Source organism: Salvelinus alpinus, chromosome 37 (assembly GCF_045679555.1).
Source record: "Salvelinus alpinus chromosome 37, SLU_Salpinus.1, whole genome shotgun sequence".
Lineage (NCBI taxonomy): Eukaryota > Metazoa > Chordata > Actinopteri > Salmoniformes > Salmonidae > Salvelinus > Salvelinus alpinus.
The window spans coordinates 13,344,812-13,404,205 of NC_092122.1; the positions used below are offsets into that span (position 1 = coordinate 13,344,812).

General features: G+C 42.0%; 3 protein-coding genes across 6 annotated transcripts; 2 read left to right on the plus strand and 1 right to left on the minus strand.

The window, feature by feature from the left end:
* Window positions 1–10,390: 10,390 nt before the first annotated feature.
* On the plus strand, window positions 10,391–17,361 carry LOC139566055 (DNA damage-regulated autophagy modulator protein 1-like). 2 transcript variants are annotated; one of them, XM_071386909.1, is made up of 7 exons: window positions 10,391–10,595; window positions 12,453–12,520; window positions 12,874–13,016; window positions 13,096–13,273; window positions 13,374–13,411; window positions 15,070–15,162; window positions 15,263–17,361. In XM_071386909.1, the coding sequence occupies exons 1-7, from the start codon at window positions 10,582–10,584 to the stop codon at window positions 15,299–15,301; spliced, it is 573 nt and encodes a 190-aa protein (XP_071243010.1). In that variant the 5' UTR covers window positions 10,391–10,581; the 3' UTR covers window positions 15,302–17,361. The 2 variants fall into 2 exon arrangements, with proteins under 2 accessions (XP_071243010.1, XP_071243009.1); XM_071386908.1 differs by lacking the exon at window positions 10,391–10,595 and adding an exon at window positions 10,960–11,329.
* Window positions 17,362–17,363: 2 nt separating this feature from the next.
* Window positions 17,364–23,267, minus strand: LOC139566056 (WASH complex subunit 3-like). The gene is made up of 6 exons (XM_071386910.1): window positions 23,047–23,267; window positions 22,659–22,823; window positions 22,367–22,513; window positions 19,213–19,320; window positions 19,063–19,127; window positions 17,364–18,907 (listed from the first exon to the last, which is right to left on the minus strand). The coding sequence occupies exons 1-6, from the start codon at window positions 23,095–23,097 to the stop codon at window positions 18,811–18,813; spliced, it is 633 nt and encodes a 210-aa protein (XP_071243011.1). The 5' UTR covers window positions 23,098–23,267; the 3' UTR covers window positions 17,364–18,810.
* A 7,267-nt stretch (window positions 23,268–30,534) lies between these two features.
* On the plus strand, window positions 30,535–57,034 carry igf1 (insulin-like growth factor 1). 3 transcript variants are annotated; one of them, XM_071386020.1, is made up of 5 exons: window positions 30,535–30,826; window positions 32,335–32,494; window positions 48,526–48,788; window positions 51,302–51,337; window positions 53,646–57,034. In XM_071386020.1, the coding sequence occupies exons 1-5, from the start codon at window positions 30,779–30,781 to the stop codon at window positions 53,703–53,705; spliced, it is 567 nt and encodes a 188-aa protein (XP_071242121.1). In that variant the 5' UTR covers window positions 30,535–30,778; the 3' UTR covers window positions 53,706–57,034. The 3 variants fall into 3 exon arrangements, with proteins under 3 accessions (XP_071242121.1, XP_071242122.1, XP_071242123.1); XM_071386021.1 differs by lacking the exon at window positions 51,302–51,337 and having other exon boundaries at window positions 30,536–30,826; XM_071386022.1 differs by lacking the exon at window positions 51,302–51,337 and having other exon boundaries at window positions 30,536–30,826; window positions 48,526–48,707.
* The last annotated feature ends 2,360 nt before the right edge of the window (window positions 57,035–59,394 follow it).

Genomic DNA, 59,394 nt, shown 5'->3' on the forward strand with positions numbered 1-59,394 from the left:
AGCGTTGTGAAGAAGGCGCAGCAGCGCCTCTTCAACCTCAGGAGGCTGAAGAAATTCGGCTTGTCACCAAAAGCACTCACAAACTTCTACAGATGCACAATCGAGAGCATCCTGTCGGGCTGTATCACCGCCTGGTACGGCAACTGCTCCGCCCACAACCGTAAGGCTCTCCAGAGGGTAGTGAGGTCTACACAACGCATCACCGGGGGCAAACTACCTGCCCTCCAGAACACCTACACCACCCGATGTCACAGGAAGGCCATAAAGATCATCAAGGACAACAACCACCCGAGCCACTGCCTGTTCACCCCGCTATCATCCAGAAGGCGAGGTCAGTACAGGTGCATCAAAGCAGGGACCGAGAGACTGAAAAACAGCTTCTATCTCAAGGCCATCAGACTGTTAAACAGCCACCACTAACATTTAGTGGCCGCTGCCAACATACTGACTCAACTCTAGCCACTTTAATAATGGGAATTGATGGAAATTATGTAAAAATGTATCACTAGCCACTTTAAACAATGCCACTTAATATAATGTTTACATACCCTACATTACTCATCTCATATGTATATGTATATACTGTACTGTATATCATCTACTGCATCTTGCCATCTTTATGTAATACATGTATCACTAGCCACTTTAAACTATGCCACTTTATGTTTACATACCCTACATTACTCATCTCATATGTATAGACTGTACACTATACCATCTACTGCATCTTGCCTATGCCGTTCTGTACCATCACTCATTCATATATCTTTATGTACATATTCTTTATCCCTTTACACTTGTGTGTATAAGGTAGTAGTTGTGGAATTGTTAGGTTAGATTACTTGTTGGTTATTACTGCATTGTCGGAACTAGAAGCACAAGCATTTCGCTACACTCGCATTAACATCTGCTAACCATGTGTATATGACAAATAAAATTTGATTTGATGTACCACAGGAGAACCAAGAAATGAAGAGCAACACCACGGCTGTCTTTTAGGCTTTTATGTTGATCTGCAATAGTATTGTGAAAAGACAGGACAGGAACACATCAGTCTCCAATGCACCATCTGACAAGTTGTTCTTTCTCTCTCAGTGTTTTCTCGGACTGAGGAGAACGGGAGCTACGGGCAGTACCGGGGTGCTAGTAGGCGACACAAGCACCCAGATGAAATAAAATACATTTAATGAAACAAAACCTGAAGATGTTAACATCATTCAGCTACTGCAGCTGCCTACCTAACATCAACAGACAGCACCAGTAGCGTAACAATTAAAAATAGACACCAAAAGTAAAGTTCCTGGCGATCATAGCGATCTGACTCCCCCCTTCTGTCTGAACTTGGAATATTCCTGTTCGCGGGCTTTGGCCACTGACCCTCAACCTGGTTGTTCTGTTCTGCGTTGTGTACTATTCTAATAATTTGAAGTTTGATGGAATAACCATTTTAACTCTACTACATTTGCACACACTGTACATCGATTTTTTATTTTGTGTTATTGACTGTACGTTTGTTTATGTGTAACTCTGTGTTGTTGTTTTTGTCGCACTGCTTTGCTTTATCTTGGCCAGGTCGCAGTTGTAAAGGAGAACTTCTTCTCAACTGGCCTACCTGGTTAAATAAAGGTGAAATTAAAAAATTAAAAAATGTTTTTCAACAGGAGAATGACCCAAAACACACCTCCAGGCTGTGTAAGGGCTATTTGCCTGAGAAGGAGAGTGATGGAGTGCTGCATCAGATGACCTGGCCTCCACAATCACCCGACCTCAACCCAATTGAGATGGTTTGGTATTTGGATTTCAGAGTGAAGGAAAAGCAGCCAACAAGTGCTCAGCATATGTGGGAACTCCGTCAAGACTGTTGGAAAATCATTCCTCATGAAACTGGTTGAGAGAATGCCAAGAGTGTTCAAAGCTGTCATCAAGGCAAAGGGTGGCTACTTTGAAGAATCTAAAATATATTTAGATTTGTTTAACACTTTTTTGGTTACTACATGATTCCATATGTGTTATTGCATAGTTTTGATGTCTTCACTTGTCACGGCTGTTGAAGGATGAGGACCAAGGTGCAGCATGGTGAGCGTACATTTTACTTAATTTAAGAATGACGCCGACAAAAAACAATAAACCATACAAAAACAAACCAAGAAGCTAAAGGCTATAGTACCAACAAACAAAGACAACTTCCCACAAAGAACGGTGGGGGAAAAAGTTACCTAAGTATGGTTCCCAATCAGAGACAACGATAGACAGCTGTCCCTAATTGAGAACCATACCCGGCCAAAACATAGAAATAGAAAATCATAGAAACACAAAACATAGAATGCCTACCCCAACTCACACCCTGACCAAACCAAAATAGAGACATAAAAAGGATCTCTAAGGTCAATGCGTGACATCACTACTATTCTACAATGTAGAAAATAGTAAAAATAAAGTGAGTAGGTGTGTCCAAACTTTTGACTGGTACTGTCCATGTAGCCTCATATAGTATTAGGCCCAACAGTGTGTTTGTGAAGAAGGCTGAAAAAAGTTGTAGCCCTAGCTCCTTATGAAATTCATTCTTACTCTTAATTTTTAAGGTGATGACTGCACTTTACTTCTCAACACCATACCACAATGAATGTAAGTCCACATGTCAAAGGAAAATGATGACCTCATGGGGGATTGGAATACATCACTAGTGGTTAGAAGTAACAGTGTTGGTTATGTTTCCAACTGCCTCTAAAGAAATGTGTATTTAATGTTCAAGCACTCTTACTGGGTGGTTCAATTCCGATGACAATAAGGCGTGTTGTTATTGGCCCCACTTGCAGATAGGGGGCGATCACGAACGTCACGTCTCCCCAGTATGAAAATGTGACGCAAGGCTAGGTCACGTTCTGAATACTGTATTCTATTTTTATATTGTACAATGTGTACAAGTTTGCTGTACATTCCTGATTTATACATGTGTGGATATTTGGTACCTGTTAGGGATTGAGTGGCTTTCTGGGATGTGCTTTGGTATATGATTGCTGTGTATAAGTGTTAGCTAGCATGCACCGATGTAATGGTCACATAAATTCACTGCTAACACAGTGGTTTACATGCTACAGATTTTACCATCAACATCATTAAGCCCTGCACAACTAACGTGCTATTTCCTATTTAATCACATATAATAAGTAACGTTCAATTGGGACCACTGGATGGGGTGATTTCTTTGAATTTAACACAACGCAAGGAGAGTATGATTAATCTCTGTTACACAAGTGCTAGGCATTTTATCATTGTGAGCTAATTGTCCAGACACATTTTTAATGTGGTGCAGCTAATTTGAGTATCAAAATGTGCTGGTGGACTTCTGGTAAGGATGTTTTAGTGAAAAAGTGTTGGAGCCGTCCAACATCGTGGACAATTTTAATTGGGCGAGACTGAATTTGTTATCGGATATAATTATCTGCCCAGCTGGCTGTCATCAGCATCGACCGAGGTGAAGACAGTTTCAAATTGGATATTCAACGAATATTCACGCTTTCAAACCTCAATAGCTTTCAAACCACTTGAGTCACAGACTCCAAATAAGTGTCATTATGTTGGAAAAATTTCACACATTGCACAGGTCTTATTTTCACGATTTGGACATGAACTCTTTAGTCTTCATTCCTAGGCACAGCACATGGAACCATCGTTGGCATGCAAAACATTCAATCTAAAACAAAACAAAGCGTGACACGTTATAAATAATATCAAATATCAATACAGTATGACGAATTAGCCATCCATTGTGTTGTATGATAAATTGTCTTACATGCCATCACTGTTGTCAAAAGATTATAAACATGTTAAATAAAATTACTAACCCAGTCAGTCTTTGGGTCACATCCAGGTTCTTTATCAGTGGCACACATGAAGCAGTTGTTGGTTTTGTTGAACTCTGAAATCATAGGCATGAACTGAACATACGGCTGTCCCACACAAATACATAAAAAGAAAGAATTTACATTAACTTTGAATTAAATATCATTACATACCAGACATTTTTAGTATATCCTCAGCCATTTCTTTTTGCAGTTGCTCCATGTGTTTTTGTGAAGGTTCTATATCAATTTGGGAGGGGATGTTGGGGAAGTTCTGTGCAACTTCCTTGGCCATCTACACCCCAATTCTTTTTGACCTAATTGTCACATAACAGCTAACCATTCATTATTGAAAATATAACTATCAAACATGCATTACAAAAACCCCGCAGGGGAAAGTGTCCTGCTGCATGGTGTGAGTTATTTCCCCTCCTTTCCACTTTATGTCCACCTAGTCGTCTTTTCCATGGCAGGATCTTCTCATTTTGAAGTATTCTCTTTATGTAAACACAATGGAATTCTGATGAGTTATCGGCAAATTAATACACAGGCCAAAACTGTATGCTGATTTCCTTATCACTATAATCTGGTAGAGGTAATTTCCTTCATGCCCCATTCTACACACAGCCTAAATTATAGGCACTGAACCATTTACATGAGAATAATAAAAGTAGCATATAGGATCCAACCCTATCACAGAGTGAATAAATGTAGTGTTTGTAGACTTTAAGAAAAAAATATTAAGTGACAGTTTCATCAGTACGTGCTTAAAGAAAGTCATATCACAAAGATCACAGATGACAGTGCCCATCAAGTCTATGACAATAGAGAATGAATTGTAAGCACCAAAGTGTGTTTGTCAAAATAATATCTGAAAATGTCAGTGGTTGAACATAATACTTCTATTTGCAATAGCAATTTATGATATATGCAGTTGAGGAATATTCCATGTATCAACATTACATGTAGGACGGACATAAAACATTCCCACATACAGTAAACACATACAGTTGAAGTCGGAGGTTTACATACAGCTTAGCCAAATAGATTTAAACTCAGTTTTTCACAATTCCTGACATTTAATCCTAGTAAAAATCAGTCAGTTAGGATCACCACTTTATTTTAAGAATGTGAAATGTCAGAATAATAGTAGAGAGAATTATTTATTTAAGCTTTTATTGCTTTCATCACATTCCCACTCAGAAGTTTACATACACTCAATTAGTATTTGGTAGCATTGCCTTTAAACTGTTTAACTTGGGTCAAACGTTTTAGGTAGCCTTCCACAAGCTTCCCACAATAAGTTGGGTGAATTTTGGCCCATTCCTCCTGACAGAGCTGGTGTAACCGAGTCAGGTTTGTAGGTCTCCTCTCTCGCTCACGCTTTTTCAGTTCTGCCCACATATTTTCTATAGGATTGAGGTCAAGGCTTTGTGATGGCCACTCCAATACCTTGACTTTGTTGTCCTTAAGCCATTTTGCCACAACTTTGGAAGTATGCTTGGGGTCATTGTCCATTTGGAAGACCGTTTGCAGGGGTGGAAAGAGTACTGTAAAATCCTACTCAAGTAGTAGTAGTGTTACTTTAATGAAATTGTAATCAAGTAGAAGTAAAAGTACTGGTGTAAAAAACTACTCAAGTAACAGTAAAAAGTACCACATTTAAAAAGTACTCAGAGTAAGAGTTAATTCTAAATAATTTGCTATTTAAATTTTGATGGTTATTATTATTCTCCTTTTACAAGAATGGAAGTTCATGTGAAAAGGGTGTGGCAAATGTTCCAGAAATTAACCAACAAGATAAGATCCAGCACAGCTGATTTTAATATTAAATCTTCAACTTCACATACACAAATGTTCAAAGGAATGTTCAAAAGGCATATTTTTTTGTGGAACTACCTATCGAACACTTAACTCACTTCACTTCTCTCTGAATTTGCCATTCAGTTTCAGTATGAGCTGATTTTCTAAGTTAGTGTCACGGATCCCTCCGGAACTTTCATCACGCACACTGGTCCCCTATTCCCACTGATTAGTACTTGTATATATGTGCCCTTTGATATCCATGGTCTTGTCGAACTATTGTTCCCATGTCCGATGGTGGTGTTTATTTTTTTATTTTACCTTTATTTAACTAGGCAAGTCAGTTAAGAACAAATTCTTATTTTTAATGACGGCCTAGGGACAGTGGGATAACTGCCTGTGCGTTAGTGCAGCTGTTATGCTGCGTGCTATATATATTGTGCATTACAGGTATCGTCCCGTGTCGGTCAATGAAGTTTACCCTCGCTCTTTTTGTTTGGGTGCAGCCCAGTGCTTTTGTATATGTGTTTGTTTTGGGTGTATTAAAAACCCCTATTGTGTATTCCTGCGCCTGTCTCCAAAATCCTTTATACCAGCGTGACAGTTAATTGAGTCTATCCTGGCTCGCTTTGCAGTGAAGAGTAGTCCAGCACAGATAAAAAGACGCTCACAGGCGGCAGATGCAGCCAGGCCTGTGTTGAGTTTGAGGGACAACTTCTTTATGTACAGAAACAAATGAAGTAAATCCATTTTGTCCGATGGACTAGTAAGATACCCATCCAGCTCCCCTGAACCTTCTAATCTTACTTCTCCTGTCTTATCCAGTGTCCTGTGTGAATTTAAGTATGCTCTCTCTAATTCTCTCCTTCTCTCTTTCTTTCTCTCTCTCAGAGAACCTGAGCCCTAGGACCATACGTCAGGACTACCGGGCATGATGACTCCTTGCTGTCCCCAGTCCACCTGGCCTTGCTGCTGTTCCAGTTTCAACTGTTCTGTTATGGAACCCCTACCTGTCCCAGACCTGCTGCTTTCAACTCTTAATGATCGGCTATGAAAAGCCAACTGACATTTATTCCTGATTATTATTTGACCATGCTTGTCATTTATGAACATTTTGAAAATCTTGGCTCTCTCTAATTCTCTCCTTCTCTCTTTCTTTCTCTCTCTCGGAGGACCTGAGCCCTAGGACCATACGTCAGGACTACCGGGCATGATGACTCCTTGGTGTCCCCAGTCCACCTGGCCTTGCTGCTATTCCAGTTTCAACTGTTCTGCCTGCGGTTATGGAACCCCTACCTGTCCCAGACCTGCTGCTTTCAACTCTTAATGATCAGCTATGAAAAGCCAACTGACATTTATTCCTGATTATTATTTGACCATGCTTATCACTTATGAACATTTTGAACATCTTGGCCATGTTCTGTTATAATCTCCACCCGGCACAGCCAGAAGAGGACTGGCCACCCCTCATAGCCTGGTTCCTCTCTAGGTTTCTTCCTAGGTTTGGCCTTTCTAGGGAGTTTTTCCTAGCCACCGTGCTTCTACACCTGCATTGCTTGCTGTTTGGGGTTTTAGGCTGGGTTTCTGTACAGCACTTCGAGATATTAGCTGATGTACGAAGGGCTATATAAAATAAACTTGATTTGATTAATCCTCTTCATCAGATGAATGCTGCCTTAGATGCTCAGTCTCGTTCTGTGTGATTGTGTCAAGATGATTCTTCAGGTACGCCATACCTGTACATTGGAAACAATTACATTCACGTATTCAGTGTTTCAGCAAACTCTGTTGTATGTGGCTGGCAACACAATCATATTATTGACATTGCAATAGCTCTAACACAGACTTGCGCACTTGTTATTCTCAGATACTGAGATTGATTTGAGTTGTTCAAATACATTCAGACCTAACAAATTCTCTAATGTTGAGGTGAGTCCATGTCTGGCTGTACCCAAACATAGTTATATGCAAAGGTTGCTGTCCAGCACCTGTAATGCAACTTAAATAATGAAAAAAAGAAAAACAAACAATTAAAGAAAAGACTCAAAGACCAAAAGATATCATCATATGGACAATGAGGTTAACCTTTTGGAGTAAAGAAATCATACCGGCTATGATGACATCAGCTTTGTCAGTCCAAAACATCTTGAACTTTGGCAGAAGCAATAAGCTGTGGCTACTCCATAATTTCTCCAAAGCGCTTTTGGAGACCGTTCTGAATGGCTCTGAGAAGTGGTAGGCACATTTGGAAAGATGCTTCCAACCTTTGAAGTTTTGTTTTTAGTAAGAAGATCACTAGCAGCAGCCACCCCATATGCGTTTTGGTCTCAGACTCTAGACGACTGTAGATGAAAATGAACAAACTAAAGGGTGTGAAATGTGTAGGTCCACTGAGTGTACATTCTGAACCTTGTTTGAAGTCATTAGGTCACATGACCAAGCTTTTAAAGTTTGAAAAATGACTGTACAATCTTGTGAGATGAAAATGGACAAACTAAAGGGTGTGCAATATAGAGGGGTAGTCAGGGGACATTCTGAACCTTCTTTGAGTCCAGTAGGTGACATGACCAAGGAGCTATTGAAATGTGAAAGTTTACAATTTTAATGTAAAAATGTGTGAGATGAAAATGGACAAACTAAAGGGTATGAAATGTGTAGTTCCACTGAGTGTACATTCTGAACTTTGTTTAAAGTCAGTAGGTCGTATGACCAAGGAGCTATTGAAATTAGAATGTTTGAAAAATTCATGTAAAAATGTGTGAGATGAAAATGGGCAAACTAAAGGGTGTGAAATGTGTAGGCCCACTCAGTGGACATTCTGAACCTTGTTTGAAGTCAGTAGGTCATATGACCAAATTCAAAAATGTAAATAAATAAATTAAAATAGTGCGAGATGTAAATCGACCAAAAAGTGTGTGCAATGTATGTCTATGCCATCAGGTTAGCTACAACCAGTTTTGAAAGTTTTAGGAGTAATGGTTAAAGAGCTATTGAAATTTGAAAAATGTGATTTGTCACTATGTTGACAGTCCATAACTGCTGTTGGTGGACGTAAGGAAAACTACAGGCGAATATCCAACCTGAAACTGTCTTTACCTCGGTTCAGTATCGTGGCTAACTTGGCCAGGTTGGCCTATGAGAAAAGCTTGTAGCTAGCCATTTTATACCAATGTTTTTAAAACCATAGTCTCTAAGCAAAAGTTCACAAGTATGGCCCCCATGGGTTTTACAAGGTTTGAGACTGCGCCACAAGCTTTAGTCACACTTCCCATGTTGAGAAAATGAAAGCAGAAATGCATGGTTAGACAGGCTGGGAGGTCACATCCTGTGACCAGCAATTAGAGAAGTTGTTGGGTTAATGAAAGAGTTAACACATTGTTCATCATCTGGTGGGACAAAGGTCAGTATTGTGCAAGAAAATCACAAAATCAAGTGGATATAGAAAATGAATTTGAATGAAAATGAATCACCAGTTTATAGGTCTACACACAAATTCTACAAATGTTAAATTAATAAAATGTAATAACTAAAATATAGTTGTGTCACGTTCTGACCTTTATTTCCTTTGTTTTGTCTTTATTTAGCATGGTCAGGGCGTGAGTTGGGGTGGGCAGTCTATGTTTGTATTTCTATGTTTTCCTATTTCTGTGTTTGGCCTGATATGGTTCTCAATCAGAGGCAGGTGTTTTGTGTTGTCTCTGATTGGGAACCATATTTAGGTAGCCTGTTTTGTGTTGGGTTTTGTGGGTGGTTGTCTTCAGTCTCCGTGTGTCTGCACCAGACAGAACTGTTTCGGTTTTCCACATTTGTTGTTTTTGTATTTTGAGTGTTCCCTTTTATTAAACAAGATGAACAATTACCACGCTGCACATTGGTCCTCCGATCCTTCTAACGTCTCCTCCTCAGACGAGGAGGAAGACGAACGCCGTTACAAAAGTATTCACCCCTTTTGTTTAGGCAATACTACATTAGTTCAGGAGTAAAATGCTGCATAACAAATTACATAAGTTACATGGACTCCTCTATGTGAAATAATAGGGGTTGACATGATTTTTGAATGACTACCCCTTCCTCTGTCCCCCATACATACATCTGTAATGTCCCTCAATCAAGTATTGCATTTCAAGCACAGATTCAACTACAAAGACCAGGGAGCTTTTCAAAAGCTTTATAGGGAAACACAAAGATTGGTGAATTGGGTAACAATAACAAATCAGATATCGAATATCTCTTTAAGCATAGTCATGTTAATAATAATAATAATAATGCTGTGGATGATGTAGCATACTAAACCACCCAGACACAACAAAGATATAGTTATCTTTCTGAACTGAGCTGCAGGACAGAAATGAAGCTGCTCAGGGATGTCACCATGAGGCCATTGGTGATTTTAAAACCGTTACAGAGTTCATTAGCTCTGAAGGGAGAAAACGGGATGGATCAACAACATTGTAGTGACTCCACAATAAATACCTAAACGACAGAGGGCAAAGAAGAATACAAATATACAGAATATGCATCCTGTATGCAACAAGGCACTAAAGTAATACTGCAAAAAAATATATACACTTTTAGGCCTTAATGCAAAGCCTTATCAGAAATGTCCAACATGTTAACTGGTTACACACGTCGAAATGTCACAGTTGCTAGTTCCGACTAGGAGTTGAACATGGCATAAGCAAAGGCAGAAATCCTACAGAAAAAACCTGCTTCAGTCTTTACAAGGAATTCACCTTTCAGCAGGACAATAACCTACAACACAAGGCCAAATCTACACGAGTTGCTTACCAGGAAGACAGTGAATGTTCCGGAGTGGCCAAATTACGGGTTTGACTTTAATCTGCTTGAAAATCTATGGCAAGATTTAAACTGCTGTCTAGTCATGATCCTCAACACCTTGACAGAGCTTGAAGAATTTTGAAAAGAACGGGCAAAAATGTCACAATGCAGGTTTGCAAAGCTCTTTAGAGACTTACCCAATAAGACACAGCTGTAATCGCTACCAAATGTATATCTAACATGTATTGACTCAGGAGGTGAATAGTTATCGAATTAAGATATATTATGAGTGTTTTAATTTTCATTAATTACGTTTATTTTTTGAAAAATGTCTTCCACTTTAACATTACAGAGTATTTTGTGTAGATCAATGAGAGAGAAAAAACGAACAATTCAATTAATTTCAATCCCACTTTGTAACGCAACAAAATGTGGAAAAAATCCAAGCGGGGTGAATATTTATGATACACACTCTGGTATGCACGGCTGAGTGTTATTTTCTGTCACATGCGGAAATGATCGGAAGAGAAACCCAAACACAACCTACACACACACACTCAACACGACTGAAATACAATACTGCCTAGACCACGTGACTTCAAAATTACGGTTTACAGAAAGCCTATGATATTCCTTCTTCAAATCTCAACTCTTGAGCATTATTGGCAGATGGATTTTACTTGTCAGTATTCTGCATCGAATACGTCTTTATAAATTGCACTTAAGATCGGTCTGTCTGTGTTGTAACTTGTCCTTATTGTTGACAATATGTTTTGGTTCATGGACATGAAGGGAATATGCGTTTTACCAGTTTTCTTGGTCATCTGGTCATCCAGCACGTTTATTGTTTCCTACGTAATTGCATTGTTCGAGCATGATGTGGGTTTTATTTTACCCTATATAAGGTAGGTAAGAATTTAGAACAAGACGATTGTAGGCTATTAATATTTATCAGTTGCCTAATAGTTTTTATTTTCCACGAACTGCCTTTCTTTATCAAACTGTTAATAAGATTACACATGTAGTGGAGGGATAGGCCTGCGCCTTATCAATTACGTAGTACAATATAAAAAATCATGCACAAAGTAGCCTATACAAACGCAAAGCATGTGAAATATATTCACAGCCTAGTTTCAACAGAATCTCATCTGTCAGGCAGCAAGAGCGTTCAGCTCTCAACTGGGTACCAGTACATGCTAACCAATGCAACAATGGGTATGCAACCCAAGTCGACTTCGAAGGCTTGGTTGGATATTGACGATGCGCAATTCAATCATCATGCGTTGTTTGAATAAACATGTCTAAAGGCATTCCCAAAACACCTTCCCAGTTAAACGTTGACCGCAAGGATTGCATCATAATGATTTGTCTCAATCGGGAAGGCATTTGTTAAGCAAACTCTGCCATCACATGTCGGTCATTGTACAGTAGCCTACAGAAACACTGCTAGTTTATGAAGTTTCTTGCTAGGTGCGCAATGAATTAGGGGAACCCAGACCTCAAAAAGTCTCCTGATGTGGTTTAACATTGTTGTGGACTTAGAACATCACATTTGTTCTGTTTTTCTGTTAAATGGTGTGCTTTTGAGAGTGAATCTGAAAATCTATAGAAAACAGAATTGTTCCTTTCCTTCGCTGGGAGGGTCCTAGCGCATAGAACCCTAGAGGGCGTGGTTCTTCCTGATGTCGTATGACAAACAACATAAAAAGAATAATAACACCATCTTGTGCCTGTTGGGCTACCCAGGTCCCAGCTGTGTAGCCAACTGCGTAGAGGTCTGTGAACTACTTACTAGCCAGTGTGTTTCCTTACTTGACTTTTAAAGGGAAAAAGCTCTTACACCAAAAGGGCATTATCAACATGTTCACAATTTCACAGTATTATTCCAACCTCATAGTGTGGTAATATAAAGCACAAAAAAAATCTGGTTTTGGACTGCACTGGGCCTTAAACATATCAACATTTTTAAAATGCCCTCTAGACACTGCAGAATTACACCCATTAAACCTGAACTCTTCTTTTCTTTAGTGAAATTGGGGCTAAACCCCCAGAGAGTTGTATCTTTGGCTTGATGACGGTCATCACTGCATTTGCAGGTGAGCACAGAAAGACACTAAAACCATGAAAGGCCTTTTGTTTTTGTCTGAGCTTAAGCAACCTCATGGGTTTTTCCAGGTCAGCGACTGTGCCAAAAGCTTTAGTCACACTTCCCATTTTTTTGAAAATGAAAGTAGAAATGCATGGCAAGAAAAGGCTGGGATCAATGGTATAAGATCATTTTACTGAGTATTACATATAAGTTCCCTATGTTTTAAAGTGCAAATTAAATAAATACATAAATATTGCAGGTTTTACATTGCCCTACAGTAGCCTGTGAGCGAATACTGTCTAAATGTGACATTTTAAAATAAAAACATTCACTCCATGTGCCATACCAAATCCTCTACAGGTATGGCCACCATGTATGCCAGATACAAGTTTGTGGAGAAGCTCAATGAGAAGGCAGGTGGTGTTCCCCCAGTGCTGAACCAGGCTGCTTTATGGATTGGAACGCTTTCTTGTTTGGGGATGTGTTTTGTCGCTACTTTCCAGGTAGGTTGTCACCTCTTAAGTGAGAAGATGGAGTGTCATATTCAATACATGATCTCTCTGGTGTGTTCTTTTACCCCAGGAAACAACGATTATTCAAGTTCATGATGCAGGTGCAATACTCTTCTTCGTTTCTGGTGTGTTGTACACCATCCTCCAGTCCATTATATCCTATAAGACCTTCCCCTATGGATGTTCCATGGCCTTGTGCCATGTGCGCACAGGAATGGCAACCATGGGCTTCCTGGCAGTTCCCCCCAGTATCCTTGAAGACAATAGTAATCCATTGTGTCTAAATTATTTTAATCATGAATGATCATTGTTTTATCAAAGAAAAGGTCTCCTTCATTTTCCAACCAGCTATTATCTTTGCCTTACTGCATAGAACTGAAGACAAGGTACGGTATGAGCACATCTTTACCAAGAACACAACAAACAACAAAGATGGGCAACATTCTGGATCCATATACAGTTGAAGTCAGAAGATTACATACACTTCGGTTGGAGTCATTTAAACTTGTTTTTTCAACCACTCCAACCACACAAGTAATTTGTCCAACAATTGTTTCCAGACAGATTATTTCACTGTATCACAATTCCAGTTTGTCAGAAGTTTACATACACTAAGTAGACTGTGCATTTAAACAGCTTGTAAAATTCCAGAAAATGATGTCATGGCTTTAGAAGCTTCTGATAGGCTAATTGACATAATTTGAGTCAATTGGAGGTGTACCTGTGGATTTATTTCAAGGCCTACCTTCAAACTCAGTGCCTCTTTCCTTGAAATCATGGGAAAATCAAAAGACCTCAGAAGAAAAATTGTAGACCTCCACAATTCTGGTTCATCCTTGGGAGCAATTTCCAAATGCCTGAAGGTACCACGTTCATCTGTACAAACAATAGTACGCAAGTATAAACACCATGGGACCACGCATCCGTCATACCGCTCAGGAAGGAGATGCGTTCTGTCTCCTAGAGATGAACGTGCTTTGGTGCGAAAAATGCAAATCAATCCCAGAACAACAGCAAAGGACCTTGTGAAGATGCTGGAGGAAACGGGTACAAAAGTATCTATATCCACAGTAAAACGAGTCCTATATTGACATAACCTGAAAGGCCGGTCGGCAAGGAAGAAGCCACTGCTCCAAAACCGCCATAAAAAGCCAGACTACGGTTTGCAACTGCACATTGGGACAAAGGTCATACTTTTTGAGGACAAAGATCGTACTTTTTGGAGAAATATCCTCTGGTCTGATGAAACAAAAATAGAACTGTTTGGCCATAATGACCTTTGTTGTTTGGAGGAAAAAGGGGGAGAAGCACAGGGGTGGCAGCATCATGTTGTGGGGGTGCTTTGCTGCAGGAGGGACTGGTGCACTTCACAAAATAGATGGCATCATGAGGAGGAAAATTACGTGGATATATTGAAGCAACATCTCAAGACATCAATCAGGAAGTTAAAGCTTGGTCGCAAATGGGTCTTCCAAATGGACAATGGCCCCAAGCATACTTCCAAAGTTGTGGCAAACTGCTTAAGGACAACAAAGTCAAGGTATTGGAGTGGCCATCACAAAGCCCTGACCTCAATCCCATAGAAAATTTGTGGGCAGAACTGAAAAAGCGTGTGTGAGCAAGGAGGCCTACAAACCTGACTCAGTTACACCAGCTCTGTCAGGAGGAATGGGGAATGGGCCTTGTGGAAGGCTACCCGAAACGTTTGACCAAAGTTAAACAATTTAAAGCCAACGCTACCAAATACTAATTGAGCGTATGTAAACTTCTGACCCACTGGAAATGGACTGAAAGAAATAAAAGCTGACATAAATAATTCTCTCTACTATTATTCTGACATTTCACATTCTTAAAATAAAGTGGTGATAAAGTGGTGATCCTAACTGACCTAAGACAGGGAATTTTTGTCAGGAATAGTGAAAAACCGAGTTTAAATGTATTTGGCTAAGGTGTATGTAAACTTCTGACTTCAACTGTAGGCTTTATAGGCCAGAGAAGCTATACGTGCCAATATCAGTCTCTATCCGACTTCCTGTCATTACAGGACAATGTGTTCCATCTGGTGAGTGCTGTGAGTGAGTGGATCGTGGTCTTCAGCTTCATCTTCTTCTTCTTCACCTACATCCACGACTTTAAAGTGAGTTTTCAGTCACCGCTCTGTCATTGTGGTGGGAAATCATTATCCTTTTCTTCTCCTTTATTTGAGTGTTTTTATTTCTATGTCTTGTTTCTTACAGAAGTTTATTCTGAAGCTGAGAACAGAGTTTGTTTCCTGACGAAGCATCGATTTTAACCTTTTAATCTGAATATTCACAAAATCAAGGGTATTTTTCTGTCCATTCAGAAACTATTCAGACCCTTTCACTTTTTCCACATTTTGTTACGTTACAGCCTTATTCTAAAATGTATTAAATTGTGTTTTTCCCCCAATCTACACACAATACCCCATAATGACAAAGCAGACAGGTTTTTAGAAATTTTTGCTAATGTATAAAAATAAACTGAAATATCACCTTTACGTAAGTATTCAGACCCTTTACTCAGTACTTTGTTTTAAGCACCTTGGGCATCGATTACAGCCTTAAGTCTTATTGGGTATGAAACTACAAGGTTGGCACACCTGCATTTGGGCAGTTTCTCCCATTCTTCTCTGCAGATCCTCTCAAGCTCTGTCAGGTTGGATGGGGAGCATCGCTGCACAGCTATATTCAGGTCTCTCCAGAGATGTTCGATCGGGTTTAAGTCCGGGCTCTGGCTGGGCCACTCAAGGACATTCAGAGGTGTGTCCCGAAGCTACTCCTGCGTTGTCTTGTCTGTGCTTAGGGTCGTTGTCCTGTTGGAAGGTGAACCTTCGCCCCAGTCTGAGATCCTGAGTGCTCTGGAGCAGGTTTTCATCAAGGATCTCTATGTACTTTGTTCCGTTCATCTTTCCCTCGATCCTGACTAGTCTCCCAGTCCCTGCCACTGAAAAACATCCCCACAGCATGATGCTGCCACCACCATGCTTCATCGTATTCCTCCAGACGAGATTCTTGACATTCAGCCCAAATAGATCAATGTTGGTTTCTTCTGACCAGAGAATCTTGTTTATCATTATCTGAGAGTCCTTTAGCTGCCTTTGGGCAAACTCCAAGCAGGCTGCCTTTTTCTGAGGAGTGGCTTCTATTTGGCCACTCTGCCATAAAGGCCTGATTTGTGGAGTGCTGCAGAAATGGTTGTCATTCTGGAAGGTTCTCCCATCTCCACAGAGGAACTCTGGAGCTCTGACAGAGTAACCATCAGGTTCTTGGTTACCTCCCTTGCCAAGGACTTCTCCACCGATTGCTCAGTTTGGCCAGGAAGAGTCTTGCTGGTTCCAAACTTCTTCCATTTAAGAATGATGGTGGCCACTGTTTTCTTGGGGACCTTCAATGCTGCAGAAATGTTTTGGTACCCTTCCCCAGGTCTGTGCTTCAACACAATCCTGTCTCAGAGCTCTACGGACAATTGCTTCGACCTCATGGCTTGGTTTTTGCTCTGACATTCACTGTCAACTGTAGGACCTTATATAGACAGTTGTGTGCCTTTCCAAATCATATCAAATCAATTGAATTTACCACAGGTGGACTCTAATCAAGTTCTAAAAACATCTCAAAGACGATCAATGGAAACAGGATCCACCTGAGCTCAATTTCAAGTCTCATAAAAGGATCTGAATACTTAAGTAAGTTATTTCAACAACAAAAAAATTGCTTTGTCATTATGGGGTATTGTGTGTAGATTGATGAGGAAAACATTTTATTTAATCAATTTTAGAATAAGGCTGTAACGTAACAAAATGTGGAAAAAGTGAAGGGGTGTGAATACTTTCCAAATGCACTGTATGAGATTATCTGAATGGTATGATTATTTGTTTAATACTGTATCCATTGCAACATAACCTAAGTCTTAACAGTTAACCACAAAACAAAACACATCCTGTGAACAGCAATTCTAGAATTTGTTGGGTTAAGGAAAGACTCATCCAGGTGGTACAAAGGTCAGTATTGAACAAGAAAATCACAAGATCAAGTTAATATAGAAAATGAATTTCACGCATCACTAGTTTATGGATAGAGGCTGTATGTACATTTACCTACTCCAAGGGTAATTGTTTTATATTAGAATGTAAATATTTTTCTACTTAGGTATTTTGCTCAAGAATAACTCTTGTTTCTCAGGGTATTGAGGAGGCATATCTATGGTATACCATTGTAATAAAGTAACTCAGAATACATACAAGGCGACTGTATGTGTAGTATTTAAATGTTCCCAACAAAAAACCCAAACAGTGTTTGAATAAAATGATGTCCACATATCTTTAAGCAAAATGTGTTCTTTATTTTTACGGCTAAACTGCATAAACACTCAGATCTCAATGCTGCTTGCCTTGCGCTTGTGAACAACGTGCTTTCTAATCTTCTAACACCTCTCCATCTACCCTCTTTCATAATCAATTGAAAAACTCCCATCACTGCAGTGTTCTGTCCAGAGACGACTACAAACAATGTGAAGATGATTTGGATCTCTGAGCATTTGTTTGGATAAAAGGGATGTTGTATAAAACTATCTTGACTTAAAGGCATAATGCAGTGGGATCCAAGGGCCTGAAAGGCTTGCTAACATGGTTAGTCACACATGGTTAAATCTGGGATTAAGATGCATCATTTTAGAAGATTGAGGTGAATTCACATTAGATACTACTGTTAATTTAGCCTACACAGTACCATTGCAATTGACACATTGCTCACAACTAGTGGTGTTTTTCCCCCATTATATATTTACCCAAAAGTGCAATTTTCTTACATTTCTCCTTCACATTGTTCACTCCAGGAACATTTACATTTCAACAGCTTAATGTCTTAAAAATGACAAATCGGCCAGAGAACAGTCCTCAACATTTCTGCTTGACATCCAGCAGTTGTAGTGTAAAATAGTACCCATCAAATGTTGTCAAACATTTTTATGGACATGAGATACACACAACATATCACCCTCTCACAAGTGTAACATGCAGACATCATTGTCAAAATAATAAAACAAATGTGACTAAAGCACAAATACATTTTTGTCTTTTAGCAGACACTCTGATTCAGAGCGACTTACCGGAGCAATAAGTGCTTTGCTCAAGGGCACAGACAGATGTTTCACCTAGTCGGCTCTGGGATTCCAACCAGCAACATTCCGGTTACTGGCCCAACGCCCTTAACCGCTAGGCTACCTTCTGCCACACAATCGCTTTCAAAGGCATTGGAATGTTCACATGATACTGACATGGGGCAGAGGCATGTTTGCCCAGTGCAATCTAAGAAAAATAATGGTCAAATACTAATCGATTATCTGGTTAGTACTTTCCATGGTTGTCATTCCATCGGTTTTACTGCTAAACTATGTAAATAAAGACACACCATGTCCATGACCAATCAAATGTTTCAGGAGAAGAAATGGAAACAAAAATATAACATTCACAAGATCAGTGGCTGACCTGGACATAGACATTATCAGCTCTTTCTCGTTGACATTCACTCAATCTACAATGCGATTTCAGCTACTTAACAATCTGCCTGTTTTTGTAAGTCCCATGCATCCCTGCAGATCCCTTCCACAGAAGTGGGACTTTGTCTGGTAGCACTATAGTTCTGCCTGTCAAGCACACACTGGCATCTAGTCCTTCTGTGCCCCTGCAGCCGCACAGTGGAAAAGGCCTGGAGCACAGATGACAGGGAAGGAAGTTCCCTATAGGCAACTTCATGGCTAAGACAGCAGATCAATCGCTGAAAGATGACTCACTGCCATCATCGCTGTCATCATCTTGATCCAGTGTTTTCTTTTTGACGGCATCAGGCACAGGTGCATCTGGTGTGCTGCATACAGAAACATGTAGGAATCACCATTGTTACTTAAAATAACTGTAGAACCACCATTTTATGACATTCAGATGTGGGTATAAAACAAAACGTATTGGATTACAAGGTATGAGAATACAGATATTACAAAGATGTAATGTAAGCACACTCACTCAAGCAGTTTGGGATCCAAACCTTCCTGGACCATTTTATTCTTTATCGCCATAACTGGAACACCCTGTTTTTGAAAAGTTTTCTACATTACTGATTTCATTGAACAGATTTCACATTTCTATAGCATATGACAATGTATAGAGACCTACCACTTGCACCATCTTGAGATATCTGGCATAGCGTGGGTCCTTGGCCACAGTCATCCAACTGTCTCCTGCTGCCTCTGCTGCTCTTGGTTCTGTTATGTTTGGAGAAGCCTACAATAGAGTCAATACTGCAATTCAGTATTTCCATCATGCACAAATACACCAAGTCTTTAAGTTATTGTTCCATCAAAAAATGGATATGTTGAAATCCCAGGAGGTTGGTGACACCTCAACTGGGGAGGACAGGCTCGTGGTAACAGCTGGAGCGGAATCAGTGGAATGGTATCAAATACATCAAACATGGTTTCTAAGTGTTTGATGCCGTTTCATTCGCTCCGTTCCGGCCATTATTATGAGCCGTCCTCCCCTCAGCAACCTCCACTGATTTAAATATATGTAGTTGTGTGCATAAGCCAACTACACAATTACTGTGTGTGTAGTGCCTTCAGAAAGTATTCATACCCCTTGACTTATTACATTTTTTCCCCTCACCCGTCTACACACAATACTCCACAATGACAAAGTGAAAACATGTTTAGACATTTTTGCAAATATATAGAAAATTAAATACAGAAATATCTCATTTACATATGTATTCACACCCAAGTTAATACTTTGTAAAAGCACCTTTGGCAGCAATTACAGCTGTGAGTTGTCTTCAGTGTCTGTTAGCTTTGCACTTCTGGATTTTAGGATTTTCTCCCTTGCAGATTTTCTCAAGCTCTGTTAAGTTAGATAGGGAGCAGCAATCTTCAAGTCTTTCCACAGATTTAATGGTATTCAAGTCTGGTCTATGGCTGGGCCACTCAAGCACTTTGACTGTATGCTTTGGGTCATTGCCCTGTTGGAACGTAAATCGTTGCCCCAGTCTAAGGTCGTTTGCAGGTTCTCATCAAGGATTTGCCTGTATTTGGCTCCATTCATTGTTCCCTCTATCCTAACCAGTCTCCCTGCCACTGAAAAGCATCCCCATAGCATGATGCTGCCACCACTATGCTTCACAGTAGGGATGGTGTTAGACGGGTGATGAGCTGTGCCAGGTTCTCTTCCGGTATAACGCTTTGCATTCAGGCCAAAGAGTTACATTTTTGTCTCAGACCACAGAATCTTTTGTCTTATGAGCTCAGTCTTTCATGTGCCTTTTTGCAAACTCCAGGCGTGCTGTCATGTGCCTTTTTCTCAGGAGTGGCTTCCGTCTGGTCCCTCTCCCATAAAGCCCAGATTGGTGAAGTGCTTTAGAGACTGTTGTCCCTTCTGACAAGTTCTCCCATCTCAGCCAAGGAACTATGTAGTTCTGTCAGAGTGGTCATTTTGGTCTTGTGACCTCCCTGGCCAAGGTCCTTCTTGCCCGTTTGGTCAGACGACCATCTCTAGGCAGAGTCCGGGTAGTTCCAAATTTTTCCAATTTCCCAATTGTGGAGACCACTACTCTTGAAAACTTTCAACACTCTAGTTTTATACCCTTCCCCAGATATATGCCACATCACAATTATACACTGCTCAAAAAAATAAAGGGAACACTAAAATAACACATCCTAGATCTGAATGAATGAAATATTCTTATTAAATACTTTTTTCTTTACATAGTTGAATGTGCTGACAACAAAATCACACAAAAATGATCAATGGAAATCAAATTTATCAACCCATGGAGGTCTGGATTTGGAGTCACACTCAAAATTAAAGTGGAAAACCACACTACAGGCTGATCCAACTTTGATGTAATGTCCTTAAAACAAGTCAAAATGAGGCTCAGTAGTGTGTGTGGCCTCCACGTGCCTGTATGACCTCCCTACAACGCCTGGGCATGCTCCTGATGAGGTGGCGGAGGGTCTCCTGAGGGATCTCCTCCCAGACCTGGACTAAAGCATCCGCCAACTCCTGGACAGTCTGTGGTGCAACGTGGTGTTGGTGGATGGAGCGAGACATGATGTCCCAGATGTGCTCAATTGGATTCAGGTCTGGGGGACGGGCGGGCCAGTCCATAGCATCAATGCCTCATGAGGTCTAGCATTGTCTTGCATTAGGAGGAACCCAGGGCCAACCGCACCAGCATATGGTCTCACAAGGGGTCTGAGGATCTCATCTCGGTACCTAATGGCAGTCAGGCTACCTCTGGCGAGCACATGGAGGGCTGTGCGGCCCCCCAAAGAAATGCCGACCCACCGCCAAACCGGTCATGCTGGAGGATGTTGCAGGCAGCAGAACGTTCTCCACGGCGTCTCCAGACTCTGTCACATGTGGTCAGTGTGAACCTGCTTTCATCTGTGAAGAGCACAGGGCGCCAGTGGCGAATTTGCCAATCTTGGTGTTCTCTGGCAAATGCCAAACGTCCTGCACGGTGTTGGGCTGTAAGCACAACCCCCACCTGTGGACGTCGGGCCCTCATACCACCCTCATGGAGTCTGTTTCTGTCCGTTTGAGCAGACACATGCACATTTGTGGCCTGCTGGAGGTCATTTTGCAGGGCTCTGGCAGTGCTCCTCCTGCTCCTCCTTGCACAAAGGCGGAGGTAGCGGTCCTGCTGCTGGGTTGTTGCCCTCCTACTGCCTCCTCCACGTCTCCTGATGTACTGGCCTGTCTCCTGGTAGCGCCTCCATGCTCTGGACACTACGCTGACAGACACAGCAAACCTTCTTGCCACAGCTCGCATTGATGTGCCATCCTGGATGAGCTGCACTACCTGAGCCACTTGTGTGGGTTGTAGACTCCGTCTCATGCTACCACTAGAGTGAAAGCACCGCCAGCATTCAAAAGTGACCAAAACATCAGCCAGGAAGCATAGGAACTGAGAAGTGGTCTGTGGTCACCACCTGCAGAACCACTCCTTTATTGGGGGTGTCTTGCTAATTGCCTATAATTTCCACCTGTTGTCTATTCCATTTGCAAAACAGCATGTGAAATTTATTGTCAATCAGTGTTGCTTCCTAAGTGGACAGTTTGATTTCACAGAAGTGTGATTGACTTGGAGTTACATTGTGTTGTTTAAGTGTTCCCTTTATTTTTTGGAGCAGTGTATATTGGAGATATATGAAAAAAAAAAAAAATGTAATCCATTTTTGAATTCAAGGGTATGAATACTTTCTGAAGGCACTGTGTGTGTGCGTGTGTGTGTGTGTGTGTGTGTGTGTGTGTGTGGTGGTGGGGGGGGGGGTACCTCAGGAGGTGGCAATGGCACAGCCACAGCTATAGGGGTCTCTGGTTGACTTGGGACCACAACTGCGACTGGACCATTGACCTCTGTAGCTGGCCGCTGACCAACACCCTCCACCCTGACATCCTCCAAACCAGGAATAGAGGATAGCTACATAGAACAAAATCAGGACGCACTGACATTATCATATTGATATGCCCAGAGCAGCAAAGCACATAACAGTACAACAACATCAAAGACAAGAGTAAAGTCACAGTATTGTATACAAAACACATACAGGAGCTGGGTTACCTACCTTTGCTTCCAAAATGCTGAGGGTAGTTTCAATCTGCTGTATGCGAAGAGATATGCTTGCAAGTTTCTCTTCGCAAACTGTCGAAAAACGATTGAGGAAGCGGACAGTGTGCACTATGAACTGGTTGAGATAGGCAACGACTCTCCTCTGTTGTATGGCTGGGACCTGGGACCATATCATTCAGTATCATGGGAAAAATGCTATGTTTATTTACTTACAGAGTTGGGGAGTTCAAAAACATTTACTACACATACTCATTAGATACAACATTTACTTGATTACATTATTTGGCTGAGAGTCATTCAGCTTGTTTACAAAACAAAAAGCTATCATGGCTAATTTAGCTACAGTAGCCACCAAGATAGCTTCGGCTACGGAAAACACTCACCTTGGTCAGATCTATTCCTGATCCCACAATCGGTAAACCGTCCTCGTCCATGTTTTTATCGTTTTGGCAAACTATCGGTTAACTCGCTATTACTTTGTTTAATAGTAATATCTTACTGAAAATCTGCAAAAGCGAGATGGAAATTTTATTACGCCTCATGTGACTTCACTGTGACCCAAGTCTGACGTCATTATTCTTCTGCTCTTCCGGGTATATCAGCCAATGAGGTGCTTAGTTTTCTACTTCTTTATTGGAAATCAAAATGAACCCAAGGCTGAAGGTGCATACCTCCATCTCCTGAACTGGAGGGTTAACAGTTCATTGCCACAAATGCAGTGTGTTCAATACACCACAAGGAGGGAGTACAGTATAATGGTTAATACATGTGCAGTGTCTCAAAACAAGCCACAATTATGTTGATCCAGGCAAGAAGGACTTAGTTACTGTGTAATATGTTTTGCAGAGATGATGAGCTAATGGATAAAGCCATCAACACAAATTATTTGACAACTTAATTTTGATGATGCCTCAGATGCTATCTTTGGAGACAACCCACAATATGAGTGCATGGGTGTTGCGAACTATTACTACATAGGAGCGCAGCAGAACCAATGGAAAATAAAACACAGGGAACCAAAAATGCTGTCCAACTTGACCTCAATCTGAACTCTAAAACGATTCCAACCGTTTGATTTGAAATGGACTTGTCTGAAATAAGAGCCCCTTAAACTTGATGTCAACCAGAAATGAAACCCTCTAACCTGACCTAAGAGCAAACTGCAGCCATAGTCCATGCCCAGCATTGCCCACCTGATCGTAAAACAAATCGGAAAGCCCAGTCCATGCCAATTCAACCTAGTTCAACAGGCAGGAAGAGTCTCTGCCCAGTTTCAAAAAAATTGTTATGAAGAACTCAACAAAAAAATCTAAGCTGACCTCCTGAGTCAGACCCTATCCAGAGAGTGTTGGGAGCAGATCACTTTTTAAACCAGCAGCATATTGATTTATATGGGCCTGTAATTGCTTCAGTGTGTCCTGGATGACTCCCCCATAATTGAGGCCTGGCAGAGCCTCTTCCCTGGACATACTCTGAGCCAGGCAGCAGGCAGAGGAGTACCCCCCCCCCCCCCCCACACACACACACCCTCCGCCAGGGAGTGAGCAGTGGATGGTTACCCCCTTACCCCCAAGCCACTCTATCATACCGTGAGGAGTGAACTGCTCTGTCAGAACTTCCTGTGCTTTGCCCTCCTATGTTGAACATAATAAACAGCTCCCTATCCACCAGATGTGTACCAAACTCACTAAAAGTGGCAGTAATAAAGCCTCTCCTGAAAAAGCCAAACCAGAAAATATAAAAAACTATCGGCCTATATTGAATCTCCCATTCCTCTCAAAAATGGTAGAAAAAGCTGTAGCGCAGCAACTCACTGCCTTCCTGAAGACAATGTATACAAAACGCTTCAGTCTGGTTTTAGACCCCATCATAGCACTGAGACTGCACTCGTGGTGGTAAATAACCTTTTAATGGCGTCAGACCAAGGCTCTGCATCTGTCCTCGTGCTCCTAGACCTTAGTGCTGCTTTTGACACCATCGATCATGACATTCTTTTGGAGAGATTGGAAACTCAAATTGGTCTACACAGGCAAGTTCTGGCCTGGTTTAGATCTTATCTGTCGGAAAGATATCAGTTTGTCTCTGTGGATAGCTTGTCCTCTGACAAAGTAACTGTACGTTTTGTTGTTCCTCAAGGTTCTGTTTTAGGACCACTATAGTTTACACTATATATTTTACCTCTTGGTGATGTTATTCGGAAACATAATGTTAACTTTCACTGCTATGCGGACGATACACAGCTGTACATTTTGATGAAACATGGTGAAGCCCCAAAATTGCCCTCCTTGGAAGCCTGTGTTTCAGACATAAGGAAGTGGATGGAGGCAAATGTTTTACTTTTAAACTCGGACAAAACAAAGATGCTAGTTCTAGGTCCCAAGAAACAAAGAGGTCTTCTGTTGGATCTGACAATTTATTTTGATGGTTGTACAGTCGTCTCAAATAAAACTGTGAAGGACCTCGGCGTTACTCTGGACCCTGATCTCTCTTTTGATGAACATATCAAGACTGTTTCAAGGACAGCTTTTTCCCATCTTCGTAACATTGTAAAAATCAGAAAACGTTCTGTTAAAAAATGATGCAGAAAAGTTAATCCATGCTTTTGTTACTTCTAGATTAGACTACTGCAATGCTCTACTTTCCGGCTACCCAGATAAAGCACTAAATAAACTTCAGTTAGTGCTAAACACGGCTGCTAGAATCTTGACTAGAACCAAAAAATTTGATCATATTAATCCAGTGCTAGCCTCTCTAAACTGGCTTACTGTATAGGCTAGGGCTGATTTCAAGGTTTTACTACTAACCTACAAAGCCTTACATGGGCTTGCTCCTACCTATCTCTCAGACATACGCTACGGTCACAAGACGCAGGCCTCCTTATTGTCCCTAGAATTTCTAAGCAAACAGCTGGAGGCAGGACTTTCTCCTATAGAGCTCCATTTTTATGGAATGGTCTGCCTATCCATGTGAGCAACGCAGACTCGGTCTCAACCTTTAAGTCTTTATTGAAGACTCATCTCTTCAGTAGGTCCTATGATTGAGTGTAGTCTGGCCCAGGGGTGTGAAGGTGAACGGAAAGGCATTAGAGCAACGAACCGCCCTTGCTGTCGCTGCCTGGCCGGTTCCCCTCTCTCCACCAGGATTCTCTGCCTCTAACCCTATTATGGGGACTGAGTCACTGGCTTACTGGTACTGTTCCATCCCGTCCCTAGGAGGGGTGCATCACTTGAGTGGGTTGAGTCACTGACGTGATCTTCCTGTCCGGGTTTGGCATCCCCCTCGGGTTCGTGCCATGGGGGAGATCTTCGTGGGCTATACTCAGCCTTGTCTCAGGGTAGTAAGTTGGTGGTTTGAAGATATCCCTCTTGTGGTGTGGCGGCTGTGCTTTGGCAAAGTGGGTGGGGTTATATCCTGCCTGGTTGGCCCTGTCCGGGGGTATCGTAGGACGGGGCCACAGTGTCTCCCGACCCCTCCTGTCTCAGCCTCCAGTATTTATGCTATCCGGTGTCCTGTGGGATTGGGGCTAGGGTCAGTCTGTTATTTCTGTAGTATTTCTCCTGTCTTATCCGGTGTCCTGTGGAAATGTAAGTATGCTCCCTCTAATTCTCTCCCTCTCCCTCCCCTCCTGGAGGACCTGAGCCATGGGACCATGCCTCAGGACTACCTGGCCTGATCACTCCTTGCTGTCCCCAGCCCACCTGGTTGTGCTGCTGCTCCAGTTTCAACTGTTCTGCCTGCGGCTATGGAACCCTGACCTGTTCACTGGACGTGCTACCTTGTCCCAGACCTGCTGTTTTCGACTCTCTCTCTCTACCGCACCTGCTGTCTCTAACTCTGAATGCTCGGCTATGAAAAGCCAACTGACATTTACTCCTGAGGTGCTGACCTGTTGCATCCTCTACAACCACTGTGATTATTATTGTTATTTGACCCTGCTGGTCATCTATGAACGTTTGAACATCTTGGCCATGTACTGTTATATTCTCAACCTGGCACAGCCAGAAGAGGAATGGCCACCCCTTAGAGCCTGGTTCCTCTCTAGGTTTCTTCCTAGGTTTCTGCCTTTCTAGGGAGTTTTTCCTAGCCACCGTGCTTCTACATCTGCATTGCTTGCTGTTTGGGGTTTTAGGCTGGGTTTCTGTATAGCACTTTGTGACATCGGCTGATGTACAAAGGGCTTTGGAAATACATTTGATTGAGAGCTTCCCATACATGTTTCACACAAACACGTTCACTCTGCTGACAGGGCTTTCTGCAGGAGGGAATACTTCTCTTTAGGGATACTTACAGAATTAACAGGTTTCTTACTTAGAGGGGGTCCTCTGAGAGTGTAGTGTGGTGGGGCATAGACAGCTTACGGTAATTAAAAAGCTATGTTTCTCAGGTTTTTTCCTACATCAAGTGCACTCGTTGAACTACTGGCAACTTGTGCATACTTGAATTGTTGAATTGTATTGGTATGATTGCATCACCCAGGATTTGCAGTGTTCACTGTTTTGACAGAATCCTGTGTCTGTAAGCACGTTGACACTGATAGGATGAATAGTCTCAGAGGGACGTTCCTATGTGTCTTAAAAGAGAGAGTTTTGGCATTTTGACAGTGACTAAATAATGACCGCATTATTAAACATTGATAATAAATACATGGCTCTTAATAATAGAACTGCGATCCTGCAAGTTGAGGAATAACTTTCTCCTGTATCACAATTTCCAGAGATATTGACCCGATACCCTGGTAGCTGTGTATTATTTGCTTTGTTTACATGATTTCTGAATGTCTTCTGAGTAGGGTTTCATAATTCCAGGAACTTTCAATAAATTCCTTGGTTTTCCAGAAATCATGGTTGAAGGAGTGCGGACTTCCTGCTTATTCCCTCCTGACTCCGGGAATCCTCCAACCATAATTTTCGGAAAACCAGGGAATTTATTGAAAGTTCGTGGAATTTTGCAACCCTCCTTCTGAGAACACTAGGCTATTTCTGAAAACGTTCTCTTACTAGAATCCAGCATGTTCATCAATCTGACATGGATAGTTAAACTATCATAGAACAGTATTTAAATTGGGATTTGATCATCAACAGGCGCCATGGAATTTCCTGCCCGCTTCACCGAAACATTTGTGACCCCTACATGTTGCTGCGGCAACGGCAAGTATCAAAACAAGCACCCCTCTCGCTCTGCTGCTCCATGACGCACCTTTATTTCTTCCATATGAACAGACATGGTATGGCACCGAAATATGATTTTGATATCCCATGCACACGCATCAGCACCACACCCCTCTTTTTCATTTAAACCCACTCCACATCACTGAGTAGATTAAATACTGAGAAAAAAAACATAATTACCCCCTCTCTCACACAATGAATAGCTTAGTTTGCTTAGTTCATATGAAGATTTTTGGGTTTAAATCACTGATCAGAAAAGTACAGCCTAACTCACAAGAGCCATCTCAAACTAATCAAGAGGGAATAGTTCACCCCAATTAAGATCAATGCTATGAAGGAGAAGAATGAAACAGGGTTGAGAGCACAGATTCTAACTGCTCTCTCCGCCCCCTGTGTGTCCTCATGTGAACTTTAAATGCTTATCTTTCTCATATACTCATCTGTATGCTGGACCATTGTCTTTACCTCTGGCCTGGCTGTTTGGCAGGTCAGTCCAGACAGAGGATGCTGTCAACACCTCTTCTCTGTCCAGAATCCCTGTGAGTGAAAACAAGCCTTTTCCTGGTCAATGAGTTCAAGGGGGCGGAAGAGAGAGAGAAAGAGAGAGAGAGAGAGAGAGAGAGAGAGAGAGAGAGAGAGAGAGAGAGAGAGAGAAAGAGAGAGAGAGAGAGAGAGAGAAAGATAAAGATAGATAGAGAGAGGGGAGAGCAAGGGAGAGAGAGAGAGACAGAGAGAGACAGAGGGAGAGCGAGAGAGAGAAGGGCAGATAGACAGAAAGAAAGGGAGAATAAGAGAGACAGAGAGAGAGAGACAGAGAGGGAGACAGAGTGGGAGACAGAGAGAGAGAGAGCTGGCAGAGGTACAACCCTGAGTGCTGCATATTAGAGTGGGCAGGAGAAGGAAAGGAAAGTCAGTCTACTACTGCATTGGGGGATAATCAGACAAGAACAGGCCATCATTATAGCCATACCCCAGTAGTAATGATAATAGTCATATTTGTCACTGTTCATGGAAGTGGGACTTATAATCACCTGAGGAAATGGTTGCCAAATTAGATGAGCTTTTCATCAGAAAACACTGATTAATAGCGAGGTTTATGTAAGTTTCTTGGAACCAGAGGAGTTTTATTTTGCATGCTCTGATTTGACAAGGTCAGCTCAAGCAGCTTTGTCTTTAATCAGGAGTGCATCATCGTTTACTATTATATGGTTACTCGTTACCATGATGCAATACACAGCAGGGAGTGAAAATGTGTATGGTACATTGTGCTCCTGTTTTGTGCCATTCAGCATGTTGGATGATAATGCCCCAATGTTCTGAACTGAAGAGAGAGAGACTGAACTTAAAGGTTATGACAATACACCCAATCTGCTGGAGCTGTAGCTAATCCAGGGGCAGTAGGCTTTGGGGTGGATAGGATGTTGGTCTTGATCATAGTTATCGAGGCATCTTGAAACCGTTTATTCCCTGCTGAGGCTCATCCACTTAACACGGGTAATATTGTTATGCATAACATATTGCATTGAGTCAAAACTGTATATGAATGTAGTCACTATCTGCCCATATTAGGATTAAATAGGTGAATTGAATGTCCTCATACACCCTGTGACGTCTTTGAATGTGCTTGCATGTTGTGACCCACTTTGATGGCATTATAAGGTGTCATCTTTGCCTGTTTGTGTCCACGCACTGCCCTCTCTGGATACGTCCTTGTTTATGTGATGCGCTGACACTGTCTGAGCTAACTGGATCTGTGCTGCTGATGTCCTGCTTTATGATTGGGTCAGCACTGATCTGCTGTTTAGTGATTGGATCAGTGCTGATCTCTTATCTCTGCTGGTGAAATCAACCCTCTTTAAGCCCTGGGACAATTAGGCAGTGGTCTTTCAAAACACTGTCCTTTATTGGGAAAAAGAGGATTGTCCTATTCAAGGGCATACATATTTACCATGGAAAGAGTGCTGTTGTCAACAGATACTGAGACACATGTCAATTCAAGGGGACAGCAAGGTGCAGATTCACAGATTGGGAAAAGGCCCACATTTGGGCTGTCAAGTGGCAATGCAGTGTTCAGTGACTAACACTGAGTGGTCATAATATTTGCATTGTAAAATTAGATTTATTGCCATGGTGTTCGCAGATAGACCTAACAAGAGGATATTTAAAACTACACGTATAAAACTACATGAATAATCAGGTGGTTAGATGTGGGATTTTAAATCCTGATGATTTGAGGTAAGGGGTGATATTCACATATATGAATATAAACATATATGAATTGTATGAAAAACGAGACCAATGTGCAGGCTATCCATTAAAACTGCTGACTGTGTGTGCACTGTACATAAACACTCAAATATTCTAGTTTATGAAAATATTTCAATCATGATGATGAATAAGCCCACTAAATCAAAAGTTAGAGATAGATATGTATGCAATAGATGATGAATATGAAGACACATAGCCTACATGAGGCACATAAATTACGCACGAGCTTCGTGGACAATAATTATATTTTCCAATGCCAATAACAACTCATCCATGAGATTTCTACACGTAACAAGCTTTGAGAAGAGCGGGTGGTATGGGTCCAAGACTTAAAGAGACCAAAATTCAATCCCATTCTAAGAAAAGTATAAATGATGACGTTATTTGAATATGTGCCCAAAATCCTTAATGAATAACTTAGGATGAGGAGAAGGCAAATGCTGCCCCAGCTGTTTCCTGTTGAAAATGTCTGTGTAATGTAGATACATGTGAGGGATTTTCTCTCTAAATCCGTCTCCAGTTCGCTAAATCTCACTTCTCCAAAACGATCCTGCGCAATGGAACAAAGTCGGAATATTGAGATGTGACATTGCCTGCATCTTATCCTCTTTCTCACTGTTTTTAATGACTTCAAACAAGTTCATTTTTGCTGGGCTTTGTCGTGCGGAGACCCGTGGGGATGTCTAGCGGTCATTTCTTTCAGTGGCATTTATGTGATGTCTTCAAGGTAACTTTAAATCATTTCCTTTGACACCAGATTGTTACCTTACTTACAATTTTTGTTGTTGTTGTTGCAAGAACCAACCTGATTTATTTGCAGTATCAAAGCACAAATGAATAAAGACCCATGTTTGATTATAGCAGATGATTTTAGTTCAGGGATTTAAGGTACAAATCGGTTTTATTATAGACTATTTCAAAATGTCTATCAGAACATGTCAGCGGGTAGATTTGCGTGCATTTTCTGTGAGTGCATGTTTGACTGTTTTCACATAGACATTATATGTAGCCTAGCTATAACATTTACTTTCATTGACTTTACGCAGATAAGGTTATTAGGCATGTCTGCGTGCATGAGTTAACACACTCGCGTGGATGTTTCAATGCGTTTCCAGCATGAGTTTCGACACGTTTGCGCATTGCGCGCTGACCGATGCCGTTTCCATGAATATAAACCACGAATGCTGCTGCATAAGTTACTGAACTTTCAAAGTAATTTCTGCTGACTCCGCATTTGGATACCACATTGGATTGTAGGAAAACAAACAATAAGGAAGGGCTTACGGCGTCTAAGAAGGCGCCCTTTGGGCAGGATAACTATGTGGTAGCGGTTGTGATGTATATGAATCCTGTGTATATTCTCTTTATTATGTAAATTTGTCCCGTTATGCTTCATCTGCTGGGTTTGGCGCGTGAACCGTTTTCCATTTCATGTTTGGATAGGCAAGATCCTTGGCTCTGTGGCTCCTGTCCTGAACGATCGTTTTTGGAGCTGAGAATGAGAGAAAGCAAGGGCATCATTGCATTATCTTAAAACTAAGCCTACTTAAAGAAGATAAACCACTGTTTGGAAACAAATGATTTTAAAGATATCTTATCGCATTGATTGATTTATGCATTCGTTTTATGCATACCTCTCTCTCTCCATCTCTCTGTGTGACTAATTCCTATGCAATTGTTCTTTATTATGACACCCCAAAAGTTTGATTATCGGGTTGTGAAACATAACTGTCTGATGGCTGCAGGAATATTATCAGTGAAATAGCCTACAGACAAGATAATGATGTGTATGAGCTTCGAACCGGGAAAGCACCCTCTCCTCAGGAAGCGGCTCGTGCAGTCACCGCTCCATATATCCTAATTTGCTTGTAAGGATTAATAAACTTCAAGGGCCATACGTGCGTAAGTCGTGCGTAAATCGTGACCAAAACTCATAGACTGGTATTATTGTAGGCTCTTTTATTATAATGGTGTGATTGTTTTGGACGTCACGGTTCCATAGACACCTGTTCCTTCACTTATTATGAACCTATTAGAAAACCTAGCTATATATTTCGCAAATCTATAGTAAAAACTGATAATGACGAAGATGTTGAAATAGGCTGGTGAAGGCGTTTGAAATCACTGCCACCAAGTCATACTGACACTGGTGAAATACGATATGGGCGGTGAGACTGACGACATTCTCTGCCTGCCATGCCCTACTAACTGTGCCCTTCTCCCCATTGAACACAGAGTGCGATGTGCTGTATCTCCTGTACCCACACCCTCTCACTGCTGCTGTGCGTCCTAACCCTGACTTCGGCGGCAACAGGGGCGGGGCCCGAGACCCTGTGTGGGGCGGAGCTGGTGGACACGCTGCAGTTTGTGTGTGGAGAGAGAGGCTTTTATTTCAGTAAGTGCACCTTTTATTTATTTATAAAGGATTGCTGCTGCTCCATTCTCCCAAAGCGCTAATGCGCAACCTTATAAATTAAACAGTATCAGATCTCTCTCATCTGGCCTTCACTTTCTAATAAGCATTCCCGCTGTCCTTTTCCGCACTCCGATTAAACATTTCAGCTGTAGACTTATCAGATTTGAAATAGTTGATGCTTATATGTATATTGTGTCTCTGTAACTGATTGTGATGAACTACTGACTTATCACATGATGCAATGCCCTTGAAGCAGGAGTGAGGTTCTGGGGGTTGCTGAGAGGTAAATGAAGTGTAGAATGATGTTAAACAGCTATATGTATATTATGCTCATTGAAACGGCTGCCGGGTCTATGGAGATGGGGTTTTAAGTGGAATTGAGGCTGACTATCTGTAAGAAGGAGAAGGGAAAGACATAAATGTTGCAGTGAACTCTTTTTCCACCAGAAATGGGGAAAGCTACCCAAAGAAAACCATCCGCTAAGAATCCAGAACTTAAATCTCCTATTTTCCATTGGAGGCACAAAGGCCAGAACAACATGCAATATATGGCAGTGCTGAGCTGTGTCAAGGTGTTGCGTTCTCCCACTCAGCAGTAGCCAGTGTTCCTATGACATGTACCCTGATCCTTCCCTCAGGGGACTACTTCTTCCCATTAGAACCATGGACTCAGAAAGGTTGTGGTTTGGCTCATTAGTGCCATACACTGAATGTGGTGCCTTGAGGGTCCCTAGTTGGCATTGAATGAAATCACTGCACATACAAGTGCCAAGTCTCTCTTTACCACCTCTCCAAGGCTAAACAATTATTGTGCACCATCTTTTCGTATCACTGACATTGACATATCAATACAGCTCAGAGATGTCAATCATCTTGAAAGAGGCTCTATGCTCCAACTTAATCCGAATTTAATTCAGACTTGTATTACATCATGGTAGTTTCTCAGCTAACGCACAACCATGTACTGTGGAATGCCACTTTGAAAGTTCTCTTGAGGTGGTGTTTTTTTTAAACTAGTTGTGACAGATTTGAGAATGTTTGATTGCGTGATAACAATTTTTCTGTGAACTTGATGAAATATTTCATATGTGTAAAGACTTTTGATGAGGTGTGAGATTTTCTGGGAGATTTGATGATGTGAGACTGTGAAAGGGGCTAATGTGTTCTCTGAGTGTTTAATGGATTTCACATGGCCTATGGAATAGAATCTTGAGTTGCCAGAACTTGCCACACTGCCATATCTTGTATTTGGAATATAACTGTATCTTGAACAAGATTATTCTATGATAATTAATTGATGAACCGAACAATGGACAAAAACAGCAAATCATTCCAATCATGAACTCACAGACCTCAGATAGACCTTATCTGGCTCTGGGAATTCAATCTGTCCTGGTTTGGAACTAGACTGCATAGCTCCATGTGACTATAGACTGTACTGTGCGATCATTGAGCTGCAAAGTGCCCATCCATCAATGCCTGGTTCTCGTGTTAAAAAATGTACATTGAGTCGAGGACATTTCAGGCACACTCCATCCTTTCTGGAAAGGAACGGTGAGGTATGTACAGCAGGTGGCTCACTGTGTGGACAGTATGTCTCTCTCTCCTGCTGTCAGATGGAACCACATGTATAACAATGAGTCTTTAGGTGAGATATCTGGATAATCCATTTTCGCCTCTGTCGTCTCTTGCACTGGGAAGAGTGACAACTCCCTGCGGTCATCAGGTCTGGTCTGCTCCTGAGCTGAACTCTTCCCCTCCAGTCTGCTGCACCATATTGAACTTGGCAACCACCGTAGTGATGATGTGTCCCCAGAGTGTTGCAGTGACACTGGGCTTTCTGCGGGCTGAGACGCTGGGCCAATCCACCTTACCCACCGTGTCACTGCTAAAGTAGCTGCACTTGCATTTCAAGACTTCATATTTCATTACCTTGACAGAAATGTGAAATACTACTCGGTGGAAAAATATTTTATTGAAACAAAATGTGGTCTAAAGAAGAAAAACTAAATCCACAAGCGTAGTCAGTTTTTCCAATTATTAGCCTGACCTAGAAATCCTCAGTTGTCTTAGTAATGCTTTAGCAGGCAAACTCCTCCCGGGTTGAGTGGAGTAGAGTGGATATACAGACATACCATGAATCTGGTCTTCGTGGGGGTCTTTTGAACAGAATCTGGGTAACCCCAGTTTGCAAATAGGAACACTGGACTACAGGAAAATTGTGAGGAAAATCGGTAGGAACATTCTCTGATCAGTGGGGTACTGTAGATTCTCTGGAAGACATGAATCAACTCTTCCTGAGCTTTTATTCTAGATCACACCCACTTCCTGTAATGTACTCTGGATGGAGCTAGTTATACTATTCTGAAGAATTTCCTCTCACAGTCTAAAAGTGAACCCCTACAATGCACCTACACTCCAGAGCAGAAAAAGGACTTCTATGGCACACCACCTTTCTCTTAGTAACTCCGTAAATACAATGCCATGGCATATACCAAATCTCTAATGTGGATGATGCTGGGAGTATTCGGAAATGTATTAGTCATATACATTTTAATCAGAAGGAACCATGTCAAGGTCAGAGATTAACCTATTCAGCAAACGGCACAGAGATTCAGCCACACAGGGCAATAGACAAACCAGTCTTGTCCTTTTTGTCTCATAATGCCATGTCATAAGCCACTAGCTCAGAGAGAGTTGTACATGAGATACATTTATAGTCGAGATGAAAACGAATTCAGATTGGCACTGTGACATCGCCCTCCCAACAGCATGTAGTTTAAACAGAACTAGGAACAGAGGAGGGGAGTAAATTGCTTTTAAGCAGCCATTGATGAGCCATCCTATCCTTTCTCAGCCTTGTTTGTCTCTCTGTGTCTATTCTATTTGAAGCAGCTGGAGTAGAAGAGTGGAGAACGTGTAAACAACACATCAGCCTCACTACCCACACAGCTAGGCCTTGTCCCGGAGCAGCTGGGGATTATGGGGGATTACAGGATGATCAGGATGCCCCCCTCCCCTCCACCTCCCCACCTCTCTAGTTTTATACACTGGACCTAAACACACACACACTCAGCAGAAGGCACTCAGCACTAAAGAAAGAAAGGCCTCCTGTTTGCACTTTGTGTGCACTTTGTCACTGTGAAAAGGTGTTGTTTTTCCATGGAGTGCTGAAATGAGAACGTTGACCCTCCTCACTGAATAACTACTCTGCATAACAAAGAGACTTCTCATGAAAGCAACAGGATGGGGATGTTAGATTTGAGTTCTGTCAGTTTGGAGTCAAGACACAATGAGTTGAAATAAACCTGTTCTATTGGTGATGTTGGCCAGGCTTGACCATAAAGAACTCGTACAGATATTGCACACATTGTGCCCACATTATTATAGCCTACAGTTTCACCTGAGGCCTCTACTTAGTGCAAAAACCGAAACTTAAACCCTGGTAAATGGTTCCTAGACTGTAACTAGCCGGAGCTAGCCAAACTTGCTATGTCACATTATTTTGAACTGACTGACCCATCCATTCTATCCCATCCCACGAGACCCTAACTCACTGAGTTAGGATCCTAAATGCTCTTACAAACTGGCTTTTAATTGCCTAAAAGCAGACATAACCTCAGTTGAAAATGTGAGGGAAATTTAGCTAGGCTATAAACTCTTTGTGGTACCAGTGATAAAGAGGTAGTTTCCAGGTCTATAGCAGCTTTCGTAGACCCCGACAAACCATAAACTCCCTGATACTCCACAGGCAGTGCGCTGCACCGGTTCCAAGAATTCACTGTTTTTTATTAACCACGGAGAGGCTGTAAAACTCAGATTCTTTCTGTGCCCACTCTGGAGGAGAGCCTTGTCTTTACAGCCTTACTCGTTTGAGGAATGTGAGCTATGTGCTGCAGTGTCTCCAGCATAGCTCTATCCAAGCAGCAGGATGGAGCAGTGAGTGGCCTGCCTCTTTGACTTTTGTCTTAGAAGTCATTCAAATATACTGACCAAAAATAATCATGTAAAGTGTTGGTCCGAAGGTTTCATGAACTGTATTAAAAGATCACAGAAAATTTCCATTAGCACAAAAAGCTTATTTCTCTCCAATTTTATGCACAAATTTGTTTACATCCCTGTTAGTGAGCATTACTTCTTGCCAAGATAAACCATCCACCTGACAGGTGTGGCATATCAAGAAGCTGATCAAACAGCATGATCATTACAAAGGTGCACCTTGTGCTGGGGACAATAAAAGGCCACTCTGAAATTTGCAGTTTTGTCACACAAGACAATGCCAGAGATGTCTCAAGTTTTGAGGAAGCATGCAATTGGCATGCCGGAATGTCCATCAGAGCTGTTGCCAGATAATTGAATGTTAATTTCTCTACCATAAGACGCCTAACCACGCCAGCCCAGGACCTTCTTCCCCTGCGGGATTGTCTGAGACCAGCCACCCGGACAGATGATGAAACTGAGGAGTATTTCTGTCTAATATATCCCTTTTTTGGGAAAGACTCATTCTTATTGGCTGGGCCTGGCTCCACAGTGGGTGGGCTTATGCACTCCCAGGCCCACCCATGGCTGAACCCCTGCCCAGTCATGAAATCCATAGATTAGATCCTAATGAATTTATTTCAATTGACTGATTTCCTTATATGAACTGTAATTCAGTAAAATCGTTGAAATTGTTGCATGTTGCGTTTATATTTTTACTTCAGAAAGTATTAAGACCCCTTGACTTGTTCTACTTATTATAAAATGTTTTTTTCCTCATCAATCTACACACAATACCCCATAATGACAAAGCAAAAACTGTTTTTTTTAGAAATGTTTGCAAATGTATTTATTTTTAAACTGAAATATCCTATTTACATAAGTATTCAGACCCTTTACACGGTGCTTTGGTGAAGCACCTTTGGCAGCGATTACAGCCTTGAGTCTTCTTGGGTATGACGCTACAAGGTTGGCACACCTGTATTTGGGGAGTTTCTCCCATTCTTCTCTGCAGATCCTCTCAAGCTCTGTCAGGTTGGATGGGAAGCGTTGCTGCACAGCTATTTTCAGGTTTCCAGAGATGTTTGATCGGGTTCAATCCGGGCTCTGGCTGGGCCACTCAGGAACATTCAGAGACTTGTCCCGAAGCCACTCCTGCGTTGTCTTGGCTGTGTGCTTAGGGTCGTTGTCCTGTAGGAAGGTGAACCTTCACCCCAGTCTGAGGTCCTGAGCGCTCTGGAGCAGGTTTTCATCAAGGATCTCTCTGTTTATCTTTCCCTCGGTCCTGACTAGTCTCCCAGTCCCTGCTGCTGAAAAACATCCCCACAGCATGATGCTGCCACCACCATGCTTCACCTTAGGCATGGTGCCAGGTTTCCTCCAGATGTGACTCTTGGCATTCAGGCCAAAGAGTTCAATCTTGGTTTTATCAGACCAGAGAATCTTATTTCTCACGTCTGAGAGTCCTTTAGGTGTCTTTTGGCAAACTCCAAGCAGGCTTTCATGTGCCTTTTACTGAGGAGTTGCTTGCATCTGGCCACTCAACCATGAAGGCCTGATTGGTGGAATGCTGCAGAGATGGTTGTCCTTCTGGAAGGTTCTCCCATCTCTCAGCGGAACTCTTGAGGTGGTTGCAAACTTCTTCCATTTAAGAATGATGGTGGCCAATGTGTTCTTGGGGACCTTCAATGCTGCAGAAATGTTTTGGTACCATTCCCCAAATCTGTGCCTCAACACAATCCTGTCTCAGAGCTCTACGAACAATATCTTCAACCTCATGGCTTGGTTTTTGCTCTGACATGCACTGTCAACTGTGGGACCTTATATAGACAGGTGTGTGCCTTTCCAAATCATGTCCAATCAATTGAATTTACCACAGGTGGACTCCAATCAAGTTGTAGAAACATCTCAATTATGATCAATGGAAACAGGATGTACCTGAGCTCAATTTTGAGTTTCATAGCAAAGGGTCTGTATACTTATGTAATACATTTTTAAAAAACTATTTTCAAATCAAAGTTTATTTGTCACATGCGCCGAATACAACAACCTTACAGTGAAATGCTTACTTATAAGCCCGAACCAACAGTGCAATTTTTAAGTAAAAATAGGTATTACGTAAACAATAGATAAGTAAAGAAATAAAATGTAAAAAAAACAGTAAAATGACAGTGAAAATAACAGTAGCGAGGTTATATACAGGTACTGAGTCAATGTGCGGGGGCACAGGTTAGTCAGGCTAATTGAAATAATATGTAGGTATAGTTAAAGTGACTATGCATAGATGATAAACAGAGAGTAGCAGCAGCGTAAAAGAGGGGGTAGGTGGGTGGGGGGTGGCGAGACACACTGCAAATAATCCGGGTAGCCAACGTGTGGGGGCACAGGTTAGTCGGTCTAATTGAGGTAATATGCACATGAATGTATAGTTAAAGGGACTATGCATAGATGATAAACAGAGAGTAGCAGCAGCGTAAAAAGGTGGGGGGGGGGGTTCAGGAGTCTTATGGCTTGGGGGTTAAAGCGGTTGAGAAGCCTTCTGGTCCTAGACTTGGCACTCCGGTACCGCTTGCCATGCGGTAGCAGAGAGAACAGACTATGACTAGGTTGGCTGGGTCTTTGACAATTTTTAGGGCCTTCCTCTGACACCGCCTGGTGTAGAGATCCTGGATGGCAGGCAGCTTAGCCTCACTGATGTACTGGGCCGTACGCACTACCCTCTGTAGTGCCTTGCGGTCGGAGGCCGAGCAGTTGCCATACCAGGCAGTGATGCAACAAGTCAGGATGCTCTTGATGTTGCAGCTGTAGAACCTTTTGAGGATCTGAGGACCCCTGCCAAATCTTTTCAGTCTCCTGAGGGGGAATAGGTTTTGTCGTACACCCTTCACGACTGTCTTGGTGTGTTTGGACCATTCTAGTTTGTTGGTGATGTGGATAGCAAGGAACTTGAAGCTCTCAACCTGCTCCACTACAGCCCTGTCGATGAGAATGGGGGCGTGCTCGGTCCTCCTTTTCCTGTAGTCCACAATCATCTCCTTTGTCTTGATTACGTTGAGGGATAGGTTGTTATTCTGGCACCACCTGGCCAGGTCTCTGACCTCCACTCTATTGGCTGTCTCGTTGTTGTCGGTGATCAGGCCTACCACTGTTGTGTCGTCCACAAACTTAATGATGGTGTTAGAGTCATGGATGGCCATGCAGTCGTGGGTGAACAGGGAGTACAGGAGGGGACTGAGCACGCATCCCTGAGTGGCTCCAGTGTTGAGGATCAGAGTGGCAGATGTGTTCCTCACCACCTGGGGGGCGGCCCGTCAAGAAGTCCAGGATCCAGTTGCAGAGGGAGGTGTTTAGTCCCAGGATCTTTAGCTAAGTGATGAGCTTTGAGGGCACTATGGTGTTGAACGCTGAGCTGTAGTCAATGAATAGAATTCTCACGTAGGTGTTCCTTTTGTCCAGGTGGGAAAGGTCAGTGTGGAGTGCAATAGAGATAGCATCATCTGTGGATCTGTTTGAGCGGTATGCAAATTGGAGTGGGTCTGGGGTTTCTGGGATAATGGTGTTAATGTGGGCCATTACCAGCCTTTCAAAGCACTTCATGGCTATGAACGTGAGTGCTACGGGTCTGTAGTCATTTAGGCAGGTTACCTTAGTGCTATTGGGCACAGGGACTATGGTGGTCTGCTTGAAGCATGTTGGTATTACAGACCCAATCAGGGACATGTTGAAAATGTTAGTGAAGACACCTGCCAGTTGGTCAGCACATGCCCGGATCACACGTCCTGTTAATCCGTCAAACCCAGCGACCATGTGAATGTTGACCTGTTTAAAGGTCTTACTCACATCGGTCCTGTAGTTTAGCATCTGCTTCATCTGACCACTTTTTTTATAGGCCGAGCCATTGTTGCTTCCTGCTTTAATTTTAGCTTGTAAGCAGGAATCAGGAGGATATAATTATGGTCGCTTTGTCATTATGGGGTATTGTGTGTAAATTGATGAGGATTTTTATTAATTTAATCCATTTTAGAATAAGGCTGTAACGTAACAGAATGTGGAAAAAGGGAAGGGGTCTGAATACTTCACGAATGCACTGTACATGACAAATAAAATATAATAGTAACTTGAGCATGATCATGCGCACAATAGTGGTAGTTAAAGGTATGGTTTATATTTGTACCCATGCCTCTCTGCTGTTATGGCACTACTGCCAAAAGGTCAATGCTGCTTGACCAAAAGGTCCCTCTAGCTTGTGTGCTGCTCAGTCAGGTTGATCTAAACAGGCTGCCTTGCTCTTCAGCTAAGACATTGTCGACTGACCTGACAAAGATCGCAGTGGGATCAAAACATTGTTTTGTGTGCATCTTAATAAACCACTGGGGAGCATTACAGAGTTGTAGACATTCCTTCTTTCAAGTCATGCAGCCAAACAATTGTTATGCAGCGCTTAGATCTCAGTCGAATCTATTCGCCCTCATTCACCCTACAAAAAGGGGGGAAATGGGCCCCCCTTCCATCCAATAGATGTGTGCAACAACACACAACACCAAAACAAAACTTCACCCTAATCTGTAGTGGGTGTCTGTCTATGACACAGTGACACAAACAGAAGATGTGTAGCCTACCACTAATCTGCCCTGAATCGCTGCAACCAAACTCCAAAACAATAGCCTTTACCAATCACCACGGATCCCCCTTCTCAAACAGCCTGTTTCTCACACCATCCACCGGGCTGGATGTCCACACCACACGGCAGGCAGGAGAAGGTGGTTTTTCTGAGTTTGTTTACGACAACAGCACACAGGACACCAACTCTTTGTTCACGGCGGATTACAGTCAGTGATCCCTTGAAACGTGGCACTTAAAACTTTCCAAAACCTATTCCACCTGATTACTGATGCTTTCTGCTTTTTAAAACCAGCTACAGCTGATTCTAATACATGTTAAAATCTGCATCCAGATGATTTTTCTCCTCTCCAGCTGTTTGTTCAGAAGGTTACAGGTTATTTTGAGAATAATAGCGGATGTTCATTTGGAGGGCTTTATTGGGAGGGATTGGAAAACAGGGCCAGCACAGTCGACTCCTGGCTCACAATACAACCTGTCTGATTGAATAATCACAAACTCGGCCTCGCAAGAAGGCTTCCCTCGTCATGAAAATTCCTTGTTACACGTCAGCAACAATGGTTAAGTGACAATTGATCAAGGTTTATTCTGGCTTAATTACAACATGCCATTCAGTAAACATGCCATTAAAGATGCACTCCGCGATCTTAAGCAAAAAAAATAGCATGAATTGGATTTGTAACATATCAAACAAATTGCAAAATTCGGATGATATCAGATGAATTGCAAAATTCGTAACATATCAAACAAAATGGATGACATAGTAAAATATATTTTTAAATGTATTGTCACATACACTGGATAGGTTCAGTGAAATGTGTTGTTTTACAGGGTAAGCCATAGTAGCACGGCACACCTGGAGCAAATTAGGTTTAAGTGCCTTGCTCAAGGGCACAAACAGATGTTTAACCTTGTCGACTCAGGTATTCAAACCAGTGACCTTTCGGTTACTGGTCAAAATACTTTAGCCGCTAGGCTACCTGCCGCCCAACACAATTGAATGACGTAGTACACAAAACACAGGGACCCGTTTTGGCTCGTGAGCGCCACTTTCAAAACTACTGGCTGAAATTATACAACAGTTAGAGTGCATCTTTAACTGGGCCCAGCTGAGGACACAAAGAGAGATGAAGTTATGAAAATCCCCAAATAGTCTTCAAACAATGAGACCTGCTACCTTTCATTCTCAAAGTGAAAACTGGTGTATTGCACGTGCAGTTCTCATTGTAAGGAGGCTATAACATGGCCTGATTACCTTTAGAATACATAGTGGTGGTCAAATCCTCAAAACAATGATTGGTCTTGTTGACCTGGACATAGACCTTGGGTGAGAACTATCTCTTTGTAGAGACTTAGAGCACCTTGCCTGCTGAATCAACTATTCCTGCTGTCCACTGCAGCACATTCAACCTTTTAGCCAGTATAGAACCATCTTACTTTCAACCTTTTAGCCAGTATAGAACCATCTTACTTTCAACCTTTTAGCCAGTATAGAACCCTCTCACCTTCAACCTTTTAGCCAGTATAGAACCCTCTCACCTTCAACCTTTTAGCCAGTATAGAACCCTCTTACTTTCAACCTTTTAGCCAGTATAGAACCCTCTTACTTTCAACCTTTTAGCCAGTATAGAACCCTCTTACTTTCAACCTTTTAGCCAGTATAGAACCCTCTTACTTTCAACCTTTTAGCCAGTATAGAACCCTCTTACTTTCAACCTTTTAGCCAGTATAGAACCCTCTTACTTTCAACCTTTTAGCCAGTATAGAACCCTCTTACTTTCAACCTTTTAGCCAGTATAGAACCCTCTTACTTTCAACCTTTTAGCCAGTATAGAACCCTCTCATCTTCAACCTTTTAGCCAGTATAGAACCCTCTCACCTTCAACCTTTTAGCCAGTATAGAACATTCTCACCTTCAACCGTTTAGCCAGTATAGAACCCTCTTACTTTCAACCTTTCAGCCAGTATAGAACCCTCTCACCTTCAACCTTTTAGCCAGTATAGAACCCTCTTACTTTCAACCTTTTAGCCAGTATAGAACCCTCCTACTTTCAACCTTGTAGCCAGTATAGAACCCTCCTACTTTCAACCTTTTAGCCAGTATAGAACCCTCTTACTTTCAACCTTTTAGCCAGTATAGAACCCTCCTACTTTCAACCTTTTAGCCAGTATAGAACCCTCTCACCTTCAACCTTTTAGCCGTATAGACCCCTCTTACTTTCAACCTTTTAGCCAGTATAGAACCCTCCTACTTTCAACCTTGTAGCCAGTATAGAACCCTCCTACTTTCAACCTTTTAGCCAGTATAGAACCATCTTACTTTCAACCTTTTAGCCAGTATAGAACCCTCTCACTTTCAACCTTTTAGCCAGTATAGAACCCTCTCACCTTCAACCGTTTAGCCAGTGTAGAACCCTCTCAACTTCAACCTTTTAGCCAGTATAGAACCCTCTCACCTTCAACCTTTTAGCCAGTATAGAACCCTCTCACTTTCAACCTTGTAGCCAGTATAGAACCCTCCTACTTTCAACCTTTTAGCCAGTATAGAACCCTCTCAACTTCAACCTTTTAGCCAGTATAGAACCCTCCTACTTTCAACCTTGTAGCCAGTATAGAACCCTCCTACTTTCAACCTTTTAGCCAATATAGAACCCTCTTACTTTCAACCTTTTAGCCAGTATAGAACCCTCTCACCTTCAACCTTTTAGCCAGTATAGAATCCTCTTACGTTCAACCTTTTAGCCAGTATAGAACCCTCTCACTTTCAACCTTTTAGCCAGTATAGAACCCTCTTACTTTCAACCTTGTAGCCAGTATAGAACCCTCCTACTTTCAACATTGTAGCCAGTATAGAACCCTCTTACTTTCAACCTTTTAGCCAGAATAGAACCCTCTTACTTTCAACCTTTTAGCCAATATAGAACCATCTTACTTTCAACCTTTTAGCCAGTATAGAACCCTCTCACCTTCAACCTTTTAGCCAGTATAGAATCCTCTTACTTTCAACCTTTTAGCCAGTATAGAACCCTCTCACCTTCAACCTTTTAGCCGTATAGACCCCTCTTACTTTCAACCTTTTAGCCAGTATAGAACCCTCCTACTTTCAACCTTGTAGCCAGTATAGAACCCTCCTACTTTCAACCTTGTAGCCAGTATAGAACCCTCTTACTTTCAACCTTTTAGCCAGTATAGAACCATCTTACTTTCAACCTTTTAGCCAGTATAGAACCCTCTCACTTTCAACCTTTTAGCCAGTATAGAACCCTCTCGCCTTCAATCGTTTAGCCAGTATAGAACCCTCTCAACTTCAACCTTTTAGCCAGTATAGAACCCTCCTACTTTCAACCTTTTAGCCAGTATAGAACCCTCTCAACTTCAACCTTTTAGCCAGTATAGAACCCTCCTACTTTCAACCTTGTAGCCAGTATAGAACCCTCCTACTTTCAACCTTTTAGCCAATATAGAACCATCTTACTTTCAACCTTTTAGCCAGTATAGAACCCTCCTACTTTCAACCTTGTAGCCAGTATAGAACCCTCCTACTTTCAACCTTTTAGCCAATATAGAACCATCTTACTTTCAACCTTTTAGCCAGTATAGAACCCTCTCAACTTCAACCTTTTAGCCAGTATAGAACCCTCCTACTTTCAACATTGTAGCCAGTATAGAACCCTCTTACTTTCAACCTTTTAGCCAATATAGAACCATCTTACTTTCAACCTTTTAGCCAGTATAGAACCCTCCCAACTTCAACCTTTTAGCCAGTATAGAACCCTCTCACCTTCAACCTTTTAGCCAGTATAGAACCCTCTTACTTTCAACCTTTTAGTCAGTATAGAACCCTCTCACCTTCAACCTTTTAGCCAGTATAGAACCCTCTCACCTTCAACCTTTTAGCCAGTATAGAACCCTCTCAACTTCAACCTTTTAGCCAGTATAGAACCCTCCTACTTTCAACATTGTAGCCAGTATAGAACCCTCTTACTTTCAACCTTTTAGCCAATATAGAACCATCTTACTTTCAACCTTTTAGCCAGTATAGAACCCTCCCAACTTCAACCTTTTAGCCAGTATAGAACCCTCTCACCTTCAACCTATTAGCCAGTATAGAACCCTCTTACTTTCAACCTTTTAGCCAGTATAGAACCCTCTCACCTTCAACCTTTTAGCCAGTATAGAACCCTCTCACCTTCAACCTTTTAGCCAGTATAGAACCCTCTCACCTTCAACCTTTTAGCCAGTATAGAACCCTCTCACCTTCAACCTTTTAGCCAGTATAGAACCCTCTCACCTTCAACCTTTTAGCCAGTATAGAACCCTCTTACTTTCAACCTTTTAGCCAGTATAGAACCCTCTTACTTTCAACCTTTTAGCCAGTATAGAACCCTCTTACTTTCAACCTTTTAGCCAGTATAGAACCCTCTCACCTTCAACCTTTTAGCCAGTATATAACCCTCTTACTTTCAACCTTTTAGCCAGTATAGAACCCTCCTACTTTCAACCTTTTAGCCAGTATAGAACCCTCTCACCTTCAACCTTTTAGCCAGTATAGAACCCTCCTACTTTCAACCTTTTAGCCAGTATAGAACCCTCTCACCTTCAACCTTTTAGCCAGTATAGAACCCTCTCACCTTCAACCTTTTAGCTAGTATAGAACCCTCTTACTTTCAACCTTTTAGCCAGTATAGAACCCTCTTACTTTCAACCTTTTAGCCAGTATAGAACCCTCTTACTTTCAACCTTTTAGCCAGTATAGAACCCTCTCACCTTCAACCTTTTAGCCAGTATATAACCCTCTTACTTTCAACCTTTTAGCCAGCATAGAACCCTCCTACTTTCAACCTTTTAGCCAGTATAGAACCCTCTCACCTTCAACCTTTTAGCCAGTATAGAACCCTCCTACTTTCAACCTTTTAGCCAGTATAGAACCCTCTCACCTTCAACCTTTTAGCCAGTATAGAACCCTCTCACCTTCAACCTTTTAGCCAGTATAGAACCCTCTCACCTTCAACCTTTTAGCCAGTATAGAACCCTCTCACCTTCAACCTTTTAGCCAGTATATAACCCTCTTACATTCAACCTTTTAGCCAGTATAGAACCCTCTCACCTTCAACCTTTTAGCCAGTATATAACCCTCTCAACTTCAACCTTTTAGCCAGTATAGAACCCTCCTACTTTCAACATTGTAGCCAGTATAGAACCCTCTTACTTTCAACCTTTTAGCCAATATAGAACCATCTCACTTTCAACCTTTTAGCCAGTATAGAACCCTCTCACCTTCAACCTTTTAGCCAGTATAGAACCCTCTCACCTTCAACCTTTTAGCCAGTATAGAACCCTCTTACTTTCAACTTTTTAGCCAGTATAGAACCCTCTCACCTTCAACCTTTTAGCCAGTATAGAACCCTCTCACCTTCAACCTTTTAGCCAGTATAGAACCCTCTCACCTTCAACCTTTTAGCCAGTATATAACCCTCTTACTTTCAACCTTTTAGCCAGTATAGAACCCTCTCACCTTCAACCTTTTAGCCAGTATATAACCCTCTTACTTTCAACCTTTTAGCCAGTATAGAACCCTCCTACTTTCAACCTTTTAGCCAGTATAGAACCCTCTCACCTTCAACCTTTTAGCCAGTATAGAACCCTCATACTTTCAACCTTTTAGCCAGTATAGAACCCTCTCACCTTCAACCTTTTAGCCAGTATAGAACCCTCTCACCTTCAACCTTTTAGCCAGTATAGAATCCTCTTACTTTCAACCTTTTAGCCAGTATATAACCCTCTCACCTTCAATCTTTTAGCCAGTATAGAACCCTCTCACCTTCAACTATCCACAAACACACACTGTATCTCATCATCTGACTTGAGATCAGTGTTCTCTCACACACAGTACAACTACCTCCATAATCTTTCTTCACACTGTACCCAGGGTCCTGACTGAGAACTGTGGAGAGATGCATCTGTTTCTGAATTGGAGCTCCTCTCTGTTCAAAACAACATTGTCAAGATAAGGAAGGCATAGAGCAGAAGTTAATGCACTTTGTCAGCACTGGCAGGCTCCCAGGCCAAGAGCAATTAACTCTGAAAGGGAAAGGCATTTCCTCCTTGTAAATGCCATATTACATTATTATTATTTCATTTGGTAACAGGGAAAAGGCTATATTGCCCGAGGTGAGCGGGGAATTGTAAATGGAGAGTGGGATATTTTTTTAAAGGCCACTGAAAGAAAGTGGGTTTGGAGAGAGGGAGTCGAAAGCTGTTGGCATTCAGGTGTCAAAGCAACTCCTAACTTCCTCCTTCCTTCCACTCACATCACTGTAGAAGGTGACTTGGGTTCTCAGAGAAGTGCTCAGATTCCAATTCATACTGAAGAGCACCAGACCTCCAAGTGAGCCTCTCTGGCTTTGCACCACAGGAGGCTGGTGAGGGTTGGACGACTAATAATAATGGCTGGAATGTAGTGAATGGACTGATATCGAACACATGGAAACCATATGAGTCTCGTCGTGTCTCAGGAAAGCCATATAGTTGTTAGTAAACAACAGCATGGCTGCATTGTAACAGCATCCACAGTATCCAGAGTTTAACTGGCTCTGAGATTGTTAGTAATAAAGGGCTGCTGGGTTGCCAGGTGAAAATGTGAATGAAACGACCAACCAGGCCGCCAGAGGGTGTGGCTTAGACCTGGGCCTGCTTTCTCTGCAGGCTGATGGGCCCCGAGGGGTTGAGGTTTGGCCTAATGGGTCTAAAACGTCCGAACGTGATATTCTCAATGTTACGGTGACCGTGACCTTTTTTACTGCCGCACGGCTGCCAAAAAGAGTCCGCACAGTGCAATGCGATACCCTGTACATTTTGCAGTGAAGAAATCAATGATATTAACGCTGTCCATATATCAGAATAATCAAGTCCACAACCTGGCCGTTAGCACTCAGCTATTACAGGGCCCAGGGCCTGGCGCACAGCCACAAATGATTACTGCTCTTTGGATTAATTCAGCTCACAGATATAAGACCTTCCAGGACATCTGCACTAAAGAAGTTGGTCCATATCCAAGACTGTAATGGGTTATGTTGTATATGATTCCATTGGCTCTTTAAAAGCACCTGTGGTTGACTTAACACACCCGTGACACAACACTTAACATGCCTATAACCTCTACCTTTACCTCAACGTTTAACTTCGACCTATAACACGAAGACAAACATACACGGAAGTCCAAAATGTATAAACATAAACAACAAGCTTTCTTCAGTTATCTTTTTTATTTACTTACAGAACAATCTGGAAAAACAGCTATCCTTGCTCTTTACATGCTCTCTGCATGCTCTTTGCATGATTTTTGCATGCTCTCTACATGCTCTTTACGCCTTCACATGTAGTAACACAAATTCTTCTTTCTGTCTCTCCAGGTAAACCAACGGGGTATGGCCCCAGTTCACGGCGGTCACATAACCGTGGTATTGTGGACGAGTGCTGCTTCCAGAGTTGCGAGCTGCGGCGGCTCGAAATGTACTGTGCCCCTGTCAAGTCTGGCAAGGCAGCTCGCTCTGTGCGCGCACAGCGCCACACAGACATGCCAAGAACACCTAAGGTTAGTACTGCAGTGCAAAACGTGGACAGAGGCACAGAGCGTAGGACAGCACAGCACCCAGACAAGACAAAAACCAAGAAGGTGAGCACAGCACCAAACAGATATACATTATAAGAGCATACACAGTTGACATCAGCGAAACAGAATGGACATAGATATAGAACATTGTAGTGGGTCTTTCAGTATATTTGATTGTTAGATCATACAGTGCATTCAGAAAATATTCAGACCACTTTACTTTTTCCACATTTTGTTACGTTACAGCCTTATTATAAAATTCATTAAATCGTTTTTTTCCCTCATTAATCTACACAAAATACCCCAAAATTAAATATGAAACTAAAAATATCACATTTACATAACTATTCAGACCCTTTACTCAGTACTTTGTTGAAGCACCTTTGGTGGCGATTACAGCCACGAGTATTCTTGGGTATGACACTACAAGGTTGGCACACCTGTATTTGGGGAGTTTCTCCCATTCTTCTCTGCAGATCCTCTCAAGCTCTGTCAGGTTGGATGCGGAGCGTGGCTGCACAGTTATTTTCAGGTCTCTTCAGAAATGTTCGATCGGGTTCAAGTCTGGGCTCTGGCTGGGCCACTCAAGGACATTCAGAGACTTGTCTTGAAGCCACTCCTGTGTTGTATTGGCTGTGTGCTTAGGGTCGTTGTCCTGTTGGAAGATGAACCTTCACCCCAGTCTGAGATCCTGAGCACTCTGTAGCAGGTTTTCATCAAAGATCTCTCTGTACTTTGTTCCGTTCATCTTTGCCTTGATCCTGACTAGTCTCTCAGTCCATGCCGCTGAAAAAAATCCCCACAGCATGATGCTGCCACCACCATGCTTCACCGTAGGGTTGGTGCCAGATTTCCTCCAGACGTGACGCTTGGCATTCATGCCAAAGAGTTCAATCTTAGTTTCATCAGCCCAATCATGTATCTCATGATCTGTGAGTCTTTAGGTGCCTTTTGGCAAACTCCAAGATGGCTGTCATGTGCCTTTTACTGAGGAGTGGCCTCCATCTGGCCACTATACCTGATTGGTGGAGTGCTGCAGAAATAGTTGTCCTTCTGGAAGGTTCTCCCATCTCCACAGAGGAACTCTAGAGCTCTGTCAGAGTGACCATCAGGTTCTTGGTCACTTCCCTGACCAAGGCCCTTCTCCCCCTATTGCTTAGTTTGGCCGGGCAGCCAGCTCTAACAAGAGTCTTGCTGGTTCCAAACTTCTTCCATTTAAGAATGATGGAGGCCACTGTGTTCTTATTTAAATAATTCTATTTAACTAGGCAAGTCAGTTAAGAACAAATACTTATTTTACACTGACGGCCTACCCTGGCCAAACCCTCCCCTAACCCGGACGACGCTGGGCCAATTGTGCGCCGCCCTATGGGACTCTCAATCAAGGTCAATTGTGAAACAGCCTGGGACCGAACCAGGGTCTGTAGTGACGCCTCTAGCACTGAGATGCAGTGCCTTTGACCGCTGCGCCACTCGGGAGCATTGAAGGTTCTTGGGGACCCTCAATGCTGCAGACATTTTTTGGTACCCTTCCCCAGATCTGTGCCTCAACACAACCCTGTCTCGGAGCTCTACGGACAATTCCTTTGACCTCATGGCTTTGTTTTTGCTCTGACATGCACTGTCAACTGTGGGACCTTGTGTAGACAGGTGTGTGCCTTTCGAAATCATGTCCAAATCAATTGAATTTACCACAGGTGGACTCCAATCAAGTTGTAGAAACATCTCAAGGATGATCAATGGAAACAGGATGCATCTGAGCTCAATTTCGAGTCTCATAGCAAAGGGTCTGAATACTTATGTAAATAAGGTATTTCTGTTTTTAATTTTGGATGAATTTGCAAACATTTCTAAAAGGCTGTCTTTGCTTTGTCATTAAGGCGTATTGTGTGTAGATTGCGGAGGACATTTTTTTATTTAATACATTTTAAAATAAGATTGTGTCACGACTTCAGCCGAAGTCGGTCCCGCTCCTTGTTCGGGCGGTGTTCGGCGGTCGACGTCACCGATCTTCTAGCCATCACTGATCCATTTTTCATTTTCCATTGGTTTTGTCTTGTCTTCCTTCACACCTGTTTCCAATCCCATCAATTACATGTTGTGTATTTAACCCTCTGTTTCCCATCATGTCATTGTCGGAGATTGTTTGTTTGTATGTTCGTGTATTATGTATTGGTGCGCGACAGGTTCTTGTACCCACTTTTATTTATGTTGTATTTTGGTTTTGGAGTTTTTTGTTAAGTTTATTAAACAACTCCATTTATACCAAGTTCGATTCTCCTGCGCCTAACTTCCCTGCCACCTACACACACGTTGTTACAGATTGTAACGTAACAAAATTTGGAAAAAGTCAAGGTGTCTGAATAATTTCCGAAGACACTGTGTGTCAGGATTTTTCCAGAGCATGCACTCCAAGTTAAGACGTTAAGGCTAAGTCTTGATGATGAGGACAGAAAACACCAATAACTTACTTTTACCCCTTAGAGAGTGGCTAACTATTCCATTGTGGACAATAAACTACCACAATGGAAAGCAAATGTGTCATATCTGAACGGTTTTATTATTTTTCCTGACAGAAACCTTTATCTGGGCATAGTCACACATCTTGCAAGGTAGGCTGTTTGTCCTTCACTACTGCAGTGGTACTTTCCTACTATAACTACACAGAACAAAAATATAAACGCAACATGCAACAATTTCTAAGACTTAACTCAAGAGTTACAATTCATATAAGGAAATAAGTCAATTTAAATAAATAAATTAGGCCCTAATCTATGGATATCATATGACTGGGAATAAAGATATCCTAAAGAAAAGGTAGGGGTGTGGATCAGAAAACCAGTCAGTATCTGATGTGACCAACATTTGCCTCACGCAGCGCGACACATCTCCTTCTCGTAGAGTTGTTCAAGCTGTTGATTGTGCCCTGTGGAATGTTGTCCCACTCCTCTTCAATGGCTGTGCGAAGTTGCTGGATATTGGCGTGAACTGGAACATGCTGTGGTACACGTCAATCCAGAGCATCCCAAACATGCTCAATGGGTGACATGTCTTGTGAGTATGCAGGCCATGGAAGAACTGGGACATTTTCAGCTTCCAGGAATTGTGTAGATCCTTGCGTCATGGGGCCATAGATTATCATGCTGAAACATGAGGTCATGGCGGCAGATGAATGGCACGACAATGGGCCTCAGGATCTCGTCACGGTATCTCTATGCAAATTGCCATCAATAAAAGGGAATTGTGTCCGTAGCTTATGCCTACCCATACCATAACTCCACCGCCACCATGGGGAACTCTGTTCACAACGTTGACATCAGCGCAAACCGCTCACCCACACATCGCCATACACACTGTCTGCCATCTGCCCAGTACAGTTGAAACCGGGATTCATCTGTGAAGAGCACACTTTTCCAGCGTGCCAATGGCCATCGAAGGTGATCATTTGACCACTGAGGTCGGTTACAATGCCAAACTGCAGCCAGGTCAAGACCGTGGTGAGGACGAAGAGCACGCAGATGAGCTTCCCTGAGATGGTTTCTGACAGTTGTGCATAAATTCTTCGGTTGTGCAAACCCACAGTTTCATCAGCTGTCCGGGTGGCCGCAGGTGAAGAAGCCAGATATGGATGTCCTGGGCTGGCGTGGTTACACGTGGTCTGCGGTTGTGATGCCGGTTGGACACACTGCCAAATTCTCTAAAGCGAAAGAATTTGAGAAATTAACATTCAACTCTCTGGCAACAGCTCTGGTGAACATTCCTGCAGTCAGCATGCCAATTGCAAGCTCCCTCAAAACTTGAGACATCTGTAGCATTGTGTTGTGTGACAAAACTGCACATTTTAGAGTTGCCTTTTATTGTCCCCAGCACAAGGTGTACCTGTGTAATGATCATGCTGTTTAATCAGCTTCTTGATATGCCACACCTGTCAGGTGGATGGATTATCTTGGCAAAGGAGAAATTATCACTGACAGGGATGTAAACAAATTTGTGGGCCAAATGTGAGAGAAATACGCTTTTTGTGCATATGGAAAATGTCTGGGATCTTTTATTTCAGCTCATGACCAATACTTTACATGTTGTGTTTATATTTTTGTTCAGTATAGAATATAGCATGCCATGATTGGTGCCATGACTACCATCATATGTGATGCATACTTGTCATTGTTATACGTAGCTGTTTATACCTTTGTTTAGTAGATACAAAATCAATGACTCCTTGGCCAGGTTACAACAGAATACAGTCAGCATATATTGACCTTTTTGTGAGAGGGAAGGAAATGCAAGCACAGAATTTAATTAGTAATCAAGCCCAGTCCAACCAAAGTAGTCAACCCAACCAGAAGAAATGTTTCTTTCCTCTCCCTTAGTTTCCCAATTCCACCTGTGTGTCCATGTCATCCTTTTAAGCTTGGACTTGGTGCATTTTACAACTCTCCTCTTAAAAAAGAAAGCCATTAGCGAAGGGGCGGAGGACTAAGTGGTTTTTGTGGTAGACCCATGGCACTCTCTCTCCCAGACAGATTCTACTTTCATACTGTACATTTTGTGCTGAAACCCTGGTCCTCAGATTGCAACAGATTTGTGGCATGCTAGTTACAGAGGGTAACGGCATGCATATAATCACATTAATGTATTCATGTGCAGAGGGACAGTGTGTTGAATGTCAGTGCCGCTCTGGTGGCTTGTGGTTTAAATATGACCTATCAGCTCTGGTAGGGAGGATACTCGATACTGTACTGTTTGTGGCTCTTTCACTATAGCAAAAGGTTATGAAATCATCATCCATTAATTGTACAGCTGTGTTGTTCTAGACACAGGCACTGGGTTTTGACCCAAAGCTGTTTTTTCCCCACTCTCCTAATCCACTTATCTAATGTTTCTCCTCCTAAAAATCTGTTCCCCCTCCACCCTTTTCAGGAGGTACATCAGAAGAACTCAAGTCGAGGAAACACAGGGGGAAGGAACTACCGAATGTAGAAGAAGACAGAAGCTAACGGACAGGCGGACAGGGATGAGAGAAGGGTGTGCCCTTACCTGGTGCCCCTGTGGAATGGTTCACTGTAAAACAACAAAAGGTGGATAATGGTACTAAGCTAATGGTAATAAGCTTTGTGTGTAATGTCTCTAGCTGAGAGTTAAAGTGCTGGGGTTATATGAGAGGTATTTTGATTATTTTATACACTGCACCATTTCATATTGGAAGGAATTATATTCCATGTCAAACCAATGTAACAGACTAGTTTAGCTGCTTACACATCAAAGAGCTTCTTCTTCTTATACCTCCATGTGTGAGCTGAGCTATAGTGTCCCTGGTGGCCTCTGATAGGCTGTGTTACATACAGCCAATAGGAAGGCAGCCAGCAGACATGTTTTACCTGTCTGTCTATGGGAGCCAATGGTTCATCCTCTTTACCTGAACTCTGAAAGAGTTGAAGCTTTACACTGAGAGGTTGGGCCATGCAAAGTAGTCGGGCTATTGGATAAATAACCCACCCATTCTCATCTAACAACCACTGCTTTGAAAATATATTAGAACCTCAATAGAACGTTATTTCAGCTTCAGTCAGTTCTGGCCAAAAGATGATTTCACAGTTGTCACGTGTTTCATTAAGGCTATTTATTTACTATTGTCTGCTTCAACAGACAATAAGAGTATTACATGCAACCATAACATAAGAACCTGGCTTTGAGGCAACAACATGACCAGAGACCTATTCTGATGATACAATCTTCTTGTACTGCTAAGCCATTCTAGTGAAACTGACAGTAATATTATATTCTGTACTGTAAACAGAAAGTTTTGAGGAGATTCAATTTATATTTAATTTGTAAAGACTCACAGTAGATTCTCTGGGTATAATATGTGGTCTGATTAAAAATGGATTCTAATGCAGAGGACAGGACAGAGGGGCGCTAAAAATAGCCAGCTACAGGAAGACGATTAATGATTGATTTCACTTGGCCTGCATTCTTTTATTTTGTTAGCTTAGGGAGGGACCTTTGCTTCTTCTGTATGAACATGGACTGCATGGATTTTTCATTAAAAAAGGCGATAAAATGAACAGCAACACATATAGTTCACTCAAGTGAATGATATGCAACTCAAATACTGTTAGAAACACAGAAACACACACCTGCAAACAGGACTGCAGTTTAAAAATGCTGCGCACACACACACACAGTCCGTTTTGTAGCTAAGCCACTCAGAGCTCTGCTACTGTGAGCAAGGTTCACACACTGGTTCCATCAGACCATGTTCTGAGAATTCCTGTGTTTGCGTCAGGATTACAGAGAGTAATGGCTGTTTGCACAATCTGGATGCCTGACAGTCTTAATGTACCATTTCAGCAACCTGACAACCCATCACATCTCTTCCTCCTCTGTCAGTGTATAATCAACCAATACTCCCATTTATGTTATCCTATGCATTCTTCTACTATCATTGTACATGATGGTATCATATAGCAAAACCGTATTAAGAAAATCCTATCCACTGTATAATGGTGCTATTTTGTAGTTTGTTACTTGCAACGGTGGGCTAAAACAGGAAGAGAAAGAGAGATGGCAAAGCTTATCGTTGGAGGTCGTCCCTTTTGCACAGCCTTGTGGCCACCATTTTATTAATAGTGTTTTTATTTGTAAGCAATTTCAATAAGGTAGTAGTATAAGCGTGCAAATGTCTTTGTGTGAAATCTGTGAATGCATGGAAAAAAAGTATCATGTTGTGGTCCCAAGAAGGCAAAACGCTATTTTTTCTACTGTTTTTAAATTATTGTTACTCAATATAGATCCCTATGCCAAATAACTTGACAAAAAGCACTGTGAACTGTGATCCTTCAATAATATTAAGGTGTTAAAAGTCATAGTGTACTTTTGTTTGTCCTGAACGAAATGTTTGTAAACGCACCATGATCAGAAAGCCAAGGCATTAACGCTTACAAATATGTATGATTAAGGTTGAATGATTTGTTTTGTAAAACCATGCCCATGTGTTAAAGAGCTTAAGTGACACAGCGAATCAGATCTGGTTCTCAGCTCCCCACAAAGTAACACGTTTTATTTATTACAACCTTTTACAATTTTGGGCTGTTGATGCATTTGGACATCAATAAAATGGGATAGAAATTATCAAAAAAAATATTAAAATGACAGTCTGACCTAAAGTATTAATGTGGTACTTATATCCTTACATCTATCAGCAACCCACAGCTGTAATCATCACCACATACAATACGATGTAGTGGTTAAGATTAGGACTCCATCTTGTCTGTTCACATATAGCCACGGACGATATTGTCAGGTGAATTGAAAGCCAGGATGACCTCTATGGCCGCATACCATTTGACCGTTCGGTAGAGATGCATGTATGTGGTTTTAATCAATCAGCACGATTGTCCTTCAGTACCATATCACCAGACTGATACCAAAGATCTCAGCTAAATTAAGACACAATCTAATTCAACATGCATTGTCAGCTTTGTATTTAATGAAAGACAGTTGAGGTAACTGACAACTGTCAATCATAAGCTATCACATTTGATCGATGTCTCCATCCATCTGATCAGCTGTTCAGCTATGCTAATGCCGCTTGAGTAATACAAGTGTAGGTTTCATTCATCCCCTGAGGCATACGCTGGTCAGACTGACCCCAGTTCAGTTCTACACTCTTAGGCTTCGGCTGTCCATTTTGGGTTCCAGGTAGACCCCTCTGTGGAAAGGGTTTTTCGTAGAACCAAAAGGGTTCTACCTGGAACCAAAAAGGGTTCTTCATCGGGTTCTCCTATGGAGACAGCCGAAGAACTCTTTTAGGTTCTAGATAGCACCTTTTTTATAAGAGTGTAGTTCTCCCTGAAACAAACCTGAAGATGGAAGTTTACCATGTGGGACTTTGTGGGACTGTCAATATGCAGGCATAAAGGATAATAATGGTGGCCTCTTGAGGGGCAGCAACAGAGTAAAGCTATGAGCGTGATAGAATCTAGATTTTTAATCCAGTTATCTGACTCCCAAAACACTATTTTGACTGATTCTTTGTCACCATTTATCTCACAATTAGCAGATACAATGTCACAAACAGGAATGAAAACTGTATTTTGAATTACATATAGGAACTTGACTCTATCAAGCGCTCTGGAATAGGAAAACATTTGAATTGATTGCCATGGGATTCCAAAGCTCACCATCATCTAAGAAACTGTTTAATTACAGCATTGTTATTTCTGGTGCTCGATTGCCTTCTGTAGAAAATGTTTAAATACTGACAGATTGTTCACCATTCCTGCTGAATAAACCACTTGTCAACATTATGACAACGTCTGGGCACTTATTTCATACCATTTGTCATGCTCAGAATGTTCTGCAGGCACTTTTAAGAAACCTTTGAATATCATCCATTAATAAAATAACATGAAGATGTTTTTACCACTGTTGCTTGGCAACCAAACATAAGAAGAAAAACAAACAGCCAAGTGAACAGTTTTCTTTCTTGTATCAGTATTTGGAGTGTAATTGATCACCATGTCCCTCTCGCTTGATGCAAGGGAAAACCAATCAATGAACGTCAAGTATGAATATCCAACGGATGTAATGAAACTGAGAGGTCCAGGAGACTTTCTACAGCGATGCATCTTATTAACACACAATTCTCCCTATTATGTAATTATAGCACAGTAAGCTATCCACAGCAAGGTCAGACCTGTAAAATAAACCTTTGTGTCACTGACATAGACATTAGTGTTGCATTGTAACAAAGCTCACTTTTGTCTCTCTGAGCATATGCAAAAACTATAAAAAATCAATTATGCACATCGGCTGTATATCAACACATGATTCAGAGTGGAGATCTTTTCACCATCAGTCTGAAACTGAATAGACTCTGGATGACAAAGTGATACTTCCTAAAAGATGGCATGTTCCGCCGAGGCAAACAGAGTCGGTGTGGGTTCACTGAGGGGAGAGCTGCGCCTGCGTGTTCAGCTTTTTAGAGGAGGGACGGCTCTGCAGTGACAGGACACAGCTTTCATTCACTGTCAGCCCTTTTTTATGAATATATAACCAAACATTTAAGTCATTTTCACAGAACAATTGGTCTTCTGGCTTCCATTCAGCAGACATAACAGTTTCAAGTGTGGAGCAGGGAGTTGGCAAGCGTCTGGCCGGGCGATCCTGGATGGTATTTCATCCAAGCCTCTCAATGACTAATACAAGATCAATTATTAGGCCCGAATAGACAAATTCCATTTTGCAAGCTTGCAGGATTTAGAGTTTAAACACATCTCCAAGAAACCTCAATGCTGTATTCTGTAAAAAAATATTTAAAAAAAGAATCTATTTAACATCTGCGGTCTAATTCCTGATGTGTAATTCTGTAATATCATAACTAATCGTGAATTTCTCCATTGCACCTCTGCTACACCAGCAGAAAGATTCTGGAAGGAGCAGTCTCATGTATCTATTTCCCAAATTTATCAGATGGACTCTATGCGCTCTGGGTTGAGTGCACCTAAGGACACCGATTTTGGACCAGCCCTGAAGTGGAAGCTCCAAAGCCCTACTACAACTACGTACACTATTGTCTTTTAAATGACCTTGTGGTTTATTTTAATACACTCCAATTTCACTATTTTTTCCTCTTGGTTGTTTTAGGGGGAGGGATGATTTGTGTTAGTCTGGCAAAATTCTATGTAGTTCTCTTTTAATAATAAATACTGGATATCAATTACTTTTACAGTAGTACAAAGGACTGGCAATTGCATTTATTGTTATCACTGTATATTAGTCCTTCAACTCAGCATCTTTCCCCATCACTACTGTTTCCTGGATTTCTTCTCTCCTTAGGACACCAGCCAATGTGACATTAACTTTGTATATCACTGGATTATGCATTTCCATTTCAAACTGAAACTCTCAATTTGAACTTCTAGCCATACCTGGGTGTAGAAGGGGAAGGGACCCATGCCCATAGGGGCTCCTCTGTCTTATTTTTCCTCCATTTCCCTCAGCAGTGGAAATTCACTGAGTACTGATTATGGCAGGAGAGTGTTGGCTCAGCTGTGTGCTTTAAGAACCCATGATGTCAGACCCATATTTTCCTTGGAGAGCCTCTCATCAGCTGCATTGTTCCAGGAAACCATGGTCTGTTCTCTGGGCAACAAAGAGGCCTGCCCAATCGTAGCCCCTTACACCCACAACTCTGCCTGCTGCAAGACAGTCCTCAAGGCCCCCACCTTTATCTTCACAACAACAAATATCTGCATATAGTGAGCATCCTGGAGCTCCCAGCATGATGTACTCCTCTCCCAGCTCTGTACTGTTTTTACTATAGGAGTTGAGGGTCGGCGATGAAAAGCCACGTCTTAGAACAGGATAAGGAAATAATATGTTGCTCCACAGAGAACCATAACATGATGCTGCTGATGGTGTCATCTGGCGAGGTCTTCAGAGGGTTTCGGTTCTGACTGAAAGATGTATTTGACCAAATTACAACACCGCCCCCTGACAGGTGACGCAAGCAGCAGGGAGAGATGATGGGAAAACTGTCTCACAGCCAGCCATCTCTCTAAGTTTTGAAGGGCAATTAAGCTGTCAAAACCAGAGGGAAACTTTGAACCAAGATATAAAATATTAAGGCAGTAGCGGCATACTGTGACAAGTTAATCAACAGTTT

Bases quoted from the DNA above. Each gene is read 5' to 3' on its own strand.
- igf1 (XM_071386020.1), top strand. From the start codon at position 30,779: ATGTCTAGCGGTCATTTCTTTCAGTGGCATTTATGTGATGTCTTCAAG. The intron at 48,789-51,301 runs GTGAGCACAGCA...TTTTCCTGACAG, and splicing joins ACAAGACAAAAACCAAGAAG to AAACCTTTATCTGGGCATAG. The intron at 51,338-53,645 runs GTAGGCTGTTTG...CACCCTTTTCAG, and splicing joins ATAGTCACACATCTTGCAAG to GAGGTACATCAGAAGAACTC.
- LOC139566055 (XM_071386908.1), top strand. From the start codon at position 11,193: ATGTTTTGGTTCATGGACATGAAGGGAATATGCGTTTTACCAGTTTTC. The intron at 11,330-12,452 runs GTAGGTAAGAAT...TCTTTTCTTTAG, and splicing joins TTTATTTTACCCTATATAAG to TGAAATTGGGGCTAAACCCC. The intron at 13,274-13,373 runs GTATCCTTGAAG...TTTTCCAACCAG, and splicing joins CTTCCTGGCAGTTCCCCCCA to CTATTATCTTTGCCTTACTG.
- LOC139566056 (XM_071386910.1), bottom strand. From the start codon at position 23,097: ATGGACGAGGACGGTTTACCGATTGTGGGATCAGGAATAGATCTGACC. The intron at 19,321-22,366 runs GTACCCCCCCCC...ACTCTATTGTAG, and splicing joins TGCCATTGCCACCTCCTGAG to GCTTCTCCAAACATAACAGA. The intron at 19,128-19,212 runs GTAGGTCTCTAT...TTTCAAAAACAG, and splicing joins ATCTCAAGATGGTGCAAGTG to GGTGTTCCAGTTATGGCGAT.